We start from the raw sequence: 57,634 nt of genomic DNA on the forward strand, positions 1-57,634 counted from the left end.
CATTTCTGCAGGGGGCTCCTCTATCCCAGCTCACCCTCRGGAGGGGGGAATCAACACATCTGACATCCCTTTGCTCCTTTTAGGGCCGTGAGAACCTTAACACGGCATAACTCTGCTTTTTCTACTGAGATTCTTGCCCAGCTTTACAGAAGTATCCCCAGAAGATCATATTCCCCTGCAGGGGATGTATTTGTCCATTCATTTACACAAGCATTTATTCACAAACTCCTGAGATACTGGTGCTGTATAAAATGAGGTATGAATCTCTAGCACTGGCTTAAAGTAAAGATTTTTCATGAAAGAAAGAAGGCAAGATAACTAAGAATACTTCTGTTGTTGTTGCAAAAATGTTTGTCTTGTTCATAACACTGCCTTCCACAGGCTTTCTGTTTTCTTGTATTGATAGAGGTGGCAGGATCATACCAAATTTGCCCATAAAAAAAAAMCCCCAAACACTCAAACTCCCTTTCAAAGCCTGGTTTCCAATTTGTGCCCCATATGTGGCAAGAAATAAATGCACATAGCTTGTATTTCAAAAAATCAAACAGTGGTGGACTGAATTATAACTTGAATGCATACTGGTGGAATGAGATGCTGATCCATTTGCACAGTAATGTGCTATATTTAAGTCACGCATCGTGGCATCTTCAAAGAGGCCAGTCATAATTATGATGGATTAGACTGCAGAGTCAGTCCTAGATGCAGTAATTGTTTCACAGATGCTGCTGATGTGACTTGAATTTCTGATGAATTATAGCTGAAGAAAAATGTGTAGAGCTCCTAAATGGTCTGGATAAAATACAGTTACAGGAAAGAAAAAACTAACTGCTATGCTTAGGGAAAGGTAGATTTAGTCTGAAAGACAGACAGTTCAACCCACAACAATTATAAAGAAGACTGCAGAAACTTTGTAAACCCAACCAGATCCGCTTAGCAGTAGCGCCAAGAATATCTTCATGGTGCCGTAGTTGAAACCAGTAATAAAGGTATCACTGCCATTTGTCTTTTACTGATTTTAAATTACAAATAATTGCTGTGATTCGTAACTGCTTGAGCAAGATTTTTACTAAGATGTGACTCAAGGGGATTGTGAATAACTGAGTATAGACACAGAGAATGATGAGTAACGCAAAGTCACCACAATCCTAGATGCATTTCAAAGAATGCAAATCTGGCACTTTTTAATCAATGAATTAACTGCAGATTTTAAAGAACCGAATGATTATGTTGTCCTTTGCAATGCTTGCCACCAATGCCTTTTACACTGGAGATAATCAGCATTCAGGGGAATTGGTTGACTCATACTGTGAGGTTTTTGAGAAGACTGAATAATAATCCACGTCATGCAGTGGAAAAAAACTCATGGTTTTTAAGGATGGCGTGAACGTAAGAATCTTTCTGAAGCACAGATGCACTCCTCCTCTGAGGGGTTGCATGCCAAGCTTAGAGAAGTCAGCCCCCACTTCTAAATAAAAATGTGGTTTTACCTATCAGTAAAAAGTTGAGTAGAAAGATTGTCTGAAAACTCTTGGAAGGAATTAAGTTTTAACCCATATGGTATACCAGAACACAACCAAGACTTTAGCCACAAGACAGACCTTGATAGCCAAAGGAAGTTTCTCAAGGCTCAGTCACACAGACTAAAGCTTTTTTTTTTTAAGAAATAGATATTTTGGAAGCAATCTGACAGTGCAGTGTTAATTATTACAGTTCCTTTATTTCATTTCATATTTGTGAAATATAGCAGCCTACACACTCATGTCTGAGTTGTGGTTCAGCTGCAATTTCTAGCTATGAAAGGTGTGAAGGCAAAGAGTGGTTTTCAAATTAGGCTGACATTTTATTTTTGAGAAACTCTGGGAGCACAATTCTGCAGCCCAGCCTCAAATGACACATCAGAGGAATCCCTTTCACACTGCTTTCTGTTAAGTGTGGAATATGGTCTCCCTGGGAAAGCTGCAAAGGCTCATGTCTTGTGGTACTTTAAAGCTAGACTGGGAAAAATATTAAAATATATGTAGAAGGGAAGACGCCTGCCTTGTCAGGAAAATAGGTATGACAGACAAACATTCTTTTCCATCTCCTTATTCTCAGCTTTTACTTCAAAAACTGCTTTTTTTGTAAGTAGTGGTATTTGGCAAAACAACTTCTCTATTTCTGTCATACAAAAGGTAATCTGAGCACAGAGAGAAAAGAATTTCAGGAGGTCGAAAGTAAATCTAAGACCAAGTTTGGGATAAGGAGAAAATAGGTCCAAGTCGTCACAGAGGCGCTTGCCAGTCAAAGCTTATGTTTGAATGTCCAGATACTGAAATCAGAGCTGCAAGCAGTGGGGATTCTGCCAGAAGTAATGAATCTCACGAACTAATCTTACTTTAAAAAGCATTTTAGCATTACTCACTTCAGTAATGCAATACTGCACTTAAAACCGTATAAATGAGATGTTCCTTGATATCATTTTAGAAAAAAAAATGTGTAGGATAAATATGTAAGCAGAGAAACTGTGATGGGAGAAATTTTCCACTATAGTAGTTCTTCCTGTGTCGTGTAACAGCAGTAAGAGCCATGTGATTGTGCTGACTTTGTAGTTCAACCAGGTATGACCTGGGAATGGACAACCCTTCGTATTCCCTCTTATACAAACTAAAACCTTTATGACAAAAACAGGCATGAGCCAAAACTTTCCCTGTGCAATCTCACATCTGTAAGACCTTCTGTCAGTCTGTCTTCTGTCATTTGTGACTGTTTGAGAATCATAAAGCCAACAAAGAATAAATTACAAGTAGAGTCAAACAATGGCTTTATCTGTGTTTACGGGGATTGTGAATCTTGGGAAGATCTATGTGAACAGGATTAGATTGTCATTACATGGAATTTGTTCACTGCACATTGTCAATGCTTTTATGCAAAGAAAATTTTCATTTTATAAATAAAATATAAAGGTTATACAAGAAAATGGGATTTTCCATCCAAACAGGGAAGAGCAAGTTTTAGTTCCACAGCTGTGGGGCTCAGTTCAAAACCCAAATGCATAGTTTAAGCCATGTTTGGTGGCCATAAATTAAAAAGAAAATTAATACATGAAAAATGTCACTTCTATCAAACCTTTTAGAAATCTCTTAATTTGTTTCTGTCAACATTATTAAGATGTTGATGAACTGTAAGAATTTCTATGGACGGCAATCAGGCATAGTTTTGTCTCACATGTATGTATTGTGCCACTTGTATGGTCTTTGGAATGCCAGTTTTAAAAGACCCTGTCAGACAGCTTAAGACTAAAAAAAGGAGGGTTTTTCCCCTCTAATTGGCAAGCTTGGTGGCAATAATCCTTCAAGTCGGACAAAAGAGGTTTGGCACACTATAATCAAATAACAGGATTAGCACCAAGTCTGGGAACCACAGTTTCTGCATGACTTTCCGCCTTACCAAAGAGTCTGTCTATACAAATCATACAAAAGCAGAGAATACTTTTTGCACCGTTATGAGAGATTTTTTTGGTAAAATATCTGTTTGCGCCTTAGACGGGGATATGGAGCTGCTGTTTATTTTCACACAGTCTTTTCAACCCAAAGAATAAACCGGCAAGAAAAAGGGATACATGGGGGCTGCACAATCTGATAGTATAATGAAGTGAAACTCCCCTAGGTGTGTCTGTGAGCTCACGTTGTGTGTGGAAACGAGTGAGGATGACAACCACTTGAATGCTGCAAGAATTGTCAGTAATCTGCTGTCCATCAAGCAAAACCAAAATCCCATTTCTTTTCTCTTTCAGATACGTTCAGAGGGCAGCCTTGTGGATGGCCCCGGAGCAGGCCAGATGGAACAGGACAGAACCAACCATGTTGACGGCAATAGATTGAGTCCATTTCTAATACCGCAATCTTCTCACGTTTGCCAGACAGAGCCTTTTTCAATGAAGCTACAGAATGGAAGTCCAGTAACAGAGAGGCCCAAAGTTGAAGTAAATGGTGACCATGAGTGGCTATTCATTAAAAGCAACCACGGAGTGCCCCACGTGAAGGGAAATCCAAATAATCGAGTTAGCCCTGACCTTTTACAGGAAAAGAAAGTATATTCCAAATATATGCAAAATGGTGGGATAAAACGCACTTTCAGTGAGCCCTCTCTGTATGGACTTCATCAGAGCAAGAAAGTTAAACAAGACAAAGAAGTAAACGGAGAAAAAGCTGAGCCAGAAGATAATTATGAAAAACCAAGTGTCTCCAATTGTTACAGTGAGAAGAAAACAGAGAGTTTTACAGGACAAGAAAATGAAGCTACAGATTTGAAACAGACTTCAAGATACAACAGTGGTGGTTCAGAAAACCCTCAAGACCTCCTGGTGCAGAATGAGCAGGAGCGGGAAAACGTTCATTGCCACAACAGAGACATTGTCTTACTACTTAAGAACAAGGCAGTGCCAATGCCTAATGGTGCTACAGTTTCTGCCTCTTCCATGGAAAGCATGCATGGTGAACTCCTGGAGAAAACACTGTCTCAATATTATCCAGAACATGTTTCCATAGCAATGCAGAAGAACACATCTCATATCAATGCCATTACCAGTCAGGCTACTAATGAGTTGTCCTACGAGACAACGCATTCATCCCATACCTCAGGGCAGATCACTTCCCCACAGACCTCAAACTCTGAGCTGCCTCAAGTGCCAGCTGTAGTGGTTACTGAGGTCTACAATGCAGAAGACTCCAGTAAACCACCTGTATTGCCAGGTAGCTATTCACTTCAGAAACCAGAACTACAGCTACAGCAACAGATTCCAGGCTATGATACACACCAGTTATCTGTAGGAAACAGTACTGTTCGTGGAAATATGGGGCAGGCTCCCAACCAAGACCTCTCTCTTAGTTCCAGCAGTAACCTGCAAGCTCAGAAGGCCACTCTGGAAAGGTTTTCTGAGCAAGCAGAAAATAATGGTGCTTTGTTTAAACAGAACTCAATGTTTAATAACGATTCCTCCGCTCCTCCTGCTCCAGAAATGAACAGTGCACTATCCGTTGTGGTGCGAGAAGGACACCATTCCTACGACAATATATGTGATGAAACTCTTCCTAAAGAGATTAAGAATGAAGGGCAACAGCAGGGACCAATGTCAGAAAGTCCCGGCCTCGGCCAGCAACAACTTCACCCTCAGCAGAGACTTCCACAGCAGCCTCAGGCGTCACAACAAGATGTCAGTGAAAGCAACCCACAAGCTGCTGCGGCTGCCTCAATTCAGCAGCGCTCAGAAGAAGTGACGCCGACATCAGAGCCTCCCATCCAAAACCTGCAAGTATGTGGAAGTGACAGTGAGTTGCAGCAACACTATCAGCATTTCCCAGGACAGAGAGAACACGATATTCCTCCTGAGAAAGAAAAGGACCAAGTGAAAGAGTCTGTGCAACAGACTCCCCATTACTCAAAAGCAGCCTGGATAGAGTTGGTCTCCACTCAGTTTCGCCAGGGAGAGCCTCCTCAGAAGCCCAACGAAGCATTGTTACGATCAATTCTTCAGTTCCAGGCAAATACATCTGAACCAGCCTATACAAAACAGTAYGCTGGAAGTCCTGATGCATTAAAGGGGCCATTGGGGCAGCCCCAGAGCCAGAAGATAATGCAACAGGAACAAATTCCTCTGCTGTACAAAAGTGAGACCTCCCAGCTACAGCCGCCTCCCACAGCTGACCAGCAGCTGCCGTTCCAAAAACACTCACCACAGCTCACGAAGATGGATTCTCTACTTAAGTCCCAAGTGCAGCAACACCCTACACAGCAGCTCCATCTCCAGCAAAGACCAGAACAACAAGCCGAACAGCCATTAGGGGCCCCACTGAAACAGCAGCACTTGAATCCCCAGCCAGGGGAAAATGAGCAATTCCTGCATTCACACATTTTACAACAGATGCTTCAAAAACAGGCACAGCAGACACAACTGTCACGCAGTCCGCAGCTAACCCCAAACCAGCAACAGCACCAGGCTCTGCAAATGAAAAATAAAGAACTGCCTCAAACCATTTCCCATTCCCAAAGCAACACCGAACAGCCGCTAGACAGGACATCCTTCAATCAGCTTAAAGCAGATGAATGTTTTCAAACTGGGAATAAGTACATGAAATCAACTGCATTCCCACTGCATAACCCTCAGCTAGGACTAGAGCAGGTCCAGAGCATGAACAGCAAAGCTCCCCTTTACAGTCAGAAAAGGGATGCCAGTCTGCAGCATCCCTGCCCAAACAATGTGCACTTGATTGCTGAGAAGAAGGAGAGTGCCGCGAATATTGAACGCTTTGGAGCAMACAAAATGCAGGACTTGCAACACGTGCAGTATTTTTCAAATAACTTSACCCCAAAGCAAGATGTGAATCACTGTTTTCAAGAACAAGAACAACAGACACAACAAGCTTCAGTTATACAGCTACCACTCCAGCAAACACAAGGCTATGGCAGTAGCCTGAATCAAGATATCCCTAGCCAACAAGCTACACAAATTCCTCAGCGGTACTTACCACACAGCCAACAAACTCCCCCACACTCACAAGACCAGAGAGGCTGTCATTTTCAGTCCCCCAACCATAAGGATTTTCAAAAGCATGCTGCTCTAAGGTGGCATCTCTTACAAAAACAGGAGCAACAAGCATACCAGCAACCCAAAACTGAGATTGGTCCCAGTGCAGTGCGCAAGCCTATCAAAATTGAAGCTGGCTCAAAGTCTAATGTCTGTATGCGCCCATCAACTGGACAGCTGGAAAACAAAATGTGGAAAAAAACAATTAAACAAGAGAATCAGCACTTTGGCTGTGAGAACATGCAACAGAAGAGCATCATTGAGACAATGGAACAGCAGCTAAAACAGATACAGGTCAAATCACTGTTTGATCACAAGACTTTTACTATCAAATCACCCAAACATGTGAAGGTTGAAACAGCAGGCCCTATCACCATACTATCAAGAAATACCAGTGCTGCAGAATTTGACACTCAAACCCCCATCTTAGATCAACAAGCAAACTCCTCTGCTGAGAAAACCCCGACCAAAAGAACAGCTGGAACTGTTCTCAATAATTTTTTAGACTCACCTTCCAAGTTATTGGATACTCCTGTAAAAAATTTATTGGACACACCTGCCAAAACCCAGTATGATTTCCCATCTTGCAGCTGTGTTGGTAAGTGCTGAGAAATGTACTAAAACATACTAGTTCACAGTAAGGAAATTAGCCTTCAAGCTGGGATCGTGGGGGATAGTTGGATGTTTTTGTTGGAGGCTTTTTTTTTTCAGAACAGTAATTAGTAAAGACTTATAAAACTGCAATTTTATACACTTATGCCTACTGCGCTTATCCAACACTACAAATGGGCCCTTCTCAATATTTCATAAAGCAATTATCTGTCTGCTTTTTGAGTCAGAATGTTTATGGATTGTATAAAAATATTTAATTTATCACCTCATATCCATTCTCCTTGAGCAGCAGACAGATAAYGACAACATCCTGATAAAAGGTAGGTCACAACTTCATAATCTAATTTATTAGCCAAGGTCAGATATAGCATTTATAAAATATGTCTTGGGTCCAAAACTTGAGATCTTTACTCCAGTGTTCATTCACACAGTGAAATTACTGACGTTTGCCTCAGTCAGGCCTAAGCAAAGGGATGCCAGATTCCTGACTTGCTGCAGAAGTTTTTCCTTCCTTTCACTCACTTGTCATGTGCAAAGCAAAACAAAACAACAGTTGCTTTGAGAAGCTACAGAAGCAGCGCCAAAAGAGCAGCGCGGGGACCCTCAGCGTTCATCACGGCATGCCTGGTCCCCAAAAGCTGGAAGAGTAGAGCAGGGGAAGAGAAGCGCAGCAACAGGCACGGCCCCGTAGCCCCAGCTGCCCTGCAGCACTGACATTGCACCTGGCCAGTTAGCTCTAACAGGCACTTTTGGACTCTGCTTCTGGATGAATTTTGCACTGCTATGTCAGACTGAGGCAAAAGGTGCGTGTGCTTCAGCACCAGCAACATCATCGTTGTTGTAGTTTCACTTACTGATAGCCCCCAAAAGCTTGGGATTTCGTACCAACTAAAAAAGGAAAGTTGAAACTGCAAAACGGACCTTTTTGCCTTTTTGAATGTTTGGGCTGTGATCTAGATCAGTGCCTAGATCAGTGATGATCTAGGGAAGCAAAAAGAGGAGGTAATAAATTTCCAACACTCCCAGGAAGATGAGAAAACTGGAAGCCAGCTCCTTGCTGTTTCTGGTTGCTTTATAAGAAAAACTACAAAATGTAGCTTTTTAAACTCAGCAGTTGTTTGGGGKTTTTTTTAAGACCATTTCTCCAAAGTAGTTGGCACAAGTTTTTCTAGCAACCATTTCATTCTTCTCGCTGTCTTTTCATCTAGTACAGCAATTGGGAACTAAACAGAGAGAGCTTATTCTCCTCTTACATTTTAATTCTTCAATATCCATTTTTGCAGACCCTCTAGGAAATAATGGAGCATGAAACCTAGCACCTGTCCTCTTTGAAGAGCCCAGTGCCGTGGAGTAATTGACAGGGCGTATGGCTCTTTCCTACTGATACTTCTTTTTTAGGGAGATTTAAATTAAACCATTTCCCCACTGACACATTCAGGTTTATAGCGTGCCTTCATCCCGCTCCCAGAGGCCGTGCACTGAGAGCAGCATCACCTCATTCAGCCTTTGGAGTTAACATTGCAAAAAGCATAAAGTCGTCTCCTTCCACTACCCACTACTGAACCCAAGCAGAGCCCAACCATTTCTTTCTTACTGCTGGAGCCTGCCTCCTGGTATCAAAACAAACATATAGCATATATTGTGAATGCTGACATGGGCCAGCCTACACACAGAGAACTGAGGCAACATTCTTAGCATACAAGTGTTTTGGCCAAGCCTTGTGCAGGATTTCTTTCAGCAAACTTGCTTTTCTCATTTCACACAGTCTTTTTTGAGTGGCAGAAATTCTGTACATAACCTTAACGGCCACTTTCTCAAGCTGTAGGTTCCTACACTATAACACATCTGCTGAAAAACAAGTGCCATACAGCTCACTAAGGTCAATATTTACCATTGTTATCCCATTTATCCTCCTTTCTAGATACTGGGAGAGGAGGAAGTGGGAGAAAGAGAAACAATTGTTCAGTGATAACTGGAAAATGACTTTTGAATTTCAGTGTAAAGCCTCAGACATGAAAAAAACTACTTGTGCTAGCAAAAGGCACACAGTCTATATCACAGCTATTTGCAGAATTAGCCACATGCTTTGCATGTTTTGTACAAATTGCATGGGCATACTTTGGACATAGGTGTTTGAAAACTCTGCCCACTATTCCAATTAGCTAGATGTAAGCTTTGCAATGTGACTTTTTACATTAAAGAATTAAGCTTCAAAGTAATAACCTTTATTTTGTTTTAAACAGAGCAAATTATTGAAAAAGATGAAGGTCCTTTCTATACCCATCTAGGAGCCGGTCCTAATGTGGCAGCTATTAGAGAAATCATGGAAGAAAGGTAATTAGTGCAAAGGCACAGGGCAGATTAACGTTTATCCTTTTGTGGATGTCAGAATTTTTCCAGCTTTTGCACATAAAGAAATAAACAATTGCAAATCAAGTAATTACTTGTAGGCTTAGCTACTCCAGTGTTGCCAACATTACGCACTGTGCTATTCACCAGAGAGTCACAATATTTGACAGGGCTAATAGTCTGCTGGCTGGCACAGGCTGCGCACTTTGAGACAGATGCCAGCAAACCCAAGCAGGAACAAGTATTCACCAGCCTGCCAAGCAAGACTGCTGGCAATGGCCGTGAAAGCAGGCATGGACCTGGTGTTTCCTCTGGGTAGGGGARTGCCAAGGGAGGAGGAAGATGGAGAGCAAAATACCTCCTCCCCCAATATTAAACATATAGTACATCTCTAAAGAGATAAATCTAACTCAGTCACTTCCAGAGGACTACAAAGTTATTGGATAGGATTTCAACCCAAGAATCGATAAGTAGCTTTCTGACAAAACATCCCCCTTACACAGAGTATTGCATATAAACAGCCTTATCTTGAGTGAGGAGAATTCCCGTATCATGTTGCATCCTGTGATATATTTATTACATCAAAGCCAAGCAAACAAATGATTTTGGAATGGCACAGAATGGACACCTAATCTGTGCTATTTAGAAAAATGTCATAAGTGCAAAACCAACCATCATTTCAAAGGTATTTAAATTAAGAACTCCATCACACGGAAGTGTCTCCTGCACTGTGAATTCTGCATTACTTGTAGCTTTTGGCATGCACAGACACTAGCAGCCAGATTTTTAGAGGTATCCAGGAATTCAGTTCCCCTCTGAACAAACAAGCAAACAAAAATCTCCCCAGTAAGTCATAGACAAACGGGAATTTGATTTGTTAATACCTTAAAAATCTGGACTTCCAGAATTGTGAAGAAGCTCAAGCTAGCTGCAGAACCAAGAGCAAAGAGGCGTCACTGCAGTGCTGCATCTGAGCTAAGTAGCGCTGTTTCTCAGCAGAGTCTGTTGGCCTGCACTCATCACTGCGCGACCATGGACCACAGAGGGCATTTTAAACCCTTCGGATTAACTCTAGGTGGTTAGTCCAAAGGTCCTCTCTCTGCTTTCTTAGCACTTCCTTCCCTGTGACTCCTGTGCAGGGCTTGCCCCAGAAATGATACTTGTTTTCAGCTTTGTGAGTGGCTCAGATGCATGCAAGCTACATAAATCTGCTTCTTCCTGTGCAGGGGGAGCGAACACTGACCCTTCTGAGAAGCTTGCTACAATTTCTTAATTCCAGAGCTCGAATTGACCAATTTATTCTTTCATATTTACAAATAATAAATAAAATAGGAAAGTCATTCATGTCATGCTGTCAATTATTAGAGATGAAACTGTTTGCATTTCTTGACTTTAGAGTGTGATTTTTCATCCTTAATATTGACCTCACTTTTTTTTTTTTTTTTTTTTTTTGGCATTTAATTTCATTTTATGTTGGCAGAAGGAAATCCTGAGAGATTATAGGTAACATGCATATATTCAGCCAGGCTCAGCAGAGTATAATAGAAGCTAATTGAACAACAGCTAGTTTACAGTTGCTCATATTGTACAAACTGCGATTCCGTGATTGAAGAACTCCAGAGCTTACTAGTTAATTTTGCATCCCTAAGTGAAGAAAGCATTTAGCTATAAAGATACTCTCAAGTACATGGGTGCAGTTGGTGACATTAGTAACAATTTAAGCACTTTTAAACTAGCTTCCCATGGATGTGGGTTGATTTTTAAGGTATTACCACTGCCAAACAAACCAGAATTTGAATTCCTACTTACAATTGATATTTTAGCTGTATTAGAACAAATTTCTTGCAGAATCTGTGGTGGATGCCTACATTTTACCTTTTCCTTCTCCCAGTCCCTACTTTGCACTCGGTGAATTTTGCTCAGATTGTAAAGCCAGGCAGCTTTGCTCTGAAAGCAAGCGAGACAAACATCAGGCGCAAATTCCTTTGTGATAGTCCAAAAGATTTGAGACAAAGTCCATTTAATTTTCAGTGTTATGTACAACATATTTCTATAGCAGCATACAAACAGTTGTGCTGCAATCCAGATTAGCAAACTGATAGAAAACATTAAGATTTAAAAACGTTTTTATGTGGTTAATTAAAGAAACAAAGGTATACTAACATGCTGGACTAAGTAGGAAAAAGTGACTTAACAGTTGCCTGCAGAACATGTGTAGTACAACTCTATTTTGTTTGTATAATTTCCTGTGACACTGAAATTTCACAATGAGATCACATCTAAGAAGAAGCATTTTTCATTTCCTTTAAAGGACAGAAGTTTAAATACAAATATTAGCTCTTAAATGTGTCACTAAGATTTTAGTGCACAAAAAGAGGGATGAAAGGTCAAAAGTTCTCAAAGCAGCATTAGATGTCTGTGTTACGTGAGTGAATATTGTGTTGAATGCTATATAGGTAATGGGCAAAGAACAAGACGACTGTGATTTAGTCCACACACTTGGTTATTTTAAGTAATGTAACACCACTGAGAGCAGCAGAATTTGAGAAACGTTGCTGAAGCAGAATTTGCCCAGGCCCTGAAATGCAGCCGAGTCAGCTCCGTAGCCGGAAGCGTACGACTGCAGACACTGAGGTTTGTAATGCAGAGGTTTATAACGCATGGCCCCCGCAGCCCTGGGGCACGCTCGCGCCCTGCAGAGGGTCACCCCAGCTGCAGTGGGAGAACATGCTTGGAAGTGGCCTAACAGGTCTGACACTTCTCTTATCGAGTCAAGATTTGCTTCACTTAGCGTTTGTCACGTATTTCCAACTGGCACATCAGAGGACGTAGAAAGGTGATCCCGTTTGCTCTGGTAATAGCACTGCTTGCATTTTGGGCTAGATTCTGCCTTGAGTGCATGATCACCTTGACTGAAGCGTCACCTTGACTAAGCTTGCCTGCTTTAGCCTCAGCAGGCACACACAAATGACATCATTTGAGGGCATCTTGCGATCCTAATTCAGTATAGGAGTGAGGCAGAAGTAAAGAAATCACAATTTTTAAATGGATGATAAAGTAAAGGAAATAGATACGAAGCAGATCAATCATGATTTAACTGATTCACACCATATCAAGCACAGAGGCACAAGCACAGAAAATTAATAGAGTGGCTACTGCATGCCAGCCATTCCATGACAACTTCATTATTTATGTTGCGGAGTGATAACTTTAAATTTAGCCCAGAAATTAAAGAAAAATATAAAATTTTCCCAGAAATAGAGAGACTTCAAGTCCACTTTTCAACATGCCAGCTGTAACAAATTCTCTACAGAAACAGTTAAAAGGTTTGGGAATATTAATACGATATGGACAAATTTTACTCATCTATGATGTATTAAAGACATTTGCCTATTTCAACACATCAATCCACCACCATAATAAAATCAGCAAGATAAATTATATTACATATCCCTCCCTGTTTATAATTAATAGCGTGTATTTTTTAAGATAAGACTCACAAATGTGCTCCATCTTTTAAGTGTTCATGCAGAACCAAAGGAATCTGCTTATTGTACATATTTTTGTCTGTTTAAGATTTGGACAGAAAGGTAAAGCTATAAGGATTGAGAGGGTTGTCTACACTGGGAAAGAAGGCAAAAGTTCCCAAGGATGTCCTATTGCTAAATGGGTAAGTGATGTCCACAAACGTTAATACCAACCTAGCTCAGTAAGATTGTGTACGTAAGCAGATGGCAATGACGTGTCATTGTTTTAGTTGATACTAAGAAACTTAAAACAGCTGAACAGAAAGCCCATAGCCCGCTCCCACCGCCGCTCACGCTCCATTTACTTGAGTTGCCTGGAGATCAGCAGGGATGAAGTTTGGCCTAAAGGTATCAAAAGGAGAGAAGGAAAGCATTTTCACTTAGATTTAAGATTCACAACATCAGGCATTCTCCTTCCTGTTTAATTTTAGTTTAGAAATAAGCCCTGCAAGTGCACCACTGATGTTTTTAAAACGCACTCCCAGTTCAAGACAGGCGTTAGTACGCCCTCTTAGCAAACACTGTCTTGCTTTGGCACAAACATTACTGAGTAGTTTGGGTGGGTTGGGGAAACACAGGATGAGGAAAAACCGATACATAATTACAGTCTCTACGCGTGCCAGACTGCACCTTCTTTCAGAAATACCCACAGCAGCACAGGCACCGAGAAGCAAGGACACCCTTTTTATTTGAACAATATCTCCTGCTTTGTCGTCATTGCTGTAACATTTGTATGTAGGAAGGGCGGGCAAGGTCACAGAATCGGGAGGCTAATCGCAAGTTTAGCTGCTTAACTTCAGGAAGAAAAGGGAGAGAGCTCCCATGACAAGTTATTTAGCCCCTTCCCCTAGCTCCCTTCCTTGCCCTTCGCGGCGCCTGCCCTCAGTGCAGGTGTCAGCTCTGTGGAGGTATGCATCTCTCAGTAAGCATCTTGTTTCCTCTTGCACCTCATCAAAGTGGGCCAGCTGTATCAGCACGTAGATTCAGGAGACTATTTCTGCTGAATCCGAGCGTGGGGGATGCTTCTACCAAGCTAGTTTCCACCACCACGGCTTTCCATGCCATCAGTCAGGATTTGCCTCTCAGAGCCTGTCCTTGCTTCATTAAACAGAAAGGTGGCCCTGGCCCACATCACTAAATGAAAACAACAGTCTGCATTGCCAGATCTAAAGAGGAAGGCAGAAGTAGAGTAACTGCTCTGCCCCACACACAATACTGCTGAGGTTTCCTACTCTCTCACTCTTCACATTAAGAAACACACTGTTTGTGTTGGGGCTCTGGGGGGGTGTGTTGCTGTGCATGCAGGTAGTCCGCAGAAGCAGTCAGGAGGAAAAGCTACTCTGCTTGGTGCGTGAGCGAGCGGGCCACACATGCGAGACAGCGGTGATTGTGATTCTCATCCTGGTCTGGGAGGGGATCCCGACAAGCCTGGCCGACAAGCTGTATTCCGAACTCACTGACACCCTGAGAAAGTACGGCACACTCACGAACCGGCGCTGCGCCCTGAACGAAGAGTAAGTGAAACAAAGGGGACGCTCGGCAAACGTACAGCCGCACCTTCAGCCCTGGGTCTGGCATCTCCACTCACTCTCTTACCGTGAAATGCACATACCTTTCAAGCTATCTATTTCAGACAGCTTGAAAACCCACAAACCTTTTGAGAAAAGCAAAGTAAACATCCTTGAAAATAAGGGAAAACATCTTCCCAGAGTTATGAAGCATCTCAGTATATTTAAAACACAATATCTCAGCTGGGCCTTGGACAGCAGGTACCTCTGCCTTGTCATAAAAACTAGATGCACTAAATCATACTGGAGGCCTTTGCTAGCATCTACAGAAGCTAGCTTGCATCTAAAGAAATTGCCCTTTATCTTTTTCCCATGTCTTTCTGATGGTGAGGAACGCTTAGGCCAAAACTGACTTAGTAATTACTATGTGTTACTTCCTTTGGCTTCATGGGTACAGTCTTATTTCAGGAATTACTGCCTAATCCCTGCCAGAGAGCTCCCCATGCTCACAGTGCCGTCCGCAGAGACCTTTCAGGTACCAGTAATATCACTACCTAATAAGGCACCATCTACCTAAACACATTCTCTTTTGAGCCAAGCCAGGTTTCTCACAGAAGTATAGGAAACCCCTAGTCCTTGCTTTGCAACCGTGAAGTTATTCATGCCAATAAATTCATCTGTTATAAAACATGCAACTCCCTCTTTCATTTCTTCGTTATTTACTGACGGAAGAAGATCCGAGACTGGTGATTCTCCACAGCACCGGCAGAACGCTGACACCCACTCTGAGCACTACAGGCTGACTCACCCGATGCTAATGGCTGTATTCTCTCTTTCTTTAGACGGACTTGCGCATGTCAAGGGCTGGACCCTGAAACTTGCGGTGCTTCATTTTCCTTCGGTTGCTCCTGGAGCATGTACTACAACGGTTGCAAGTTCGCCAGAAGCAAGATTCCAAGAAAGTTTAAGCTGATGGGGGATGACCCAAAAGAGGTTGGTGCCCATTTTTAAAAAGAAACGAGCCTCATTTGCAATGAAATGTTTTCTGTCACTCTGCAAATAGAGATACACTACAAGAAAGCAGGGGCCAGAGCCCTGCTAGAATTGCATACGTGTAGGGTAATTAAATAACTGCCAGTCAGGACTGATTGATTCCAATCACTGAGCCAGCTGAATTGACTGTCCAAATTCTGACAGCTGGTTAAAGCCCTGAGACTTGAAACCATGTTTGCAGGCTTTCACAATTAGAGGAGAGGGCATGGCCTGAATAATTGTGGTTGTATTAGGCCTGCARTCGGGCATTCCCTAGTGACAGAGCGGAAGGTTTACCTACTGAAGGCATATAAGATTGCAACTGGAAACCTGAGTAGACTTCATGGAGACAAATATGATGAAACTCTGAGATTACAATAGGAATAAGAGGATAGGGAGACTCATTCTACATACAGCCCTGCCCCACAGATAGTTTCCAGACTGGGCTCTGTATTACAGCAAACTGGCAACAGTTTAAAACAAGTCAGAGTAAAACAACATTGATTTTCGCTTGGGCACACGATGTCTTTGAAGTTGTGGTTGCAGTGAGTCCTGGACACCTCCTGCTATTCATGTGCCTAGGAGAGTCTAATGGCCTGGTCTGTTTTTAGCATGCAAATGCAAATTTAGTCCCTAAACTGCTGCTTGTGTACTGTTGCATAGGTCCACAGCTTTCAATGTGTTCTGGCACCCTCCCAGCCTTCATAGAAGGGATTTACTTCCCGTGGAAACCAGAACTGGGCAGGGAAAATGGTTCTACCCTCCAGTCTTGTCCTCGCACAAAGTCAGGGGGAGGCAAAAGCACACATCCAGATCGGGGGCTGGTTAACACACAACAGAGGCAACACAAATAGGACCCTTGACAACAAAAACTAGAAGTAACACAAATTGTAACCTACAGGCTGTACAAAAGCTCCAGGTTTTAGCAGCAAACCACAAGTCACAACAAGATATTTTTGACCACTTTATAATGTCATTTTGCATTCCCATGAACTTAAAGTTTTACCAGGAGATACAGAATTGTAATGTACCAAACATGTGCCCCCCCCAAACCCAGAGCTTTTTAACAGCTCTTCACACCTTCACTGACTATATACAAACTTCTAAAAGCAAGTACAACACTCCCTTACGCCTGTTTTTTATGCACTTGAAATGAGGCCCTTGTTTTTAATTTAAGTGAGGTTTTGAATATGGGATTCTCATCCTGAAATGATGGGGAGCAGCTTTGGAGTAGATTATTGGAATACTTTTTTTTTTTTTTTAAGAGCCTTTCATTTTGAAAGCTTTTACCTCTCCTTCTTAAAGGAAAAAAGAAAGTGGTCATTCCTACCTCCACATCACTGACTACTAGACATGTCCACAGTTCTTGATTGCTTAAGAACTGGTAACTTTGAAAAGTCTGAAGGATTCCAGTAATTGTAAATTGCTGCATAAAAAGATAATTTAAATGTGTTGAAGTGTTATCATCTCAGTATGGAAAACCCTTAGTCAGATTAACCTGATGGAGCATTCTCATATAATTTCCCTTGAGTTTTCTAAAGAGAAGTATTATTTTCCCAAAACTCCAATAGGGAAAATAATGAGGGTCATCATGCTTGGATCTAAAATATCTCCGTGTCAAAGAATGTGATTCTTTTTAATATAAATCAGACTGAAGTTATGGTATGTTGTGTCCTCTCACAAGGATCACAGTTTTGTGGAGATCAGCACCATTAAAAGAAGATTGACGATAGTTGTTGTCTAAACAGGAATGACAATGATCTAGACCTTTACACAACTATCTATCAATTATAACAGACCCTAACTTGTTAGATCACATGCATACAGTATAGATATGTCATTGAACTTTATTTCATCTGCTAACAGGAAGAAAAACTAGAATCCAATTTGCAGAATCTATCAACCCTGATGGCGCCCACCTACAAGAAGCTCGCACCTGATGCATATAATAACCAGGTATGCTGGGGGAGAAAGGAGCTAGAGCAGTCATGCAAATAACTGGATTTTTACCATGCTTTGTTAATGCTTCATCCTTTGGTCCAACCATTATGTACATTTTGTGCCAGTATTACTTTGACATTGGGCTAAAGCCAAATGGAAACAAAATCCTCAATTTCAGTTTAAATGCCTTCAAAAGTCAAACCAGCAGAGTATTTCTTCAGTCACTGAAGAAAACTAATCTCTGTACTTACCTAAAGACAACAAAGTTCTACTTCACACTTGCGCAGAACTCTTCAGCTCTACAATACAAAGTGTCTGGATTTAGCATGATTCATGAGCCAAACTAGCGAAACAGCCACAAAGATGGTGTGAGATTGCTAACAGTGTCGGCAGGCAGTGTATTATGTTCACGTACTTGAGTCCTGAAACCACAGTTTCGGTTCTGCTCAAGTGGCAAATTAATACAGCTTTCACCAAAGTAGCCATTATAGACATGCTTTTAAAACAAAGCTTCATATTTAAATACACACATGCACACCAGTGCCTGCACCAGCATTCTTGCACTAGGGGATAACATGCATATTTTCTGTCAGGCAGTCTTCACAGACATTGACACATTCAAAGCTGTATGAGGTTCCCCAGTTGTGGCTGTCTCTCACCTCCACTCCTTTACCAAACATTTTTCAGATATTTGCATCAAAATTTGATACCATGCCCCTTGCAAATGCTTAACTCGTCTTCTCCCTTGTCTTTGCTGAGGCTCACAATCCTTGCAAACATTCGTAAAGCTTATAGTCTCCAAACTCTATTGGCATCACAGCAAACTATGACATCTTGCTTTCCTGTTGACAAAACTGTGTTTAAACAACCCGTGAAAACACTCACTGCTGTAGCAGTCATCAAAACAAGCCAGATTTTGGACTGTAATAGAAACAGTAAACTGTAATTCAAGACTGTCCATTTTGGTTTTATTTGTGGTGAAATCTGCGCTTTTACTGCATATTTAGTAGCAACTAGGCAGAGTAAGCAGGTTCAGTAGAGACTCACCCGATTTCACTTACTTGATCAGATAATGTTTGGAGACTCATTACGGAGGAAATTGTGGCTATGTGCCCACTGGCTGTGGTTATCTCTCCAAATATCTGAGAGACATTCTGCAAGAGAAGAAAGGAAGAGGAAGAAGAAAAAATGAGGGGGTGGTGAACAATAAAATGCTTCTTTACTTGGGCTGCTTTTCTTTCCCCACAAAATTCTCTAAAGAGCTTTTCTCCACGTAAGACACGGTGCTGCCTGACACTTGTTGATAGTACATGCTTTTACAAGTTTCAGTTTTTACCTCACATAATAAATCATGCATATAGCTTGCCTATTTCAGGAATTTCATGCAAACCTTGTTTTTGTGGGGAAACCCTGATCAAGCTACTGTCAGGGCCAATTTCTCTGGTGGCAGTAAAAAGTTATAAAAAGAAGCAGCCCTAAAGCCAATACCCCTTTGAATCTTGAAAAGAAATGCAAAATTCACAGATTTGTTCTAATCCAAATCCGGATTGCTGCTGGCTCATAATCCAGAATTAGAAAGTCTCTTTTTTTTTTCTTTTTTTTTTTTCCAGTTGGACCCAACAGAACATCTCATATAAAATTTGCACTAATGTATTTTAATCAGACCCTTTAACTCTAAACAAAATTATAATATTTCAAACCATTTTTTTAATTCCAAAGAATTTTACGTTTCACATTTTGTTTTGCTTTTATGTTTAGATTCCAGTGATAATAAATATAGCAATAAGTAAATATTCCAAATTTAAAAAATAAAAATCAGAGAGCAAGCTAGACATCTTATTGCTGAACTTGGATCAAAACTTGGCAAAACCTCTAATTTCACATTGACTTAAAAATGTTCCATTTAGTCGCTTGTTGGTGGTTTTTTACATTCACTAGAAAAGTTCAGGAATTTCAGCAAAGAATTTTATAAATTTGGTTTAATTTTTATTTTCTAAATAAAATAAGAAACCATAGTTTGTGAGGCTTGGTATACTTTTTGTGTAAGGTTTATTGTTTCATTATAAACTTTTTGTAAAATTCCTTAATAGTAAATATATGTATAGAAAATACAGTCTGGGCTAAATTCTCTCTCTTTTTGGTCAGGGGTTAGTGTTGTACTGAAGCTAATGAAATATACTTCTAGTGTGCCAAAATATTACAAATCAAAAAGCAAATTATTGTTTTTTATGAAGTCATTCTGAAGTCAGTTTTCTAAAGTCATTTTCTCTTAATAGCTTGGTATTTTTCCAGTCTACACAAACATATCGCTCTTCCAGTGCCAGACACTGAAACCATGCACTCTATTTGTCATGTAAAAACACAAACTATTGGCAGAGAATCAGAAGTTATATGTAAGAAAAGGTATTATTGGCTAATTTCACAGTCATGACAGTGACAGAAGGTAACAGGGAAGAAAGCAGCAAGGAATGAAGTACGAATAAGAAACTGCTGTAAAATAATTGCTTGATTTTATTGCCTTTAAGATCTCTATGTTACTACCTCCAAGACGTTAGGAGACTTGCATGTTATAAAGACCGAGTATGTAGTGCTAAGTCCATGTAACGGAGAGTATACAGGTAAGTTCCAGTGATGCCTGTGATCTGTTTCCAGATCGAGTATGAACACAGAGCACCGGAGTGTCGCCTGGGTTTAAAAGAAGGTCGCCCATTCTCAGGGGTCACTGCCTGCCTGGATTTTTGCGCTCACGCTCACAGAGACTTGCACAATATGCAGAACGGGAGTACACTGGTAAGTCAGTGATGCATATAGCCTCCTTATTTCAGCTGTAATTTCATATATTTTATTCATTATCTTCAGCCTGTTTAAATTTATAATTACATAATGCAGATTGCTAAAAAAAGAAACATTAAGCAGTAATTGAACTAACTTATTACCCCCTACACAATTGTTCATTCAAATGAGTGAGACTTATGATGGATTAAAGAAAGGTTTAATATAGAACTGGTAAAAGAAAGAAACTGTGGAGACAATGGAAGGAAGGTTCCAGCAGGGCCAAAATGCCCGTTTCAGCATTCCTGGAACAAAATGTTTTATATTTGTCCTCTTGAAATAATTTTTTCTAACTACTTTGGATTTTATCTTCTAATAAAATAGAAATGGAAACAAAACGTTTCTTTCCATAATTTTCTTTTGAAGAGATTTTTGAAAGTTGGGATTTCATTCCTGGCTGGGACGAGCAGAAAGTCTGCAAACCTTGCTATCGTTTTTATTGTTCACCCACTTCACTCTCTTCCATTCCAAACTCGAGTGTTTTATAGCAAAGGGTCTGTAGAAAATATCACAAAAACTGTATGTTTTTCAGTGTACAGTAGATTACTTCTGTTCCCTGCATACTTTCTCTGTGACAATACAGATGGGGTAAACATGGGAAAGAATAATCTTCAGTTTTGAATAATCATTGTAATTTGACATGACTGCCTTGATTCCTATACACAGTGCAGTTCTTTTTTATGACTAAAGAGACTAGCCACTTTAAGATCAACTAAGTTTATCCTGTTTCCAGGGTCTGACTTTATTGCCAAGTCAACCACCACCAACGAAATATACATTTCTAGCTGAGCTTTCTTCCTAAAATTGATGCAGTAACTTTGCTATAAAATATGCTTGTATCGGCCTCTTTTTCCACTGAGATATTCCCAATACCTGTTTTAACTGGCGCTAACACAATAAGCCTGCTGCATGATGCAATGATAACTTCCTTAAACCTTTATGCAGTGTTCAAGCATTAACATTAAAATGACTTGCTCCTTTGCAAGGTCCTGGAACCTCCAACCATAAGGGGGTGTGAAACACAATGGCAGTATTTTATATTCCCCACCATTTTCAAAAGGTAGCTAGCTAACGTATTATGCTCCAAAAAAACAAAAAATCTTTGCTTGAGTACAAAGTCCCAGTTTCTGCTGTTTTAGCTCCCCAGCCACAGTGCCGTCGACCACAGTTCATTTCACTGTAGGCAATACGTAACCATACTATAGCTTCAGCACAAATACAAGAAACAAATATATATATTTTGTATTTACATGAACACTGTCAACCAGAGCAATGGAAGAAATGAGACTGCAGGCTTGTTGTGGTGTGCATAAATTGCAGAGAAACTTAACGTTTACAAATAACCCACCAGATGCTGACACTGAGAGTGCGAGTGCAAGGTGAAACGCGCAGGCTAGCATTTCAGGACTCTGCTTCTCAGACGGGTTTGAGAGAGTTACACTAACCCGCCCTTTTGACAGGTTTGCACACTAACTAGAGAAGACAATCGTGAAATTGGCCAAACACCAGAAGATGAGCAGCTGCACGTGCTCCCGTTATACAAAGTCTCTGACGTAGATGAGTTCGGAAGTGCTGAAGGCCAGGAGGAGAAGAAGAGGAATGGCAGCATCCAGGTCCTTACCTCCTTTCGCCGGAAAGTAAGGATGTTAGCAGAGCCTGTTAAGACCTGTCGGCAAAGGAAGCTAGAAGCAAAGAAAGCAGCAGCAGAAAAGCTTTCCTCCTTGGAGAATGGATCTAGCAAAGCTGAAAGAGAGAAGGCTGCTGCAGCACGCAACAAGCAAGGCAGTTCAGAGGCAGCAGGTCATGCAAARCAGCTAGCAGGTAAGCACATGAATGTGATCAGGATCTTTATCAATAGTGGTAAGCTTCCTAGGAATTAGGGTCATTTATAATGAGTCTCGAAAAAAACCATTATTCTCAACACAGGCACATTTTCAAGTAAAAAGCAAGGAGGATTCTTGAATGTAAATGTGGATATTGTACATTTATAAATACTAGAGTGCCAAATTGTGGTCCAGTCTGTAGAAGCAAAAAGAGGATGCTGTAGTGAGAAGTGTTTCACTGTTGGATAGTTAACACCTGTAGAAGTCAGGTGCTTTTGCAAATCCTGCTTGCCATCCAGTGCATTGTTAAGTATCTTTAACTGACTAACAGTGCCAGAAGCCCTGAAGAAAACTGTGTGATGCTGCTTCCAAAAAAGAGTGACCTACACATCACTCATCGGTTGCTGCTGTTACAGAGAACCTCAATATTTGAGGGGATTCAAGCCTAACCTCTTTATCACTATTTATATTTTCTGCTTCAAGACCAAAAGCAAAGCAGGTTCTTCCTCAGTGGAGTAAAAGTTTACAAATCCACTTAATCCCCGGCAGTTTTCATCAACAGATCTTATAGTCCTGGGCAGAGGAGCTCATCATGACTATTTTATTGTTACAGAAACTTTGTCAGAGAGGAATAATGTGATTTATCTAAGGCCACCCAGAAGATCACCAAAATACCCACGAATGGAAGTCAGGCTTTCTGTGACCCAGTCTAGGGTTCTAACCATTAAACTATGCCGTTTCACTTTAATGAATGATATTTTTTCTCTTTTCTATGTTTTCAGTTATTCTCAGTTGTTACTGAACTGTTATCTCCATCAGTGAATGACACTTGGTTTTTACATACAGCTAGGGACACTTTTTTGAGACAGATCTATTAATATGGATGTTCAAGGGTTATTTATTTCTTCTTGGTGAAAGACAGTTACCTTATACATGGCTATTTGGGTGCCCTTTGATGCTCCATTTCATGGGCTACTTAAATGACAATTCAACTCTTTGGATTATGTGCATGTGACTGAGCAGATTGCACAGCCCTCTTTTCCTCACGGCCACTAGCATCTGATCTCACTGGATGCATGCCATAAAGGAAGAGTAGCTTTAGTATTTATTCAACTTCTGAAAGGATGGTATTTGAGATACTAGAAAGGGAACCTCTGTTAACATATCATATGATATACTTTTCTTAGAAATTTCATAGATGCTTATCATGAAAACTCTCTATAATAGAAAGCATGCATGTTTAAAAAAAAGGAGAAAAAAAAAAAGAAAAGCTTGTTTATTTCTTTTTACATCTACAGATCTTTTACGCCTTTCAGGACCGGCCACACAACAGCAGCAGCATCCACAGCGCACTCTCCCTAACAACCCTCAGTCAAATCCTGTTAACTCTTACTCGGGTTCAGGTTCTGCAAATCTTTATGCGAGGTTGCCTAATCCAGCCAATGCTTACCCAAGCTCTTCCTACACTTCAGATCCTTACGGAGGGTCCAGTCCCATGAACCTCTATACAACTTCATCACAGCCTGCAGGGTCTTATTTGAATTCTTCCAGTCCCATGAACCCTTATTCAGGATCACTAAGTCAAAATAACCAATATCCACCCTACCAATGCAATGGAAACGTACCTATGGACAACTGCCCCTCTTACTTGGGCTCCTACTCTTCCCAGCATCAGCACATGGACTTGTATAGGTGTCAGAGCCAAGATCCTATGTCTAAACTAAGTCTACCACCCATTCAAACATTATACCAGCATAGGTTTGGGAATAACCAGAGTTTTGGTCCCAAGTACTTGAATTATGGAAACCAAAATATGCAGGTAGACTCCTTCAGTAACTGCACCATTAGACCAAATGTACACCACGTAGGGTCTTTTTCCTCTTACTCCACCCATGAGGCTGATGGCCATTTTATGGAGGTTGCCTCAAGGTTAAAATCTAATCTGAGTAATCCAAGCATGGACTATGCCTCCATGAGTAAAAACAGTGAACATCACCACGTGCAGCCCTCTCCACATTTAGCACATGACTACCATTCTGCTCCAAGTATATTTAGTGGTGCTCCTAATTCGCTGCATCTCCAAAATAAGGATAGCGAAATGATTTCACACACAGCTAATGGTCTGTCTAACATGCTTCCAGGTCAAAACCATGATAGGACTACTCCCCAAGGTTGTTTAGATAAAACTGATGTGTTGAATCCAGAAAAAGCAGAGGATCCTGATGAAGTCTGGTCAGATAGTGAGCAGAGCTTTCTGGATCCAGAAATTGGAGGAGTGGCAGTTGCTCCATCTCATGGGTCAATTCTCATAGAGTGTGCAAAACGTGAGCTCCATGCAACAACCCCCCTAAAAAACCCCAACAGGAACCATCCCACCAGAATATCCCTTGTCTTTTACCAGCACAAGAGCATGAATGAGCCAAAACACGGTCTGGCTCTGTGGGAGGCGAAGATGGCTGAGAAGGCAAGAGAGAAAGAAGAGGAATGTGAAAAGTACGGTCCAGACTACGTGCCTCAGAAATCTTACGGCAAAAAAGCAAAGCGAGAGCCTGCCGAACCTCACGAACCCTCAGAACCAACGTACGTGCGCTTCATCAAGTCTCTCGCGCAACGGACACTGTCGGTCACCACAGACTCCACAGTAACTACATCTCCATATGCCTTTACACGGGTTACAGGGCCTTACAACAGATATATCTAACATCACACCTTTGTCGGTTACCTCATCTGAAAAAACAACATGGCAGTAGGGTAGTTCTTGTTTAGGTTTGGGGGAAGATAAGGGTGGGGAAGGAAACAGTGTTTTCATAAAACTCATCAGTGGGAAAAGCCTCAACACACCAGCAAAAAGAGGTAATCTTACTAGCGCACTTATTTTCCACTGATTTTTTAAGTGGTCACAGATGGCATGTAGGAAACAAGACCAAAGCATCCTATGCAAAAACAAAAACAAAACAAAAAAGTGTTTCACAATTTACATTTGAAAACACTGGCTCCATTACTGAAAGAGATAATCTGCAAATGGAATTTTTTTTCTTACAGTTTTGCACATCTGTGACCACTTTTAATGTCATCAAGTTTGCATAGTCATGGAACAGGAGCAAAAAAAAAAACCCTAAAAAATAATACTGTAGTATTACAACCGCAGGAATCTTAAAATAACATCTGGTGCTGAATCTATGATGTACTGAAATACTGGAATTATGGCTTTTTAACATGCAGTTTTTACTGTAATCTTAATAGTCTCTTGATTTTATTTAACAAAGTAGATACGTATAAAACATAATGAATAGACAGCAAAACACTGAATTTGTTTGGATATTCTAAAACATGGTGCTATCTAAGAGAATGGTGTCTTTATTTTAACAGTTGAACAGTTAATGCCTTTATAACAGTTAAAATGTCAATGATGTACTCAAATGTTCTTCAACAACAGGGAGGACCTTTTCATTCATGTATGTATTGAATTTACCTGATGTTAAAATAAGCTTACTTTTTAACATATGGGAATTACAAAGACCTCTGGATTTTGCTCATCCAGTCAAGTCCTAGAAAAGGACAATAAAATATATATAGAGATATTTTTTTTTAAATAGTGTTTCAAAAGCACTTTGTCTACCTAAGCTTGGCAACTTGAACAATGCTAAGGTACTAAGACATTAAAAAAAAAAAAAAAGAGTTTACTTTGATTTTAAAATGCAAAGATAATTTTTTTAAAAGAAGAAAGCTTTTAAATACTTTTGTTTTAGCCGTGCATCTGCTAGTGGGCTACATATCCATTTTTAATACAGTCAGTTACAGTAAAAATGGGGCTTACTGGATACAAGGGAATACTTTAGTACACAAAACACATGTTTTTCTGGTGCTCATCTCACAAGCTATACTGTAAACTGTTTTCTACAATTATTATGACAAGTTCATTGCTCAAATGTGTACAGTTTTAAGGAAAGAATTTTATATTAACCACAGGTAATAATTAGCAGCATGCGACAGATTACAACTAGTTAGCTTGGGCTTCTGCTGTTTTTAAAGATCTGTATGCTCTTCAAATATTGAATGGCAGATTGCTTTTGTGTTGATAATTATGTACATTGTGGTGTAAGTCATTTCTTGGTGCAAGTGTCCTCTTTTCCAGGAAGATTGAGCAGACTGATGCCTACACAAGATGAATGAAACAGGGTTAGTTCTGTGTGATTCCGTTGATTAAATAGAAAAAAAAAATAGGCAGCTGGCTTGCTGTGGTGGTTTTAAATCATTAATTTCTATTAAAAAAAAAAAGCAGGAGAGTTGTATAGTAAATTAAATTGTAAACAAAACTTTTTTTAACGCAATGCTTTAGTATTTTAGTACTGTAAAAATATTAAATCTATATATATTTGGGTTTTGAGCTGAATTCACATCATGGTGCTACTCAGCCTGCTACAAATATATCATAATGTGAGCTAAAAATACATTAAAAGGTTTGAGTGATGTTCCTACTTGTCATATACCTCAACACTAGTTTGGCAATAGGATATTGAACTGAGTGTGAAAGTTTATATATTGTATACCATCTTTTCCCCCCCAATAGCCTTTGAAAAAAAAAAAACAAAAAAAAAAACAAAACAAAAAAACTCTCTCAATACTTGACATTTTAGCAAGTATAACTTGAACTTCAACTTTTTTTTTTTTTGGTTCTAAAAATTCAGGGATATTTCAGCTCATGTTCTCCTATGCCAACGTGTCACCTGTGTGTATGTAAAGCTGTTGTAGGTTAAATATATTATTCTTGGGTTTTCTGTTTTGTTTTTTTTTTTCAGGGATTTAATGCTTTTCTTTTGAATCCCTCCTCTAATTTTTCTTGTACATGTATTGATGTAACTAAAACTAATTTTGTAAATTCGTTAGCTCTTTTTATTGTAATGAAAGTGTTTAAGAGATTTAGAATGTTTTGCCTGTTTCAAATGAATAAACAAGAAGAAAGTAGAATGCACTGAGCTGATTAAAGGGAAAAATGTAAGGCAGGGGTTTGGCAAGTGACTGTTTGCTAGAGTTTTTCAAGTCACTCTCTAAACAAGGCTTCTTGGATACTGTAATGAATAAAATAAAATATAGAAAGGTACAGTCTGTACAAGGGCTTCCCTAAACATGCAAACCTCCATGTCCCAGATATATCTTGTGCAATATACTGTAAGATTAAGTTTGGTTGAAAGAAATTTTATCTAACAATCACAACCTAACTCAAGTGAATCAAAGGAGGCCTTTGGGTTTAATGGTCAAATATTTATTATGGCAATTTTGTTTTTTAATTCTCAGTCTGTGACTTTACCCACTGCATTGAAACAAAAGTTTCACCTTTTTTAAATTTTAATGATGGCTATATATCAGATTAATTAAATCATTATAAATCTTCATCTTCTGGTGATTTTTTTTTAATCCTATATTATTCATGTAATCCATAGTAGATGTTTGGTTAATATGCCGTGCGCCGTCATTTGCCAAACTGCTGGCAGCAAGAGCAGGAAGCTTAGTTGGCAGATCAGTTATGTATTGTAAATACCTGAATTGTAATATCTGGTGTACAGAACCCTGCCTCAGTTGGACCGAATGACAAAGCAGACAGAATTGCTTGTATAGGATTATCAGGTTGACTATAGCCATACTTGAAGATGCTTCTGAGTGGTGTCAACTTTACTTGAATGAATTTTTCATCTTGATTGACGCACAGTGGTATAAAGTTCACTCCTAAAGCTAGTGGTTAACTTGTGTAGGAAACTTTAGCAGTTTGACACTAAGGTAATGAACTTCTGTGTGCATTTTCTATGCTTATGTTCTACTTTTTTTTTTCTTTTTTTTTTTTTAAAGTTTCATTCATTTTCATGAAATGTTGGTATGTCTATAAAAAAATCTGAGGATGGTTATAAATACTGTAAGTATTGTAATGTAATGCAGGTTATTTGAAAGCTGTTTATTATTATATCATTCCTGATAACGCTGAGATGTGGGTGTTTTTAATAAAATTTATATTTATTTAATGCACTCTAAGTCTGTCTTGCAGAAACTTGTCTTTCACAGTCATTTCTATCAGTTTCAAACAACAGTGCCTGGGTACTAGAACGGGCCCCTGCTACCAAGCGCAGGTCAGGAGCCCAGAGGGACTGCACAAAGGTACATGATTACAGAGGGCTGATGAAACCGCTAGCCTGGAGAAATTAAATCTAATAACCTGTTATGAAAAAATAGAGGAAGCTGCTTATGTTAGCGGCTCAGAAACTGAACACATCAGCTGCCATATCAGGATAATCCCTTTCTCAGCTTTAGGAGCTGAGCTTTAGGACAGAAGCAGGCCCAAACATTTCAACACAGCAACTGTCCACACACATGCAACTGCTGTAGCCCACCTCCATCCTCTGTGGCACAAGAGATTAAAGTCTCTAATGATGTAATTCATAAAATAAAGATTAAAAAAAAAAAAGGAGTTCTAGACATCAAGATTTTTCTTAGTTCTGTTTTGACTCTTGCCTTTGAAGGGTTCAGACACCAGCTATCTATCTAGCCCTGGTCATCGTGGAATAAAGTCTATGGTTAAAGTGAAGGGGGGAGGCATTTTTACAGAGGAAGAGGGTCTGGAGCACCCTTGCTGGCTTCCTGCTGGTGTTTGTGAAAACAGATGAATATAGCATATTCACCCACTGCAATTTCCTCGCTGCTTGAGTAACAGCCTCAAATACATACCAGTCAGAGGGGAGAGACAGGACAAGTGGAGTCTCTGCGTTGTTTGTTTTAGGTATTTATCACTACCTGTTTATGCATTTGTCATTTTATTTCAAATTCCTTCAAATGGTGGGATGCTCCAACAGAGAGCATAAAAAACCCACCTATAATCTCACGTATACCTAACCTACAATCTCGTGTATAATCTTAATCACACAATCAAAAAAAAAAAGCAGAAGTGATAAGTGTCTAAATTAATAGCATGATGTATATCCTTGCACTTGCAGGCACCAGAGAAAGGCTTGTTTTTATGGTGCCTTCTTTTAATTTCAAGGGATATCAGGACTGAATCCTGAAACGCTCTGTCCTGTGGGAAGAGACAGAAATTGCTCTCTCCATGGTTGCAAAATGTTGCTGCGACAATTGGCACTTCAAAGCTTTCCAAGCTTGCTTTAAGTCCCCGTGTTAGTCGTCAACCCCAGTTACCCCATCCGTCGGTTCTGCACACCTGGGGAAAGCCTCCCTGCTCTGCACATCGGTAGGGCTGAGCGTCTTGGGGAATCGGTGGTTTAAAAGTCAAACGCCTGTAATGTTCAGGCTGGCTCTCAGCGTATTCCCAGGCAGGGGATGCCTCGAGGCAAGCTAAGGCGCTGCCGGAGCGCACTGCGGCTCCTTGCCCCACGCGGGTGCACTTCCACACCTCGGCCAGCTGGAAGCAGCAGGCACTCCAGCTCTCAAAGGTTTGGCACCCCTCGAGCCTTCCCGGGGAAAAGTCTTGCCATCAATGACCATTCCCACAGCCTTCTTTCCACATAAGCCACTCGCTCATCAGCGATAGATAGACCCCACTTGGGGGTCTCTGCCAACACGGGCACAAGGCGTAACCTCCCCTTGGCAGCCGGCGACGGGCCCCTGCCAAACCCCCAACCACCACCCGGCTGCGCTCCCCCGCGAGCAGGCGCCTTCCGCAACGCGTGGAGCAGCCCAGACACCGCTTTCACCATCGCTGCCCAAACCATGGCGGCGAGCCCCAAGAAGGGGCTTAGACCTGGAGCCTCCAGCCAAGAACCCACCTCCCGAAGCTGGCTCCTGCCTCACCTTTTCTTTTCACCCATTCGTCTCTTTCACCATTTTTTGCCTCGATTCCTCAGACACACAGAACACGATATGGCTTTTTCTTAAATGGGAACGACCGAAATAGCTGTGATGGCAAGCCAAGCCAGCATGAACAAATCCCAGGCAAAATTAAGAGCAACAAATGTGATTTTGCTGAAAGATACGGAAAGGTATCCAGCATGGCAAAGTGGGGGAAAAAGGGGAAAACCTCAAACAAAAGGACCTATTTTGGAGAGGTAAAACATCTAACAAAATTGGTATGGATTAGGAAGTGGTAGAGCTGTGTTTTCCCTGCATACATGTTCTCTCCATTACTTTAAAACACAAATTAGGTAATATTAAAAAAAAAAAAACTTTTCAGTAAAAGTCAAAACAGAGAAACAAAACCGTGGATTTAAATGGGAACTCTGTGGTTTAGACCTAGCTGCAAAGCAGAGCTAATGGGCATACAGCATTTAAGAAATACTCTCCTTGGGCTCTCCTCAGAGTGCACAGCAACGTGCCTGTCCGCACCACTGCAAGGCAGCGGTCTCGCTCGCTGCTACACTGGTGCCACAAGCATCCCACCGGGCTCACCAAAACTCGCTGCACATCCAGCAGCACGAAGATTAAAATTGGTAGATATCACCCTCCGAGCAGTCAGCTAATACTCTGTTACTTAACTGACATAGTAACAATTTTTTTCTGCAAAATATGCATCTGTCACATTCCCGCTACAGGCAGCTATGTTTACCTAACACGGACGCGACTGATAATTGAGCCATTCGGCAAGTGACAGTTGTGTCTTGGAGGACTGACAATTTCACATCCCTCCCCACATCCGCCATGCGCTGCAGTGACAGCTCTCTCCTCCCTCGCTCTGTGCCAGACGCTTCGCTTCCTAACCAAGTTTACGTATTAAGCGGGTCTCTCAACTCTGACCTGTAAATGATTCCCTAAGTTAGTTTAATTAGGGCAAATATTGTACTAAGGGGTGACTCTTCCAGAGCTCGCAAATAATTCGGACAGCTTCGAGTTTTACCTGCCTCAGCTCTGACCAGCAAAGGGAGGAACTGGGTTTGTATGAAGTTAGCACAAAAAGTACTGCTGAGCTTTTAAAAATAATTTCTTTCTGGTTGCGGGACGGGGGCCTCACACTAGCGTAAGCGTGAGCCCAAGGAGTCCCCAGGCCGTCAGGAGGGGAATCGCACACTTCCTACCGCGCGGTGTAAATGCATACGCAAGTCCTTTGAGATTAAAGATTACCTTAGCTGCAAAGGGCCACCATCTGCTCCRGTTTGCAAGCCTGCCCTGTTCTTCAAGTGTAGGAAGGCAGCCTGTGGTACCACTCTTTCCTCTAGAGCATTTTTCCATTAGGTCAGTGGTTTGAGTGCTCATGACGTTGATATTCAGGTCCTCCCTACTGGAACCGATTCAGAGCATCGGCGTAAAAGGCTCAAGATATTCAGGGGACACACAGACACATCACTGCCCTCCTTCTTCTAAAGCTCTTCCACTTCACCTAAAATGCTTCAAGTCATTACACCAAGGGGTGGGGGAGGAGGAACCTGCTGTTTCACTTCATTTTAAAATGGGTTTAATCCTCACTGTAAAAATGGAATCACTCTGGATTCATAACCCCAGCAGAAACAAGGCACTTGCTGCTGGAGGAGGCCATGAGAGTGTGCAGTCCTTCCTTTACCATCTTGCAGAGCTAATTAAGGTTAACCTGTTTCACCTGCTCAGGATTTGCTCCAACTAGCACATGAACCACTTTGTCCTCGTAGGATTTTACACCGGGAGAACTACCACAGGGAGAGTGTATTCCTTCCAGCGCGGTGGAAGCAGAGCTGTAGGCTCCTACCGCAGGGCAGCAAAGCCAGCCCAGCGCCCGGCAGCAACAGCCCGGGACTGTGTCTCAGCTTTCTCTTAGCTTCCCCCACATTAGCAAGTGCAACCTCATTGCATTTCCAGGCGTAATCATCTTCCTCTTATTTTTCTGCTCCTGTTGTGATTATTTGAAAAATGACAGCACCATTATCTTCTCGTACATAAGCCTCCATACAGACCACTTTGGTAAAGAGATTTAACTGGAAGGGATGGCTTAAAGTGCAGCCTGCTCTGAAAAGGGACGGGCAAAGTGGCATCCTGGGGCTCCCGGGCTGCACTTCAGTGACGGCTGTAGCTGACATGCCGGATTTGGCAGGGGGTGGTGTTTCCGCATCCAGCCCTCCCCAAGCAGCTGTGCCGCGCAGTCCGAGGACGAGCCCTTTCCCACCTGTGCAGCCCCGGCTCTGTTGACATTTGCAGAGGCAGAAAGCCGGGCACTGGCAGCGATCCACGGCTCATTAATGGGAGCAAATGGCTTGCTATAAACAGAGGAAGGGCTGGGGCTAGGTGGCAGATGTCAGGCAAAGGGAAAACATCTATTAGCTGTTCCCTCCACTGCCACCCCCAGCACATTTGTTTTGCATGAGACCCCTTCGGTTCAGGCCCCGGTTAAAGCATTCAGGCTCCTTACTGGCTCTGCATTTGAACCTCTGCGGGGCCAGCACAGTCTTCTAGGGCTAAAGGACCCAGTGCCAGGAGAGACCATATAAGGGAGAAGTTTAAAACCTCAAGGCTTGCCTGCTCATCAGGCATTTATATAGTCTTGTAATCAGTAACCCTGGCAAATCTCCCCTCCACACGTCTTTCTGCTGTTAACGCTTTCCATACCAGAAGAAAGCAGGCATTTTGTCAGAGGGCCGTGGCTTCTGAGCATTTGCTCTCCTGGCTTGTTTAAGAGCGAAATGAGTGCCCTTTACACCAAGCCCCTCCGATGTCTCTGGCACAGCATACAAAAACCAGCCTATTTCCACCTCGACAGAGGCAGCTGCTGCTGCTGCACACAAGGCGTGGGGCAGACACGCCTCAGCTCCGCTGCTCTGGGGCAGCTGGTGGCCACTACCCGTCCCCCTGCGTGCTCTGGCCCCCTGAACTCTTCCCATCCCAAACCCCAGCACCCAACCTGACCGAGCCGCCACAGCAGACAGCAGTGCTAAAATGGCCAGACACAAGCTCCAGATGTGCAAGGCGACAGGACAACAGCGAGCCTCCCTCTCAGGGCTGCCTGAAGGAGACCTGGCAAGTTTTTAAGTACCCGACAAACTTTTACTTGCGCTCTCCCCGTGCATTTCTGGCAAGGCGCTGCAGAGCTATTTGAACGCAGCCCGCGCAGCACACAGATAGCCGGGGGCAGCTGACATCTGACCAGGCGAGAACAGGAGCAGCTGTTTTCTTCCCGAGAAAGAAGTTTGTCGCCAGCTGACGGTCACCAGCTACACGCAGCTCACAGCTCTCTCCGGAGGTGCATCCCTGCGGGGCAGTTTAGGGACTACTGCTCTCAGAAAAACACCGCTCTCTTTCAGGGGCGGTTATGCATTGTACCTTGAGCTGATCAAAAACAGACCAAGAGAGCTGCCGTCTATTTGATGTCCGCTGGCTTGCCCCTGGTGCACGGGCTGAGCAGGCAGCAGACACCATTTGATCCGAGGAGGGGCCTGCTGCCAGCGAGCCGCCCCAAACAGCTCTGGGTAAAGAGCAAACAACACTCCTGCTTGTTCAGTTAACTCAGACCAATCAATTACAGTTAAAAAGAGGAGATTATGTGTCACACATGACCTCTCGCCACATGATCCGTCGCCTACCAAGCATGCAAACATTTTCCCCAGACGCAGCCAGCTTGCTTTTAGGAAGCACGGTGAACATTTTTAAACTACAGCCAGAGAAGATTCAAGTCTTCAGGACAGGAGAGCAAGTCCCAGATGCTCCCCTCCTTGGGGAATGAGGTTGCTCCTGCCGATTGATTCAATCTCATGGCCACGAGAAGTCCAACCTAAGCTATAATACTGTATTTGCTGGGCCAGAAAGAGCTCTGCCTGAGGGGAAGCGTGACTTCGTAGTGTGGGACTGGAGAGCTCTGCTGCCTCTTCTCAGTCCTGCTTACGGATGTGACCTCAATGCTAAGCAGCACGTTAGAAGACAGTGCTCAGAGATGGCACTTGACCCCAGGCGTCGTCTTTAGAGACAAGCTTCCTCCCCACCAGGCTTTCTCCTTCTCTAGTTATGCTTTAAAACCAGCCAAAACTGAGGTACCTGATGCTTGCCAGGAGCTCAGCTCTCCTAAGCAACGAATACTTTGACCAGAACTTGGGTAGAGGAAACCTCATTTTGGGTCAGGTCACGTTTCACTGTGAGCTGTATGCAGAACCCTCATCTTGAGCAGTCCTGGGCAAGCATGCAAGCAAAATCTGCTTGTTCATAGAGGTCAGAGAGATGCATCATCTCCAGGGCTAGGTAGGAGCTGAACAGGGAGGATTAGGGCTGCAGTTATGGATTTTGGCATTTAAATTCTGCTTAGGCCCTGATTTAGGTACCTATTTCCCTTCTTTCTAGGGGGTTCTAGGTCACAGCTCCCTCGCAAAAGAGTCTGGCAAACTAGTACTTCCCAAACCATACAAGATTGTTGTTGCAATAAATACATTAAAAATGTAAGTATTCAGATACTACGGTAACAGGGCCCAAAATATGTATCCTTGAACTAGGAGAGCTCAACTGCCTTTTCTATTTATGTTAATTTTCTTCTTTCTTGCTTCAAACTTCCACCCTTGATGAGAGCAGCCCTATTGAAACACTTTGCTTTTCCATGTCTTCCCCTCAAAAAATGCCTCCTTCAGAGAACTGTTCCATTGTCAATCTGCATTTTATAAAAAAATAAATAAAAAAAAGGGAGGGATGGAGAGAGAGAAAGAGGTTTTCTATAAAATCTTCCAGTTCATCTAGCCTATCTCAAAGCAGGTATAGACAAGAATAGCTGCTCAGTGTGCGTGGAAAATTGTTTTACTAAATGTGGAAGGAAAAGCATTGATTCAATCTCATGGCCATGAGAAGTCCAAATTGCACAGAGTTGCCATTAGTGCTCTTGCTGCTGTGAAAGCTGAAAGGAGTGGAGCAGCCACTCGTTCTGAGGCCAACATAAAGGCAACGAGGGAAGCCAGAATTACGCTTCTGAATTTCCTCTCGCTGCTGCTATAATTGGGCACCCCAAGGTATTCTCTTCTCAGCCACAATGGTGAGCAGTCAAACCTGTCATTGCATATATAGTAGGTAGCACAGAATCGACAGCCAGGGCAACTTTCTCATCGATTTCTCATAATGCGATCAATAAGATATTTCATTACGGCCCATAAAATCCTATGCGCATCACCAAGAGATGGCAAAGATGCTGTCATGTCTGGGAGGAAAAAAAAATGCTGATTTGCTGACTTGTTTCCAGTAAAAATCCAAACAAAATGATTTCTTTCCTGACTTCTAATCGTACCACATCAAATACTGGCTAGCTGGAAGAAAACAGTGGCCAGAATTAACTTCCAGCTAGTGAAATCCTACACAGCTCAACAGTGATGCTTCTAGGTGTCTCAGACAGTAAAGTTTAATGTAACAGGGACAGCTTTCAGCGTCATGCACGTGGTGTACTGCCCTGCTCGGAAATAGTTTTGAAAGACAAAAAAAAAGCTAAGCGAAACCCCCCATTGTGCAAAACTTTCCCAAGCCTCCTTCAGTGAGCCACCGCCACTACAAAGCCGCGAGCGCACCTCCGCTCTCCCAGCGCTCTGCGCGCGGAAGGGCAGCCCCAGCACCAAGCCCTGCYGGCATCGCAAGCGGCACTTGGGGCAAAGAGGGCTTTCTGCTCGCATGCGCCCTCTAGTCTATCAGAGCAAGGCAACTGGACGCGAAGATATTTAACTTCTCTTCCTAAAGTTTAACTCCATGTATGAGGAATCCACTTTTCTTCCCCCCCCCCCTTTGTGGCTAGGGCAGAGAGCAAAGCAACATCTTGAAGCCTGTAGAAAACGTGGGGCCAAACACGTTACAAGCTCTTGGAGCCATCCGAGTTTTTCAGCGTGCACAGCTTGAAACCTTTTAAAGCCACCTGGAATACAGACAGGTACTTCAGCTTCTTTTTAATGTCTCACATTTACCATCCAACAGTCAGCTAGGCACTTTGGAAAGTATTTGAGTGACAACCTAATGGAGACCAGACTACATAAACAGCTCTCTATTTCAATACTTCTTAAAATGCCTTCATTTTTTTTCCCACTTTCAATTACAAATTTAAAGAGGTAAATCTTGTTTCTACAATTTTGATTTCTCCCAGAATAGTTTGATATAAGTAATATAGATTCTGGGAAATAGAAAAAAAATATGCATTTAATAAACTGTAAATGGAGCCCCACTTACAATACCAAGCTCAGACTGCAAGGAGCTATTTAAGACAGTGCTGCCCGAGTCCTCCCACCATTTCAAGACACAAGCAGGCCTCACAGCAGCTTAGTTCTCCAAGGGTCTTTCCAAAAAGGCTGTTGGTAAAGTTTTAGAGAAGTAAGATCATACTGGATATAGGACTCCAGTTGGTGAGAAAGGTCAAGACTAGGCAACGTGAATTCTGTGAAGCTCTACAGAATAGCTGTAGATGTGTAGGAAATAACACAGAAATGAGTGAAATGCACTCACCGTTGCTCATTTGTTAGAAGCAGTATAACCATCAAGCAATTTTTGCTTAACTCCAGCCAGGCCCAATACAGTTTTTACCCCCAAATACACCCAAGCTACACCATCTTGTAACTGCTGCCAACTAAAACGAGACAGAGATTGCTGAATGCATGACATGTGACAGAGGAGAGACTGGCTTGAGGTAGAGAAAAAGGAGAAAGCTCCGTCTGACTCAATTTCCTCCTTAAAAACAGAAATAATGAAAATCAGCATAATCCTGGCATAATAGAAGGGCGAGGAGGGGAAGGACAGTCCGAGGAGCGAGATTGCAACACTTTCCTGCTCTGGATGCGATTTTACAGTTGCCTGTTGCAATGCTACAGGAAGCCAGGCCAAAACAAAGAGGATCATTCATAAAGCGAAGGTAATCTACCGAGTGCCAGGTTCCGTATTTATAATGTCGCTCTCCATGTGACAGGCTGCACAAGCAGAGGCCTGAGCGCAGACCAGGAGCGGACACTGCTACCTGCCGCACGAGCCCCAGGAGCGGCGCACGCGGAGGTCGGGTGCAAACGGAGCCCTCGGGAACGGCCGGGATCGGTCTCGGCAGCCAGAACGCAGCTGCCAGAGCTGGCACAACAGATGCTGCGGGAGTACCTAGATGTCGATAATGACCACAACCAACCTGCACTAGCTTTGCATTTTAACCGGGAAAGTTCAGGGGCATTTCAACACATAACCAGAAGTCCCAATCCCCTTCAGGGCCACACTAGTTTCTCATGTTTCCAAATTCTTGCAGGGACTGGAAGGAGTGAAAAGGGAACCTGCCCTGGGAAGATTTGCTTCTCTTCATCCGTTTGCAGGTGCTCCAGGGGTCAGTTTGCTCAACACGTTACAAGCGGGATTGCCCTCACAGAAAATGTATTAAGTGTCCTTAGTGTGCACTGTTACAGCCAGGTTGTTACCTCTGTTTGGGATCTCCAGATTTTTAATGCATCAGTAGCAAGACCTCTCCTCCCTACTAAAGGATCATCCCCTCCGTTCTCAACACTAAGTCTTAACACATGCCGTCTGCAGCTTTCCAAGGAGCCACAGTGCCCTCTTCGAGCTCTCTACTCCTCTGCCAGTCTCACCACCCTGATTGACCCAACACCACAAGTCCACAGAAAATAAATAAATAAATAAATCTTTCAGAGGAAAAAAAGGCATTACATTTTAGGAGATTTCTATTTATCATTATGTTATTTCTGTTCAAAACAGATTATTTTGGTAAATTGTTTTGAAGTCTCACTCTGCATGCTTGTCTGCTGCCATCAGCCCACAAAACCTGCTGATGCCTTTAAGACATTTTCTTGCCGTGGAGCTGTAGGAGCGTGACCACTGATTCCAGAAGATGAAAAAAGCCTGCCATCAGTAGGGGCTCACTTGCAACACCGGAAGGGAACATCTTACCAGCTTCTGCAGCCTCTGAGACTTAGTGCAAGTGCTCTTAGCACTTCTAACTCAAAATATTTCCAAAAGATCAAAAGTCCATCTTGTCTTTTTCTTTTTTCCCCAAACCCTCTTCGCTTCCCTTCATAGCAACTCACTAACCAGTTTACCATTCCTATAGAAGCTAACATTAAAGAGAAGAGTTGTAATCTATAAGGAAATAAACAGAAAGGCTTTTCTCACAGAGTGGCAGGGAACGGGATCTAAACTGAGATGCTATATAAAAGTCAAAATTCACCGATATTCCTTTTGACCCTTTTTTATAGCCTATTATATATCCAGAGAAGCATAAAAAAAGAAACATTAAGGACCTTGATTTTTGATACCTTCAAAGGAAAGTCAGTGAACAAGAAATCAGTCAAAYCATCTTCAAGTACTCTCACAGGTGAGCCACACCAAGCTGTAGGGCTTTATATTTAATTTTAAGGCACCTAGAAAACGAGCAAGGAAAAAAGGAGCTGGGGATGACTACAAAACCCCTTAGGCTAGAACATGGCATGACTATTGGATCCCTAATAAAAATAAGTGACATTCGGAGAGCCTACAAAAAATTAAAAACACTAAGTTTCAGGTAAAAAGCAAATAGGAGGTAAGGAAACACCAAGAGTGAATGTCAGGACTTTCATACATATTAGAAAAAAGCCACTCACACACTCTTTCAGTGTATTTCACAATAAAACATGTACACTTAAGTAACCAAAACAGACATCTTGCGAAGTGACCTGACTCATTGTGGATACAGTCAGCAGGCAAGTTTATTTACTTGGTGGTTGCTGCTGTTGAAGCAGTCAGTATGTTGCCCAAACAGGTTAAGACCATTTACTTCCTCCACCTGCCTGTGTCGGCCTTGCTAGGACAGGGCTCCTCCGCACTGAGGTCTGGCACCGTTCAGCTGGGGCTAGTTAGCCCTGCAACCCCCCAGCCAGCCGAGCTCTCTGAGCCACCTCTGGCTTCGAGGAGCTGCACATCCAGCACCCTTTGCTCCTTAGCAGCTGAAGTGAGAGGTTCCACACTGCAAAGTAAATGCTTTTAAGCCCCCTGCCCCTCTCCCCCCAAAAAGAGGTCTGCCATGACTTCTTGCTGTGATGCACAGAAAGCAGTAACAACATAAGTAAACAGGCAGAAAGGTCAGTAATGGCCAGTTACTAAACTAATTTACATTTCTTAGCRGAAACTCAGTCTCTTAAAATTAGTAACAATCTAGCTGAAGTCTGAAACGTTTCCAGATACACGCATTTTCTCCTTTGCTTACGATCTCAACTTTCTCTTTGGTAAACCAAGATTAAATGGTATCCTTCCTCTTGACAAGGTGTTACCCRTTTCCTTGGGCCCCAGGCCACGAACCTAGTTTACACATACCATCTTTTGTGCTCACTGCATATTTACTTCCAAATGTGTTAAATACTATACTAAAACAACAGCCCCACCAATATTATATTAAAAATTCACACAACCATTAGTTATGAGACCATTTAACCCTAGCCTGAAAACACTTCAGCACAGCTGCAGACTCCTCCGTACCTCAGGAAATTTCTCTGCTTCCACTGGTAACACACAACCCTTTTACCTCCTTTACAGCATATCCCCAAAGCCTTAGTCACAGCCTTACATTCCCCTGCCATATAAAAACATAACACATTTCACACCCCATACCACGTCGCAGCTATGGTTTGCTTATGGAGGAGGCTTGGAGCCAGTGACAGTGGATTACGGACACCCCTATTCTCTCCCAAATTATTTTATTGCATGTGGAGCATGGAAAAAAGCACGGATATTTAAACCACAGCAGCACAACCCCAGATCGCTTTTTTTTCATTTTATCTGGATTATTTTTCCATCTAGTGAATTCATAAAAATCTTTTTTAAAAAGCCATACTCTGAAAACAAAGAACCCAGCTACCCTCTGCCAGGCCGTGCATCACACAAAGCCCTGTCACAAGCTTCAGCGGTTCCTCGGATGGCCGAGAGCAAAGGAGCCCAAAGCTCCACGGGCAGCGCTGCAATACCTCACTGCGGATTGCTGGGCTCCGAGGGGAATTTGGGAGCGCGYTACCACGAGCACGAGGTTTACCCAAAGTTCAGAGAGAACTGGGTGCTTCAAGAGGAGAGGCACCGGCAGGCAAGTGACCCACACCTCAGCAGCCCAGGAGCCCCGGGCAGAGAGCCGCTAGGGCCTGCCCCGACCTGAGCCTCGAGGCGGGCATTAACAAGCAGCAGCACTGCCTACTGATGCACGTCCTCTAGCGAAAATAGCTACCTGGGGTCCTTCTCTAAGGAACAGAGTTGGAGCCGTTCCCTCCAGACCATAACTACTTAGGCATTTAGCTGAGGCATGGCAGATTAGGCCTTAAACCCCCTCTTTGCTTGGAAGGGATCTCCATTTACAGTTCTTATTTCCCAAAAAAGCACCCTAACACTTGAACTGGCAGCATCCCACGGCCTGAGCTTTCTCCACCCTTCCAAGGGCCGCTCATGCATTTAACATTACATGCAGAAGAGCACGAAACACTAGAGCCTCCCTCCCCCGTTCAGAGGCAGGGGCTAAGACCACAACCTTCTCAGGTTGCAAGATTAATTCAGAAGGTTGGATGAAGGCTGCTCCTACTCCACCACAGATTGTTTCCGCCTGCCCTGTGAGGCATGAGGTGGGATTTCAGGCGCTGAGCTTAAGGAAGGAGTTACAATTGCTGTATCCCCACAACTACCTAGCACACAGAGCTCCTTTCTCCTTTCATTAAGCTCTGCGTTTCAGTCCTGCCGGGACTGGCTAGGTACAGCTGTCATTTTATCCAGGGCATTACGCTTCCCTAGCACCACAGCAACCACCTCAAGATGGGCACACAGAACTACAGGCCTGTTAAGTCACATCAGGTCATTTGTACTACAAGGAAAAGCAGCACATGCTCACTCAGAGTTGCAAATGCGATGGGAAGGGCAAGAGGCAACAAAAAGACAGCTGCTAGTTCCCTCAAACGTACGCTTACTCCTACGCTTTAGGACTTCTTGCCAGTTAAGCTGCTTATGCTTTCCAGACACACGGGAAGTTCAGCCATCCTGCTTTGTCAAGTGAGGCTGAACTTTAACCGGGCTGACGTGAGACCTTCAGAAACTTAGCATTGCATCAGCATTCAAAAAATTCTGAAAGTAGCACACCATAACCTTTACAAAAACCAAAGGTACTAAACTGAACTCACCTTGTTAACTTGCCTCTCCCTAAAGGCTGCTAAAATCTACCTTCAAAAGAGTCCTTCCTTCCTTTGCTTCTGTTTTGTAACCCAACATCAGAGGCAGCTGGCCCTTGCACTGTGGCCCAGCCAATGCGCGCGAGCAAGGGAAAACCCTACACCTGTGGAAAGCAGGGCACCCAACCGCCCCCTAATTCTGAATTAGGGCCAGTCACACCCACTCTGATCAGCTGCAAATGTGCATAACAAGCAGGAGCTGACAGGGAGCAGGCCCACGTACGAACGTGTTGCTGAAAAGCTGTAGTACTACACTGCTGTGTCAAAAATAGAGCAGCTTCATTTGGATGCTTTCCTCCTCCCCCCTTTTTCCTTTCCTCCTCAACACAGCCTGTGATTTCCACCTATACACTACTGTGCCCTTAAATAATTCTTTCTCATAGACATGCCAATTCATCTTAAAAAAGTGGGAATGACAGAACCTGCTTTTGCATTCCTCCCAGTTAATTGGATTTAACTGGGTGGGAAGGACGGGAACTCTCTCTGCTGGCTTGGCTACTTTCTTTGTAATGCTGCAGTTCCAATTTTCCCTGCCACTACAGAATGCGTCCATCCCCTGCTCAGTAGCAAACTCCCATTTCTACAGTGAAGACTGTTTCTGTGGCTCCACAGCAGACTGTTGAGACTTCTGTCTAGGGCACAGAAGCATAATTATACTAATTATCGGAGAGAAAAGATAACAGATACAGAAGTTCTTTTCCCTAATCAGCTCTAGGTCAAAGCTTTACCTGCAGCTAACAAGGAAATAATCTATTAATGAGCCCACATCAGGAACCAGCATAGACACAGCAGTGCAAACATGGAAAGCCATAATTTGCAACAAATGGGCAAGAGCTAAATTTAAAAAATGGTAGTCTTGGGTTTATTTAACTGAAGACATTACTATTTTGAAACTACAATTGCCTCAGTGCTTGGTCTTAGCTTAGAAAGAAAGAAGGCATCCATCCAAGGCATGGATGCAATATAAACTTCAGAGTTCAGGGCTGCCAGCTGTTGAGTAAATGCTGAAAGTGTAGAAATACATTTGAAAATACCGATGCCTTATACCAGCCACTTGGAAAGGTGTTCTTTCTTATTTTTCCTGCTTAGCATGCTGCTTATTCAGGAGAAAGATGCCATCTACTCTTGAATTACGGTAATATCTACATCAGCAGAACTCTGAGTGTTAGACCACTTCAGGCAACTTAAATCACTCGAATGAAATTGGACTGATTTTTCTTGTATTCATGTTTTCTTAGATGTTTTACATAAAAGTGGGACACTGAGAAATTGATTGCTAGGTCCACAGAAATATCAGTGTAGGCTTTGCATATGCAATGGTTGGTTTTTTTTATAACTGCTGCTAGATGTCCCACCAGCAGCAAGAGTGCAACAAGATGCAAGCAACTGATTTTCAGCACTATGTCATCTAATCGCTTCTAAGAGCAAAGTGATGCAAGTGTTAAGTTATCCTCGCTGCACTTTTACTGTCGCTATGACTGATAAGCTTTATCAGAGCAGCAGGCTGGAAGGAAGCCTGCTTTTTGTTTTGCTTTTTTTCAGGAAAGAAACCCTCGCACAGATGCAAATCATGACTGACAAGCCTTCTGACAGCAGCCCGCAGTGCAGGTGGGACACAGGGGCTTGCTTTATGTTAGCTCCTTTAATTCTGTTTCAACTGTCAGAATTGTGTAGCTTTTCTGGGGTAGACTGGTAATGTATTTTTAATATGCACACTGTTGGGGGGAGGGCTTGGGAGGAAAGCAATAACAAATGCTACTTTCTCTCTGTGCAAACACATACTTCTCTTCAGAGTATTGTGGTGTTAATGCCCCCGAAGGAACAAACTATTCACCTATTTGTGGGCATAGGTTTTTGGCACAAGCTGTGCTGCCCTTCTTTTCATTTGCAATTCAGCACGTGGAGCTCTGCCCTGCCTACCCCTTTGCTCTGATGCAACGGAGGGAGGGCAACAGCTTTCCTTCGCAGCGCGTGGCCAGAGGAAGCAGCAGTTTCCCTGCCCCTCCTTAGCGGTTAGAGTGCTCGTTCAGGATGTGGGAATTAAATGTAGCTCCCTATTTGCTGGGACTGAGATCCATCCGTTCAGCTTCACAGGAGCTGAATTTCCTCAGAAACAGGACGCCTGAGTACTCCAACCTCTGAGCCGTTGTGCAAACACACCACACCAAGAGCTGTCTGTGTTGAGCTCTGCAGGGGGAACAGCCTGCTCCCGGTTCAGGCAAAAGGGATGCGCCGTGCCACTTAGCCCCGAAGAAAAGGCAGGTGCTTCTAGGAACAGCAGTAGCAGGACTGTCCATGTCTGAGGATTTAAGTGTGAAAAACTAGGCTCAAGTACCTTCCAAGTTTGGATGGTCACAACTCAAGCTGAGATGCAAGGTGTACCAGTGCCTCCTGCACAGCCTGTGACACCAGTGCACCAAGCAGGAGGCAGGCAGAGACAGGGTCTCTCACCTACAGTAATCAGAAGCACAGCAACAGCACCCAAATGTAACGCTTCCCAGCAGCTAAGAAATAAATAGCTATCTGCCCCTTCTGGAAATAAAAAAAATCCAAGGACACTCTTGCTGCACTGTTACTTATTTTAATTTCCTAACAAAAAATTAGGCTAAAACTTTGAATGTCTGCTATTTCTATTTCCCCATTTCTTCCCATTTTGCTGATTTGCTCACATATGTGAGAGCACACCTATGGTATAGCTTGAGCGTTTTACTTCCAGTCTTCTCTGGGAAAATGTTCCATGTTTTATGGCTGATCAGCAATCCAGGATCATTGTCTGAGAAACACTGATGGAACGACGGTTCTTCAGATACTACCATCCCTTTTTTTAAAAGACTTCATTTCCAAAGATAATGGAAAACAGCTATCCAAAGCAAGACAAGGCAGTATCCCCTGTCTTATATTAAGAAAAGTCTGACAATCTCACGTCAAAGACAAAGGTCATAGTTGTTTTGTTTATGATCATAGTTAGGGCCTCAGAGCCAAATAAGGTCATGCCCTGTAATGAAATTGTTAGAATCATTTGTGCAAATGAGAGAACTAGCTTATACTCTAAACAGGATAAACCAGCTCCTACTGGTTTACATAAAACGCCCTAAATAACAATGCCAACTGTGTGTGTCAAATCACTGAACCAACAGAGCACAAGATCAAATTGCTGTTGGATAATCAACAATTCCTCCGAGACAGACTGTACTTATCTTCAAAGGACTAGTATTCACCTAATTCTTTAATGTATCTCACTCCCTTATGTCCTGGCATTTCCCTATAAAAACCTACAATATCAAAATGATGGTGAAGGGTAGAGACAAGCATGGCATAGAGAAAATCTAATCTTCTCTGCAAGAATGCATCTTCTGCAGCTATAGCTACCATAATACTATTAATGTATGCAAGATTGTGCAAAGTTTGGTATCAGATCAAGCACTAGTCTACTTCCAAGTCCCCTTCTCATGACTCTTCTGTCCCCCCTATTCATGTCCTCCTATCCCCTTCCAGACTCTCGTCCCATATAATCAGCCAGCTGAAACGGCCTTGCCTGGTGTACATGAGAGAGCGTAGATATTGCCCAGAAGTTACATGTATTGCTACAGACAGAATTTGAACATATCCACAGTGCACTGGGCTGGTGGTTCGGCTCAATCTGATAACTCTGCCTCCAACTGTCCCTATGCTTTTACTTCTGTAATGTAGCAACAATTCAATCATAGTTCCAATCTCAACTGTGATTCTAGAAACGACAGAGCAAAAGCCCATCTTTGTCCTAGCAATTACAGATCACAGCTGCTTGGTTCTCATCTTGTGGGGTAGCTGCCTGTTTCTGAGCCTTTGGTGTTTTTCTGGGCTAGGGTTCTGTTTTGATTTGAAGGCAGGAGAAGGAGATGGGAAAGTAACTGTCAACCTTAAAAATCTATCTGTGAACATGAAAGTTGAGTGTTGTTTTTCAAGCAACCCATTTCCTGCCTTATTTGTGGATGCAATTATTTTTGGGTTGATAATGTAGGAGTCAGAAGGCAATCTGCTTGCTTTCTTTCGACTACGCTGACCACACAAAGCAGATTTTAATCTGAACAATAAGCAGATTCAAGCCAGAAACAGACATGTTAGCCTCCGAGCAAAGGAAGCCTACAGGATATTCTCAGAGCAAGATTTTTCAGGATTGGCTCCACTGATATTTAAGTGAAGTAACTTGGAAACAGCCCCTTTATTGACCATGACAACACAAAACATTGTGATTCCAATTATGATTTCCATAGAAGTCTTAAGGCACTTTTTTTTTTTTTTAAGCTACTACACAGCACACATGTAGTTAAGCAGGGCATCCAAAATATGTCTGCCCACCCCTTGCCATTGTTGCACTTCCTCTGCCCTATATACTAAAGAATAAACTGTACTGCAGATTCATGGGGGGTCTAAATAAAGCTATTAGCTATTTGATTGCCTAATTCAAGTATTGTCATTTTCAAATGATTTTATTTATTATCACAAAAAAAGCAACAAAATTAAAGTGGTGTTATTAGGCAGTCCTTGTAATGTGGGTAAATGTCAAAAGCATTTAGCATTTTTAAAAAGGAAAAATATCTTCAAACTAGGTCACTTCCAAACATCTATTTATTCACAACAGCAATTTACTGTAGCTCCCACAAATTATGAATCCCAAGGATGCACTTATACATCTGCAATTTCATTATTTAGTTTTTTTATACCTTTAGCTTATAATTTTGACAAACCGTTGTGCAGGTAACAAGTTGAAAAGTTGAGGATTACAGTTGCAGGAGAAGCAATGAACCCAGCTGTTCACCATGATCAAGAAAGGATTATTTCTGGTGACGGGTCATAGTGGAGGTTTTTTCTTGCTGCTGTTTAATACCTGCAACAGCTGAAAAAACAGCTGCTTAGTTTGAACATTTCAAAATTCCCCAGCGAAAAAGGTTGTTTTTTTTTTTTTTTTTAAGAGAGAAAGAAAAAAGCTGCAGAGCTCACAACCAATGTTTGGACCTCTCAAATACATATAATCCCACTCGTCTTCTACAAACACATAGCAGTCTTTCATGAAAACCAGCAATGTAGTCATGTCATATCAGCCCGATGAAATAACCAAGACTGCATTAAGTATATTCAGCATAAGATACGAAGCCTTGGAGCATTTCCAGAGTGGCAAAGAAATATTAGGTAGCCAATAGCAAAGAAGGGCCTTTCTTGCTTCTGCTGCCTTTCTGCACAAGGGGCCGCAGCCACCCCGAATTGTAGGGCAGCACCCTGCTTTGCTGCCAGTCCTGCCTCACCACAATTCTGGAAAACCCTTTGCCTCATTGAAGTCGGACTCCCCTTCAGCCAGGGTCTGACTCCTTATTCCAGTTTCCTCTCTTCTTGTAATCAAGTGCAATGTAGCTGATGTCCCGATGACTCCAAGGCTTTCAGAATCACACACTTTCTGCAGGTGTTGCTGTCTCACCACATCCAACCATGTGTGCCTCTCCTGTACTTTTCTGATGCGCTCAGTGAAGCTCACTCTTGAGCCAAAAGACTATAGCAAGAGAACTAAATTAGCCATCTCCCTGTCTGCTTTTCCTTTCTCTGCCTTATTTTCATGTTTAGTGTTGGACTGAGTTTTGAGAACGCAAATAGGGGGTCTGATTCAGCAGCTCTGCTGATCAGCAGTTAAGTAACGCCACCACTGCTTTGCTGCATCTTACTAGTAACCACCTAAGTCCTTTTAGAAGCAGCATTCACTTATGGTACTGTAGTTTCAAACAGTCTGAGAGCAGTAATTCACTGGCTTCCCTTCATCTAGCTCAGGAGTTCCCAAGCTGGTTGTACACACCATACACGATGTGCAAAGCTAGTTCAAAGTGATACATGCTAAAACCAGACCCGCCTACAGTTGTTTCTCTGCAGGAAATGGGGACAGTAAATACTGCCCAGGCAGCTGAATGCTTCTTCCTGTGCCCTGCCAGCAGCCCCAGACATGCCACCACACCTCCTTGTATGAAAAAGCCAATGCTGGAAGTGGGAATCAGCAGTCTCTGAGTATTTCTTAGTCTGCACAAGAATCCTTTGGGCTGCTTTGCCCCAGAGCCTGGGTTTTTACAGAGCCAAGCTCTGCACACAAAGGGATTTTGCTGTTCCCGATGCCCCAGCACAAGGCGTAGCACCAGGGACTCTCCTCTGCCACATGACAGTGGGTCCCAGCAGTCCCTGCCTTTGCCTCCTGCTTGAAGTCCCACTGAAGTAACCAAGAAACTACTCAGTCAGTGAGGATGTGGATAATGTGGCTGCACAGCCATGCAGCTGAGCTCAGTCATCTGACTACCATGTGGTGCTAACTAGGAAGCAAATTTGGATGAAGCTGTCATTTCTCCTCATCCTACTCCCCTTTTTCTCTTCCCTCACCTCCTGTAAGTCTGAAACAGATCCAAATGGCATTTTTCTATTCAGAGCATTGAAAGATTTGTCACAAACCCAATTCAGCATTGAGAAAGCAAACTTAAGGACATTCAACCAAAAGTCTTGCATCAGAAGGAAAGCAATGACAGCAACTCCCATCTCTGTGCCTGGGTGCACACGTCCATAGGAAGCAGCATGTTTCTAGCAAAGCAATCCTCTAAGCTAACATACTGCACCCACTTCCCCTTTCCTGTCCCTGTCTCAGTGCATACAGGGAAAGGGTGAAACTCTGTGGTTACTCTCGCAGCCCCTTCTGCAACACAAGGAAGAGCAAGGAACGGGAAGGAAGAGGACTGTCAGAGAAGGCAGCTGCTTAGCTACCCCTGCTGAYGACAGACACGAACGCGAGGTGCTGGGCAGTACAGGGCAGCCTGCAGGACCGGTCACCTCCGCCCCTCTCTGCGGGTCTGCGCTGCTGGGCCAAGCTCAAGTGAGCCTGAGAGAAGATGCAGACATTCCTCACTGCTGAAGATCAAGCTCTGTGTGTAGGTGTTTAACCACGAGTCACCCAAAGGTCACTAAATGACTCAGTCTGCAATAAAACTTGAAAGTCCTGATGCTATAAATCTGTCACTTGCCATAACCACTAAATCACATACAGAAATCAACATCTGTAACACGTCTCGAGAAAAGTGTTTCACAAAGCATGGCTGCATTTTAAATTTGGAATCTGTAATGCAAGAGACAACTCTCCAATTATTTCAAGAGGAAAAATTAACTTAGACAAGCTTACTGTTTTCTTTGGATAATGTTTTCACTTTAACTTAATCTTTCTATTTGGGGGGGAGGGAGGGCTACACTTTTTTCTTAATGTTTGAACTCATTTTCATTTACCTGCACCACTGAGCTATGTTTTTCAACAGACTTCCAAATGTCATCACCTTAATGAAGAAAACATTGTCTGTTCTAATTTGTTATGAAGAATTGGACCAGTTTACTAAATACAGGTATAAAACAAAAAACTATAGTAAATGCATGACCAAACATTAAAAGTTTCTRCAAATATGGAAGTACTCCTTCCATCCTTCCTGACATTTCCAACCACTGTTTTCCTTCTTGGGGGAGTGCCTGCATCTACATGACCTTTTCTTAAAGAGGTTATAACTAGGAAAATACCACAGAACAAGACGGCTCAAGAGCTTGATGGATCAAGAAATGAATGAATCAACTGTTCCCCCTCAGTTTGTCCTCCTTTCAGAGGTGGCTGGGGCCCAAAATAACTGGTGGAGTTGAGGCAACCATCTGCATTACCCCCTTTCTAGGCTGACCTACCAGCCACCTGAGGCTGACCATCTCCTCAGAATGAGAAACAAGCTGCTGTAGTCAAAGCATGTGTCACACGATTTTGCTGAGTGATACGAAAAAGCTGATGGGCGTTGAGAAACAAACGAGAGGGGTCTCTCTCATTTGCTCCCCTTCACAGAATGTGAAACTAGAGCAGTAATGGACGAGGTGGGGAAAAAAAGATCCCACAAAAAAATCCCCACTTGTTCTTCTCATTTTCACAGACTTCTTGGAACCCAGTCCATCATCTCCATAGTGCAAATTGCCTCCTTTCGCGCTGAGCACCCAGACAATAACTCCTGTCCTAACACTCCCTCCAGTAAATCTGTGCACTCCAAAAATGAGTACGCAAGCCCCCACCTTGCCTGAGCACCCACCGTTCCCAGCCTGGGAAACACCAGCTTAGCAAAAGGAAGGCTGTCTGCAGTCTCTACTGCTGCCTGACCCTATGCAGCAGATCAATTTTTCCTCTGTGCAAGTTCCTCATCTTCTCAGCGCAGTCTCAACTGGATGCTCCCTCTGCTGCCTTCTTGTCTCAGCAAAAAGCCAGAACTCAGCCATTTTGTATGCAGCCATATTGCATACAAAATGCATGTGGGCTGCAGAAGCTCCACCTTCTGCAGAATTCACTTGTGGCAAGATCACCCTGCCAGCCCTCTCCAAGATCATCTGGAATAGGCCTAACCAGACTTAGCAAGTTTGGGTGAAAAAAAAAAAAAAAACCAGCCAAGTGTTTGCCAACAAACAAACTGTAGAAGTGTCGTTTAACTTCTCCTTTCTGCCCTCCTCAGCTGGTTGGTTCTCTTTTTCAGATGGAAAGGGGAACTGTAAAAAGAAAGACTTTTCTCAACCTCTTTCCAAACTGGCACCAGAGTTTTAGATGAACATCCAGGGTCTGAGGTGGTTAGGTTTTTTTTTGTTGTTGTTGTTAGTGGTTTGTCTTTTTTTTTTTTTTTAAAGACTGAACCCTTGTGCAAATTCTGAGCTGCATAGTCACATTGTCCTACCACTAGCTGCGAGACCTCTAGAGAAGCAACAACCTGTTTCTGTTTAAAACAAAGCACAAAGAGTTGATTCCTGCACTGTAGTTCCAGTTCTGACACAGTCTGTGAATAGACCATTTCCCCTGCCTGCAACAGCGCAGAAAGGACTTCCACCACTAACCGTTCACCCCATGCCTTGCTCAAAGTGACCACTTCCTCAAAGCTGCTGACTCACTTAGTCTGGTTATTCCTCCATTAGCCATTTCTATCAAAATGCCCCTACTTCACTTATGTAAGCAAAAGAGCAAGTCTTTACAAACCTGATTTCTGGGTATATATGAAGGGGTGGAAACCTCATGGGGCCTTTTGCTACATTGCTACAGTTAAATATTGTCCATAACACAGCCCTTTGGGGGACAGTCTATTCAACTTCCTCAGCCTACCTGTAAAATCCCTCTTCCATAACTGTTGTTCAATTTATCAGTGTTAAATAGTGCACTGCAAAAAAAAGGATATAACATTTTCTACTCAGACAAGAGGGAGGGATTACAGAAAAAAATCCTGGATGTGCTTACTTTCCTATCCCTCCCTCTTGAGGGTTTCAGGTCCAACTGGAATGCCTCTTGGAACGCACGCTGTCCTGCTGCACTAGGACTTAGGATAGTAACTAGAGTACAACTTCCAATAAGGGCAGATCTGCCTGAGCCTGTTCAGAAAATTAAAGAGGAAAAAAAGCAAGAGAACTCTCAATTGACTATAGTAGCTGCTTTTGCTGATAATACTATAATCCAGTTAATAAAGTTGCAATTGAGTTTAACTTGGCTCCAAGTCCTTTAATGTAAATATTCTGCTCCTGCTGGCATTAAACACATTAACATTTGAGCATATGGTTGAAACACCACACTTTTCCTGAAACAAACACCATCAGCTTGAATAAAAAGCCAAATATACACTGGCTGCCACACCAAAATTCCTTTCTAACAGAAAACTACTAACAAATATAGTTAGTTATTGGGATTGTATGAATGGTTCAACTTAAATGGCTACATTACCATTATATCAAAACTTACAGTCACCATGCAAAAAGAATTACCTCTATTTCACACTTTTATCAACATGACAGGATTGGTAGAAAAGCAGAAAGACCAGAGCTCAACAAGTCTGCATTAGATGCAGAAGTTCCTTCATCTATTAAAGGATTTTAACCTCCTACCCCTGCAGCAGGTGTAAGGTGACAATTCTCTGCCAACAGTGTTAGGGTGCTCTACAGTAACACGGTGTAGGTCAGTAATCTCCAAATGTCAGCTCAAGGGGTAGGCAAAAAGGATTAAATGAGACCAGCTTAACTCCTGGAAAGCCTAACCCTTAGGTTTGGCTACACATTAGAGAAACACATGCTGGCTGTTCTCATTCAGGGAAGCTCTAGGATTCAGCTGGCAAAAGGACACAGTTGGTAGTTTTTATCTGAGGGAAAAGTATTTCCCCAAGGTGACTGGTGCTTCATGTACTTCGCCTCCTTTGTGAATACAAGGCTTCATTTTCTGGACCTCAGCAACATGTGGTATGCAGTCCCGGGCAGCATGAAGATAAAATAGCACGGATCTTAAGTCCTGATATCTTTTTTTTTTTTTTTTTTTTAACTATTTAAGGTACACTAAATTTATCAAACTGTAGTCCTGCTTAAATGACTGCTTTGTGTTACAAACAGCCAAAACTGCTTCATATAACTGTTTATCAAATAACAACAGCATGATACTATACTATACAGGTTGAGGTGTCAGGATAAGTCTCTGGAGACTTTCATATGTCAGACCCCTGAGTAACTGAAGTTCACTGCTCCTCAAGTTCCCTCAACAGCAAAACAGGAATAGCATTTAATTTTTCTCCTATCTTTTATCTGTCTTTTCTACTCACAGTGTTAGCTCTTTGAGGTATTATGTATATACAAAGTACCTAGTACAATGGTCTCTGATCATGATTACAAGTTCTAATCGATACAGAAAATGGTTATGACTGCAAAAATTAGTTTTTTCCTTATTCATATTCTGAAAAATAGCATTTTTTAAATCAGGAAAAATAGCTTCCGAGTTGTTATACAGGATGAGTATTTTATTGTTCCATTAGTACTGGGTATCTTTTGAAGGGTCAGAAGACTAGCGTAAAATTGTTTCAAAATGAAGACTGAACTTCTGAAGAATATTAGTTCTAAATAGGCAAATTTACATTTTAAGAATTCCTTGGAAAATTCAGAAAGCAATAACTGACTACTACAAAAGAGAACTGAAAATGAGCCACTGGCTGCTTCTACTCACTATGCAACTAATCATCAGAAAGAAACAATTTTTGCCAAATTTATTAAAATAAACTTATTTTTAGAACAGGATTAGGCTTYTAAAGTTAAAAGGAAAAAGAAAAGCCTGAAGTTTTAAGAGTGGGGGTGCATATGTTCACTAATTACTGCAGTTAGCTTGGTCATTTCCTGGTGAAGGACACTTCTTTCCCTTTTATTTTTTTAAATGAGATCATCAGATCATACATTTAGTGAAAAATACCCCATGCAGTACAACTAGCACACCTTGCACTTTAAGGCAGACTGAGTATACTGGTATGATTCAGTTTAGCTATACCATGTATACAGTAAAGAGCTTGCATGTCACAGAAACATCATTACCATATTTTCAAGAATTGTGTCACTTCTTCCAAGAAGTGTGAATTGAAAAGAAACATCTAAGGCTAATTTGCATTTCAGTTAGAGGTCCCACAAACTATTCCAGCTCAAGACAGAGAGCTAAGTGAATCAAGAGCTACTTTTCAGCCCGCAAAATACAGAATACAATGTAGCAACCTGCATAGGGCTCTCCCTCACTATTTTTATGAAGCAGAATATCATAATTATGGAATAACACCTATGCATGACTTCTAGGAAACAGAGCAAGGTGTACTGATGACACTTAGGTCCACCAAAACATGAAGCCCAAACCTCTTCTAGTATTAGGAGATGCCATATCCTTTATCCCATTTGGGTCCCCTAGTTCTGTTCCTGTTCTCCAATTGCATTACAAGCTACAGCTTTCTTTTCATATGCACTTCACAATGACCCTTGCTCAGCTGCCCTGCTCTTACCCTGGCTCCTCTTCTCTCACAGGATTTCCCTTCTGCACGCACAGCTACAGAAACTTTATTTTACAGGATTCCCAACCACCTTCTCTTGTCTGAATACTTAGAAGCTTTGTGCTGCCAACCTATGGGGTCAGAGAGACATCTGTTAGTAATAAGGCTTCCATGATGTTTAAAGTTTTCAAGCAACTAATGCCCACAACATTACTGTAACATAAACAGATACTGTCCCTATTTATAGATGGAAAAAAAAAAAAAAAAAGAGGTAGAGGCTTATATGATTTGTCCAAGACACAAAACCATTCAGTGCCCAAGTAAAGGACTAGAAATTCTAAAGTTCTTCATTCCCAAATTATCATTCATGAGGCATAAATAAATCTAGCTAAAATTAGGCAGTAAGGAGAGGCAAGAAGTAAATTTTGCCACACAGCTCTGTCAGGGGAATTCTGTCCTAACCTGACTGTGCCTTCCTTCTAATCTCAGCTCTCCAGAGAGAGCAGGCTGCCAGGCGCCCTTCTATGAGATGCAATTTTTACCACATAGTAGGCCTTCTAAATAGCAGGCGCTAGGAGGATATTTTTCACTTTGAGTCTTAAATCAGCTTTGTTCCTAGGTCTGCTAGGATTTGAAGTTAAAATGCTCAGAACACCCAGGTGGTCGCAAGTTACACTTTGAAACTGGCTTTTCTGCTCTCTAGAAACACCACACACAGGCCATTAGGGGACTTAAAGACCTGCTWAACAACTGAGTCAAGACTACCGCAAAAGTCATAGGACTAAGACGCCAATTTACACCTTGAACTTTCACCACCATTGACACTCTTTTCACTCTTAAGATAATTATGCCATCAGACAACCCTAGGGCAGATGAGTGTGACTAGCAAAACCTACATCTTTATAGTAAAAGCCTTCAGAAATTCTGTCAGTATAGCTCATCTTTTCACACTAAGCAAAGCTGAATGTATCCTATGTTTTCCTAGAAACTAGAAGGAGTTCCTCTCTCCTAACACTGGAGAAGTATCAGCTCTGCGTTTGGGAGAAATCAGACCATTCACAAGCAGAAACTTTTCTACGCATTTTACAGATAGCATAAAGATTATGTGGTCTGGCAAAGCCCACATGGATAGAAAAAGCAGAATGTAAAAGTTAATTCTTTGTGTTCCAACCCAGTGCTTTAGACACTTTAGATAGGTGTTTACTCTTCAGCGTATCTAAAGTGTGAAATGCAAAATGCTCTATAAAATCCTGTAGTTGGTATAAAAACAGCAGACAATAGTCAGCTACTCAGAGTAGTCAAACCAGTTTCATAACATTCCAGTGTCCCTGCCTGATCCAAGCATCAATAAAAGAGCATAAAGCTGATCAGACTTACAAAGTGCAGACATTTCAGTAACTGCACTCATTCTCTTCATCCTGAAAGAGAAGCTTAGGGGACCATCTAGCAATTTATTGTCAATGAACACCACACGCAAAAATTAGGATCTCCAGATCTGAACAGATTTTTACCTACAAACAGAAAAAAACTCTTATTTTCCAGGCAAGCAAACCATGACTAGGAATGCAACTTAACATGTGAATTTGCATATGTGCTGTAATGTTCGGGTATTGTACGTATGTATTCTTCCAAAGATAATAAACCAAAAAAGTTAGTATTAAATTTGGTGACACCTGTAAGAATCCAAACCTTGTATGGATGCTCTAACGGAAAAAGCTAATGGGCAACAGCGTTCTGGCACATAAGGCATATTCTCCATGCACAGAATAGTGCAATCCTTTCTGGTTTTTACATTTTCAACTTAAGGTTTTCGACCCTTACAAAAGAAAAACAGAATCATCAACAAAAATCTTCCTTCTGACTCAGTATACTGAATCACTGATAAGACTGAAGATTCAGTTATAATGTAGCTATCAGATCAAGAATGAGAGAAAACATGAGCTACAGTATCTGAACTCTGTCTACAGCTCCAGAATATTTAAAAGCTTCTGCCACAATAATCAGCAATGAATTAGCCAACAAAGTAACACTCCTCTGGTGAACTTGACTTTTTTGGTCTATCCTCTAGACCCAGTCTGTAGACTTACTAAGAGAGCACCGCATACATCCAGCATCCTGTTGTATAGAAAAGCCATACGAAATCAAAGACTGACTGCGAACGAGTCACTCAACCTTTGCTAAGTATCTACGTCATCTTAGCACAACCCTTAAGACTTTGAACACTCAGAAATTCAAGCCAGCAATACATAAAATTGTTGCTTTCTGTTGCTTTCCCCCACCCAGGGGGGCTAAAGAGTAAATCCTACTCCCAGGGACTTCGGGGATACAATTACAACTTGTGCCCTACGTAAATGTTCTTCTTCCTTGATAAATACATCCCACTGACCCCTCCAGTTGTATGAAATCAGTATTTTTATATATTGTGGGAATATTTAGGAAAAACTGTTTTAAAACATTGCCACTGCTCCTATTTTACATTTCATTCACTTTTTTATTTACTTGAACCTCCTAGGTCTGGGTTCCATTCTTTCTGTTCTCCTTTCACTAACTTTTCGCTCTCTTGTCCTCTAAATCACAGTCCTCTTGTCTTCATGGAGCGGAATCCAGGTTATAAAAATCTGGTAGGAAATCACCTTACGCTCTACAGCAAAGGTAGAAAAAAAACATTATTTTGCACCCTACTGACTTAATATTGTTTTTGCCTTGTTAACCACAACCCAGTAAAAAGATTCAATCTCAGCAAAAGCAAGGGAAAGCATGAAATAATACTTTGATCAGTTTAGGACAGCTTCATGTCATAGCTCTCAAGTGTTAATATGAGCGGCGACAACAAACAAGTTATGGTAAGGTACTTTCTCCGCATAACATCTATGAACAGTTCTCCCAAATCCAGCTCAGAATTACTTTCTATTCTTTTGGAGATTTTTAGAGGATGTCCACTGTTACTAACAGCATGAAAATAACATCCTAACAGTGACAATAGCATGTTATTTTTACAACCCTATCATTTTCACACTTYAAAGAATAATTGATATTACTTTCACATTAAGTAAAACTCAAGCCTCATTTTCAACTGGGGAACTGAGGTGTGGGTTCCGTGTCAGTCAAAGACACTATTTTGAGCAGCAGCTAATGAGTTACATAGGTAAAAAGAAGCTTCATCACCACAATAGGGAGAAAAGAGCAATCTCTCCTTCCTTAAAAAAAAAAAAAAAAAAAAAAGCAAAGTTGTCCTTGAAAGAATTACATACCTATGTGTATTATAGATTCAATGCAGAAGATACAATTAGGATGGATTTATTTCCTGCAAAGAGATATTTATTTCCCTTCAAGACTTATTTCCAGAAGATATTAGCATTAGAAGTTAAAAAAAAAAAAAAATCGTACAGCTATCGAGAAGCAGACACTGCTATACTAAGCTTCCCACCACAATGAATCCAGTTTTAAATGTAACATATAGGAATTCAAATAAGGACAAACAGAAGACCTGGCCTGAGCAACAAAACAAAACCCAAGTGTTCATTGTAAACTTGTTTTTCCTGAAGTCATCTGTAAAACATATTCCCGAGTTTCTCTGTCCCATCCCCCGATCCTCTTATTAACAGACGTTCTCTCCACAGCTTTTTCATTGCACTCCATTTCCAAAACCCATGTCAGTACCATGCAGCACATTTTAGCACCGAGGTTACACGTAACTGTACATCTTTTTATCTCACTTGGGAAAAACCTTTAGAAAACGTACATAAGCAGATGTTGTAAGCAGTCTGAAGACAAGGCAGTCATCTGTTTATATACTCTCCATGCAAGAAATACTTTAACATTTTCAAAATTTATGACAGCACCAGGCATWTCAGTTCATATCAGTTTTCAGCTTTCCCAAATACTATTTATTGTTATTTACGTGCATAAAGTCTAATCTGATCTAAACATTTATTTCTCAATTCCTAATCCCACGTCATTAATGTAGTTATAAATTAAAAAGCACTAAAGTTATTTACAGTAAAAAAGAAATAACTTAAAACCATACTATCTACCATTTAATCTACTCTTGATAGTTTAGCATGGGCATCCGTTTGGAAACAATAGCTGTTTTTCATATGCTCACATTGCCTTTCCCTTACATGCCTCAAAAATTAGAAGAAGTATAGAAGTGAGCTATGTATAGGGAAGATAATTTCATTTTACAGAGTGCCCTTCATTGTCCAACTGTCCCTAAGCACTTTACAGAACAGCAAGTCCCTTAGATGTAACCACCATACAGGCAAATGTGGCAGCTGTTCTGGACTCTGCAATAGCTCACCTGTAACCAGAGTAATTTCATACTGAGAGGCTGCACATGAGCCCAAGACACTAGGGAAAATATTTAATCATTAAAAAAAAAAAAAGGCCATTATATCTGTAGGTATAATGCACACTGTCTTAGAATTCTGCAAATATGCCAAATCAGTATTGTAAATATACGTTGGATGTAACACACCTCCAGATTAAAAAAAAAAAAAAAAAAAGGAAAAAAAAAAAAAGTAGTCTTCAGTATCTGAGACTTAGGTTACATTTTTTCATCCCATGCCTTA

The 57,634-nt window shown here is 41.9% G+C and overlaps 1 protein-coding gene and 1 long non-coding RNA gene across 3 annotated transcripts; one reads left to right on the plus strand and one right to left on the minus strand.

Moving 5' to 3' along the window:
- The first annotated feature begins 3,776 nt into the window (after positions 1-3,776).
- On the plus strand, positions 3,777-28,210 carry TET2 (tet methylcytosine dioxygenase 2). Of its 2 annotated transcripts, none has more exons than XM_026078338.1 (9): positions 3,777-7,160; positions 9,418-9,508; positions 13,100-13,193; positions 14,332-14,564; positions 15,401-15,551; positions 17,457-17,546; positions 20,184-20,321; positions 21,824-22,184; positions 23,485-28,210. In XM_026078338.1, the coding sequence occupies exons 1-9, from the start codon at positions 3,818-3,820 to the stop codon at positions 24,885-24,887; spliced, it is 5,904 nt and encodes a 1,967-aa protein (XP_025934123.1). In that variant the 5' UTR covers positions 3,777-3,817; the 3' UTR covers positions 24,888-28,210. The 2 variants fall into 2 exon arrangements, with proteins under 2 accessions (XP_025934123.1, XP_025934124.1); XM_026078339.1 differs by having other exon boundaries at positions 14,356-14,564.
- LOC112972181 lies at positions 17,803-36,565 on the minus strand. Its single transcript, XR_003255568.1, has 3 exons — positions 36,530-36,565; positions 18,593-18,685; positions 17,803-17,830 (listed from the first exon to the last, which is right to left on the minus strand). It is a non-coding gene; the product is annotated as an uncharacterized LOC112972181 (long non-coding RNA).
- Positions 36,566-57,634: the final 21,069 nt, after the last annotated feature.

Source organism: Apteryx rowi, unplaced genomic scaffold (assembly GCF_003343035.1).
Source record: "Apteryx rowi isolate R43461 unplaced genomic scaffold, aptRow1 scaffold_48, whole genome shotgun sequence".
Classification (NCBI taxonomy): Eukaryota; Metazoa; Chordata; class Aves; order Apterygiformes; family Apterygidae; genus Apteryx; species Apteryx rowi.